Below are 72,089 nucleotides of genomic sequence, written 5' to 3'. Positions count from 1 at the left end.
AGAATACAACTAGAGACCCTTCTTAATTATCTAGATAACCCTGATACATAGCAGACATGTGTTTATAAGAAAGCCACAAGTACTGTTGTCTGTAATCTGGCTAACGGGAAGTACAAGTTATGTCACAAGTATAAACTGAAAGCTGTTGAGCAGAGGAAACTGGTGATCTAGTCAGCATCTACCTGCAGTGAAATTACTGTACACTTGGCTAGAAAGTTGGAGAAAGGACAGGTCAAGGGTTAAATGCCACAAGCTCTCATTGTTTTTACCAAATGTTTGAATCTCTCTCTCTCTCTCTCTTAATGATTTATGCTCTATGTCCAAATTTGAGAGCTATTAGTTGATTGTGCTTTTAAATACTTTTCACTAGTTGTTCCTGATTCCCTGAAAGCTCATCTATGGAGATTTTCACACTGCTATATGAAATTTTTCTTTTTCTTCTTACTATTTGTTGATTCTTTACATAGTGGGTAGTTAACCTTTGATTATAAAAATTTAAAGCATGTCAGCCTGGCTCTGTGGGTAGTGAGTTAAGCTGCCACCTGCAGTGCTGGCACTCCAAATGGCTGCCGGTTAGATACCTGGGTGCTCCACTTCTGATCCAGCTCTGCTATAGCCTTGGAAGCCTGTACAAGATGGCCCAAGTGCTTGGGCCCCTATATCCGTGTAGGAGACCAGGAAGAAGCTCTTGGCTCCTGGCTTCAGATCATTGTAGCTCTGGTCATTACAGCCAACTGGGGAGTGAACCAGTGGATGGAAGACCTCTCTCCCTCTCTCTCTGCCTCTCATTCTCTCTCTGTGTAACTCTGAATTTCAAACAAAATAAATAAATTAAAAAAATTAAAAGCATGTCATTGTAAAAATTAAAAGAAAGAAAGGAAAAGGGAAGGTGGGAGCCTGGATGGGAAGGAGGGTAAGGTGGGAAATATCACTATGCTTTTTAAATCTGTATATATGAAATACATGAAATTTTTTCACTTATATAAGTAAAAATTATTTAAAAAGTGGCTATTTCAAGTTTTTCTTGCCAAATTTTGTGTTTTTAAAATTTGCATGTATTTAGGTTTTTACAAGTATTGGAGTGTTTAATGTTTTTGCAATAAGTTCATTCACAGATATGTAAGAAATTATATAGATTGTATAAGAATGGGTACCAAGTGGATCTATGTTCAATTCCTGATCAGTTGAGGCATTCTGAAGGATATTCAATGATTAAGAGTATAATATAGTATCTTAACCCTGCTCTGTGAGATTAGTATGGCCATTTTACCAATTGTTATTCTGAGTCTCTAAGTAGAGTTTTAAATTATCCTCGTTGATTAATTTTATACATTATAGGATACTGTTTTTACCAAGTGGTGAATAATATTCTCTCTCTTTTCTTTCTCAGATATATGCAGAAAAAGAAGAAAGATAAACATATTTTATCTTTTATCTATTTTTTTGAGTGGTAGAGTTACAGAGACAGGCAGTGACAGAGAGAAAGGTCTTCCGTCCAATGGTTCACTCCCCAGATGCCTTGCTGGAGCTGAGCTGATTGGAAGCCAGGAGCCTTGAGCTTCTTCTGGGTCTCCCATGTGGGTGCAGGGACACAAGCAGTTGGACCATCCACTGCTGCTTTCACAGGCCATAGCAGAGAGTTGGATCAGAGGAGGAGCAGCTGGAGCCCATTTGGGATTCCGGTGTTACAGGCAGAGGTTTAGCCCACTACACTACAGTGCCGGTCCTACCTTTGATTCTTTTCTCCATGAAAATACTGCCATCAGGGAACCATTCAACATCTAGATTTTCCAGAGGTTCATCTTGTAGATCAGCCTTGCTAGAATAGACCTTCTATGTGGTCTCTGCACTAGAATGAGCTTTGTTATCATTGCCTTCAGATGGCAGGGGAGCAACTGGATTGAGGACATGGTGTACTTTGAGAGTTAATTCAGATGATTTTTATTATGACCTCCTCTTGGTGATCACCAATGTCATTCCTTCTTGAACTCCTTGTATCTGGTGTTGAGTTTAAACTTTAAGTGACTGGCTTAAAATCAGCTGGTGGTTTGTTTCCTGAAATATGCTGTAGCAGTTACTGCTCTTATAATGCAGGCCAATGTGTGATCCTTTTTTTTTCTTTAACAGGTAGAGTTACAGACAGTGAGAGAGAGACAGAGAGAAAGATCTTCCTTCTATTGGTTCACTCCCCAAGTGGCCCCTGCTCCTGGTGCTGTGCCAATCCAAAGCTAGGAGCCAGGTGCTTCCTCCAGGTCTCCCATGCAGGTGCAGGTCCCAAGTACTTGGGTCATCCTCCACTGCCCTCCCAGGCGACAGCAGAGAGCTGGACTAAAAGAGGAGCAACCAGGACTAGAACCTAGTGCCTACATGGGATGCCAGCACTAAGGTTGAGGACTAACCAAGTGAGCCACGGCGCCAGCTCCATCCTGTGATCCTTGAAACTAGTTTCTTAGAACAGCAGGCAACTGGTCATGAAGGTGGATGCAATTTCTGAGTGACCACACCCAGAGCCCTTCTCTGCTATAAACAGAGTAAAAACAAATTCACCAACTCCCATAATAATACAACTCTTTGAAAATAGGAATCCAGTGGGGAAACTTATTATGTAATACATGGCTCCTTATCAGTTATAAAATCAGTACTCTTACCCTTGACATCAGCAATCACCAAGGGCTCTTGGCCAAGGTGTTTTTTTTTTTTTCCCTTGGGAAGCTTCCTTAGTCTTCTGGCCCCATCAGACTTCAGACAAGGACAAGTGGGAATTGTGAATCCATTCCTCCCTTTACAACTGATGATGGTCCCTCATCCAATAACTGTCTCTCTTACACTGGAGGTACAGAGCAGGTGAATTCTTCAGGTAGAGGCACTCTTGACACCAGTATCTCACATTCCCACACCTAAAACATTCTCCCTTGAGTTTTTTAGCCATAAGAGAATATCCCCTGTGCTGACTTTCAGTTCACAGATGCTTGTTACAATGACCGCCATCCTTTAATCTTCTGTCTGCAATGCTTCTTACACTGAAGTAACTCTCTTCTTCAACCCTGTCTCTATCAATATATACATTATATGTTTTTTTCTATATCTGACTCCTGGGAGTCTTGGGCCTAAGTGCTTGGGCCCCTGCCACCCACTTGGGAGATTCAGATCAAGCTCCTGGCTCCTGGCTTTGCACTGGCCCAGCTCTGGTCACTGTAGTCATTTTAAGACTGATCCAGGGGGTAGAAGAATCTCTCTCTCCCTCTTTCTTTCTATCTTTGTCTTTCAAATAAATAAAATAAATCTAAGCACTAAAAGAAAAGACTTAAGTCAACCATATGGCATTTTGGCAGTAGTGTCAATTGTAGAAGGCAGAAACTCCTGCAATGTATGCTAGCATTGGAAACACAACAAAGCAATCAGATCATGAGCACCCCATGTGCTCTAGAAAGTTGAGTAATTGTAAACAGTCATTGTCAGAGATTGGACTACAATGTGTGCTTCCCCTCTTATGGGCACTCTGAAGAAATTATTAGGTCAAAGTACAGAAATAGCAAGATTTGCATTTTTAAAGGCCTATCCCAAAGCATTGAGAGTGGAGAAAAATTATTTCATATATTCAGGTTTAGTACCAAGTTTCACTTCCCATCCTACGCTCCTCCCTGACAAGCTCCTTTCTTCATCCACCTTCCTTTCTTATACTTTAATTTTTTTGGGGGGGAGGTAAAATAGCAAGGTTTATTAGGAAGGGACATCTGTAAGGACAGATGGGCACCTCTCCCGACAGAGCCTGAGAGACTAGGGAGGAGGAAGGAGGGAGGTTACATGTTGAGTGGAGTGATTACACCTGATCAGGCCAGGTGGGCGGCTCAGCAAAGATGCAGAGAGGTGAGCACTCAGTCCAGTTGAGGCTGGGGGGTTTTAAGGAGATGGGTATGGCTTCCCCACCTCTGCTCCTTTTGCAACAAAGGGCTTTAATTTTTATAATGACATGCTTCTGGTTTATTTTATAATCTTAAGGTAAACCGCCCACTAAGTAAATAATTCAACAAATAGTAAGAAGAAAAATAAGCACTGCTCCTAAACAGTAAGAATTAGGGCTATTAACAGTAACCCAATTTCAAAATGTCAATTTTGCTCATATGCATTGCATTTTTCCTACTCTATTAGATACCACATCTCAAAAAATAAGACCCATTTATTTGCTTCCTACAAGAAACACATCCTACCAACAAAGATACATACAAACTGAAAGTGAAAGGATGGAAAAAGATATTCCACACTAGCAGAAAGCAAAAAATGGCAGGTGTAGCCTTCCTAATATCAGACAAAATAGACTTTAACACAATAGCACAATGGAATAATTAAGGGACCCTTTTACAGGAAGATGTGACTGTAATAAATATATGTGTATCCAATTACAGGGCACTTGGCTATTTTTTTTTTTCAATTTGACTATAGTTGCCGTTTATTATCTGACCAGATTACAAAAATACCATAGGAGACACCTTAGTTCATCCTTCCAATAAGTCTGTTGATTTGGTCTTCCCTGTTGCCAGCATCCCCACCCTCTACAAAATGGGTGGTCTTTTTCTTCATCCCACCTCGGGGAGAAGATAACTTGAAGAGCCACAAGAAGTTATTTGCTTCCTTGAAGTGTTTCCCAACAGTATAGATCTTGTGAATGAGATCCTCCATGCAGATGATATTGTATTTACCAAGAGAGTGGGCAATCAGAGTGTTATCTGTCAAAGCAATTTGCTTCTTATTGATTTTGCCATAGCCACGTTTGTAAATTAGTTCATTTACTGACTTCAAATTTGGGTACCCCCATGCAATATACGGCTCCACAATCCTCAGCATGTTAATTGAGGCCTTGTTGAGCTTAACAAAGGTGCCATGGAAGATCTGGCGAAGGCGAAGAAGCTGCAGCACTTTTCAGACTTTGGGGCTCACACCATTGATACCTCTGATCCAGAGGACAAATGCCAACTTGGGTTCTGCCATCTGAATTTCAGTTCTGTACATCTGCCTGTATTTCTTGTGATAGTGCTTTGCTTTCTCATAGATAAGCTTCCTCCTTGCCTTTCAAAGCATCTTTTGGGCAAACTTCTTCCTCAGGCGCTTGATCTTCAGCCTTGTGAAATTCCTCAGCTTTTTCTTCAGGGTTTCTGGCACAGCAGGAACCTTTTTCTTCTCTTCGGCACCCTCCATGGTTCAAGCTGGAAAAGAGATGGCACTTGGCTATTTAAAAGAAATGTTAATGGATTTAGAAGGAAGCATAGATTCCAATATGATAGTAATGGGGGACTACAATACTCTGCTTTCATCAATGCACAAATCAACTAGAAAAAATATCCATAAGAAACAAAGAGCTAATGGACATTATGGAACAAATGAATGTAACTGATCTCTAAAGAACTTCATGCCTAACAGTTGCAGAACCCACATTCCTCTCCTCAGTGTATGGAACTTTCTTTAGTATAGACCATAAAGCAAGTCTCAGCAAATTCAAATAATCTACATCATAAAATGCTTCTTTTCTGAACACAATGGAATAAAGTTGGAAGTTAACAGCTCAAGAATCTCTAGATCATTTACAAACACATGGAGACTGTAACAGCTTTATGAAAACAAAAACAAACATCAGTGTAAGAAAATTTGGATAAATATATTGGAGGAAGTAAGTTTTATTCATACTTGTAATGCAAGACACCTCTTTTAAAATTTGTATGTGGTGCAAGTGCTGTGGTCTAGAGGGTAAAGTCATTGCATACAGTGCCAGCATCCTGTGTGGGCCCTGGGTCAAGTCCCAGCTACTCCACTTCTGATTCAGCTTCCTGATATGGCCTGGGAAAGCAGTAGAAGATGGCCCAAGTCCACCTTCTGGGTGGAAGACCAGCTGGAATACCTAAAATAAGCTTCTCTCTCCTGGCTTCGTATTGGCAAAACTCTGGCCATGCCGTCATCTGGGGAGTGAACCAGCAGATGGAAGAACTCTCTCTCTCTCTCTGCCTTTGCCTCTCTATTAACCTGACTTCCAAATAAATGAATCTTTTAAACAAATTTGTATGTGTTTTCTGGTTGTTATTCTATTAATGTAAATACATGCAAATATATTTTAAAGATATTTATTTATTTTAAAGTCAGAGTTACACAGAGAGAGAAGGAGAGGCAGAGAGAGAGAGAGAGAGAGAGAGAGAGAGAGGTCTTCCATTCGCTGGTTCACTCCCCAATTGGTCGCAATAGCCAGAGCTGTGCCAACCCGAAGTCAGGAGCCACGAGTTTCTTCCGGGTCTCCCACATGAGTGCAGGGGCCTAAGGACCTGAGCCATCTTCTACTGCTTTCCCAGGGCACAGCAGAGAGCTGGATTGGAAGTAGAGCAGCCGAGACACTAACCAGTGCCCATATGGGATGCTGGCACTCAGGTGGCAGCTTCACCTGCTACGCCACAGCACCAGTCCCTGCATGCACATATATTTATAAAATCATGATATTATCACATGTCACTTTATCTGATTAGAAATTGGTGCTTATTTGTTTATCATTTAGACCCTGAGTTTCTAATTTTGCTATATAAAAGTGCACACAAAAATACAAAGTATGAGAGATCTAATGGCTGAATAGGGTATATCTGCTGCTCTGGGATATGAAAAGAACAAAGGGAGGGCCACATTTTCAGGGATCTGACTGTTGAAAATATTCAGCGGAGAATTAAAAAAATAGCGAATACTCTGCGGGACAGGAGGAGAGGGGCCAGGGCTACTGCTGCAGCCAGCCACCTGATGCAGCCAGCTGGCAGCTGATGAGCCACCATCATAGGACGACAAGTGGGAAAGAACTTGCTGTGTGCTCCAATGCTCACACTGTTAGCTGAGAGGGGAGTCCAGAGTCACCCACTGGCTGTTAGTTCAGCCTGGGGAGCTGACTGGAGTCTAAGCTAATGCCAGGCTAGGAACAGGGAAGCTGACTTGCTTCTTCCCCTCCCCCACACCCCATGGAGCATCATACCTGGCAGCAAAAAGCTAGGCAGTGCTCCTCTATTCCACTCCTACCAGTATCAGAATCACCAGCAGAAGGAGATGGCATTTTCTTAAAGCAAAGTAAGAGACTGCAGCAGCCAGTGTCACTGATGATATTGCCTGAGGGAGAACCATGCAGACCACACAGACTGAATTTTTTTTTAAATCATATTTTTTCCAGACTGTTATTGTGACAGGCCATATGCTTTTTTTTAAAGATTTTATTTTATTTGAGAATTAGAGTTACAGACAGAGTGAGGGAGAGACAGAGAGTAAGGTCTTCCATCTGCTGGTTCACTCCCCAGATGGCCACAACAGCTGGAGTTGAGCCAATGCGAAGCCAGGGGACAGCAGCTTCTTCTGGTTCTCCAATGCATGTGCAAGGGCCCAAGCACTTGGGCCATCTTCTACTGCTTTCCCAGGCCATGGAAGAGAACTGGATCAGAAGTAGAGCAACTTGGACTGGAACGGGTGCCCATATGGGATTCCAGCACCGCAGGCAGAGGCTCAGCCCACTACATCACAGCACCGGCCCCACACAGACTTTGAGTGTCACCTGGAACAATAGCAGGGGGCCTGGTACCCACTTAAATCTGTGAAGTGAGTGCACATTGCCAGCTTCCCTTTCCCCACCAGGGCTCCAGTGAATAGTAAGGAAGAATCTTACTCATTTTAAAAAGTGAGTATAAGTTTGCCTGTGACTGGGGAGATTATCTGAGGGAAAATTCTGCAGTCTCTATAGATTAGAATGTGGCCTGAAAGGTTGACATGTGAAGGGGTGAACATATAAGTCTATGAGGAGCTCCCCTCCACTCTATATCACTGGCATCTCTACTCAAACTGTTAGGTGAATCACCTACAGGCAGCTGACTCTGGGAATGCCTTGGCTCTCTGCATCTGTGGCTCAGTGTTGCAGGTCTAAGTGGATCCCCTGCTCCCTGAATTTTGTAGGAGCCCTGTGTGCTGTGTCTGTGGGAAGTCTGTGACTGCATGATAAGGCATGTGGTGTAGCTGGATCTTTGGGCAAGTCCTGTGTCTGGCTTCAGAAGCTCAGTTTCTGTAAGTTCCTGCAGAAGGTTTGGTGCTTGTGATGAGGACCTCACAGATACTTTGTGTGGTTCTTGTGAATGCATGGGTGGAGTGTGTGGTCACTGTGGATATGCTCTGGGCATTGATCACCTTGACAGAGAGCAGGTAAGGCAATGACCAATCACAACGTCTCCCTGCTGACCATTGAGGAGATTACCACACTCAGCTTGGTTGTCACCTGGTACTCTTGTACCATATCCAGCATTGACTGGAACTCCTGGTCCCCACCCAGCACATAATTCTGAATATTCACTGAAGCAGCAGACATTCTACTAAGCCACAAATAAATTCTTCATACTTAAAAGCCATCAGAGGAGAAAACCAACAAATAGTTCCACAAATGCCTAAAACTAAATGGGGAAACATGGACAAGGAGGACAATATGACTCCTCCAAAGCAACACAAAACACTTCAGTACTAGAATGTGAAGACAAAGAGATTGATGAGATGCCTGAAAAAGTGAAAAAGGATTCAAAAGAATGATCACAGAATACTGAAAAGCAATGAGAAGCAAATTAATGAGTTAAAGACATTCATACATCACATGGAGGAAAAATTTTCCATTGAAATTGAGATTTTGAGCAACAATCAGCCAGAAATATTAGAAATCAGAATTCAATATGTCAAAGAAAAAATACAGTAGGAAGCCTTAACAACAGGTTTTATGAGACAGAACAAAGAATATCTGAGCTAGCAAACGAATCTTTGAAATATCCCAGTCAGACAAAAAAGAAAAAAAAAAACCCAAGAAGAAAAAGAAATTAGAAAAATTAAATGCAGTGTTTGCAATTTATGGGGTACAATTAAATGACCCATCATATAGATCTTAGGAGTTCCTAAAGGTGTTGAAAGAGAGAATGGATTAGAAGACATATTCAGTGAAATTGAGACAATTTTTCTTGCACAGTCCAGCCTTAGAAATATTCTTTAAAGATATACTGCACAGAGAAATACAGAAAGATAGTCATCATTATGGAAGAATGTGAAGGCAGAAAATCTCCCAGTGAAAGTACAAAGGAGGGGCCAGCGCTGTGGCACAGCAGGTTAAAGCCCTGCCTGAAGTGCCGACATCCCACATGGGCTCCAGTTCTAGTACTGCCTGCTTTTCTTCTGATCCAACTCCCTGCTATATCCTGGTATAGCAGTGGATAGTCCCTGAGCTCCTGTACCCATGTGGGAAACCCAGAAGAATCTCCTAGCTCCAGGCTTTGGATCAGCACAGCTCTGGCAGTTGTGGTCATCAAGAGAAGGAACCAGCAGATGGAAGACCTCTTTTTCTGTCTGTACCTCTTTCTGTAACTCTTTCAAATAACTAAAATAAATCTTTATAAGAAAAGTACAACCCAAAAGAAACAATAGGAATATTTATAGAAAAATTACTGGCCCAAGTAGCTATTTATCAATATTAATCTTGAATGTAAATGGCATAATTTCTCTGATTAAAAGATACACACTGGCTAAATGGTTAAAAAACAAGACCCATCTATTTGTTGTCTGCAAGAAACAACTCACCAACAAAGATACAGACAAAGTGAAAATGAGAGGAGAGAAAAAGATATTCCATTCAAAGAAAAAAAGAATTGAGAAGGTGTAGCTATTCTGATATCAGACTAAACAGACTTTAAGTCAAAAACTATTAAAACAGACAAAGAAGGGCATTATGCAATGATTAGGAGATCATTTCAACAGGAAGATGTGACTATCATAAATGTATGTGCACACAATATTAGGGCACTTGGATACTTAAAAGCAACGTTGTAGGGAGACACAGACTCCAATACAATAATAATAGGGGACTTCAACATCCCACTACCCTCAATAGACAGATCAACTAGACAAAATATCAACAAAGAAAGAGCACAATTAATCTAAATTACAGATTAAATGGACCCTATGTATATTTATAGAACATTTCATCTCCCAGCTGCAGAATATACATTCTTTTCACTAGTGCGAGGGACTTTCCCTAAGATAGACTGTCTGCTCTGTCATAAAACGAATTTCAACAAATTCAAAACAATTGAAATTATTCCATGTACCTTTTCAAACCACAGTGGCATGAAGCTGGAAGTTAACACTTATAAAACGCCAGAAAATAAGCAAACACATGGAGAATGAACAATATGCTCCTGAATGAACAGTGGTCACAGAAGAAATCAAAAGAAACCAAAAAATTCCTAGAAATGAATGATTATGACCATATCAAAACCTATGGAATACACAAAGCTGTTTATAGCAATAAGTCCCTTTATCAGCAAATTGGAGAGGCATTCAATAAGTGATTTAATAATGCATCTGGGGAACCTAGAAAAAAACAAGAACAAAAACCAACATTAAAAAGAGGAAATAATGAATTAAATATAGAACTTATTTAATATATAGAAATATAGAATATATTTAATATACCATTAAAATAAAAGATACAAAATATCAGTGAAATTAAGAACTGGTTTCCTGAAGCAAAAATGAATAATGTTGGTACACCATTGGCCCAGCTAACCAAAAAAGGAGAGAAGACCCAAATTAATAAAATCAGAGATAAAAATGGAGATGTTAAAATGGATATCACAGAAATATAAGGGTTCATCACAAATTACCAATAATAGCTATTTGACAACTATTTGGAATACTCAGAAAAAATGCAGAGATTTCTGGGCACATACAATGTAATAAATAGAGTCATGAAAATATAGAAAGCGAAATAGAACGATAACTAAGAATAAGATTAAACCACTAATAACGACCCTCCCAGCAAAGAAAAGCCCAGGACCAGATGACTTCACTGCTGAATTCTAAAAAATCTTTCAATGAGGAAATAACTCCAATTCTTTTCAAGCTAGTCAAAATGTTTGACAGAGAGAATCTTCCCAAACTTGTTTTATGAATCCAGTATCACCAAATTCCCAAAATAGGAAAAATGCAACTAATAAAAACAATTGTAAACCAATGACCTTGATGAACATACACAAAAATCCCCAGCATTATCCTAGCTAAATCCTGTACCAAGTGGGATTTATGTCTGCTAGGCTTGGATGGTTCAACATGCACCAACTAATAAGTGGATACATCACATTAACAAACTGAAGAATTCAAACTGTATGGTTAAATCAATAGATTCAGAGGAAGCATCTGAAAAAATACAACATCTTATCATGATAAAAGCCTTAAGCAAATTGGATATAGCAGGAACAATCCTTAACACAACCAAGGCAATACATGACAAACTCACAGCCAGCATCATATTGAACTATGAAAAGCTAGAAGCATTTCCACTATCATCTGGAAATAGACAAAGATGCCAACTTTCACCATTGATATTCAATATTGTTCTGGAAGTTTTAGGCAGAGAAGTTAGGCAAGAAAAGAAATAAATGAGGTAGAAATTGGAAAGGAGGAAGCCAAAATATCCTTGTTTGAAGAGGACGTGATCCTAAATATAGGGGATCTAAAAGAATCTGCTAAGAGGCTGTTGGAACTCATAAGAGAATTTGGTAAAGTTGCAGGCAATAAAATAAACATTCAAAATCAATAGTTTTTATTACATAGATAATGCCTTGGCTGAGACAGAACTTGTAAGATCAGTTCCATTCACAATAGTTATAAAAAAAGTTTTAAATAATTTGGAATAAATTGGATAAAGGAAGTAAAAGATCTCTGCAGTGACAATGTCAAAATATTAAAGAAAGAAATTAAAGGCAAAAAAATGGAGAAATCTCCCAGGTTCATGAATTGGAAGAATTAATATAATCAAAATGTCCATTCTACTGAAAGCAATTTACAAATTCAATGTGATCTCAAAGCGCTGACATTCTCCTTAGATCCAGAAAAAAATGAAGCTAAACTTAATATGGAAACACAGGAGACCCTGAATTTCTAAAGCACTTTTAAATAACGAAAACAAGGCCAAGTCAATCATAATACCAGAGTTTTAGAAACACTACAAAATAATAAAATCCTGTCATTTGCAACAAGATGGCAGCAATTGGAAACCATTACATGTAGTGAAATAAGGCTGTCCCAAAAATAGATACCAAATATTTTCCCTGATCTGAGTTAATTTATAGAGTAACTGAAATGTAATGTATTGGATTGAAATAGATATTTTCATATTCAATGATTTTTTTATAGCCCTTGTCTTTTACATTAAAGAAGAGTGGTTTTATTTCCCTCACGTCATACTATTTGTTGAACTATTTTACTTAAGGTAGGGATAACTAGATGATCATGTATGCTGAAAATAGATCTTTGTAAAATAAAGAATTGGAATGTGAGAGGGAGGGGAGGAAGGGTGGGTGGGAAGTGCCAGTATGTTCCCAAATCTGATATATCAAATATATGAACTCATAAAATTAAATAAAATTTTTACAAAAGTCTTACTATGGAGTAACTATAATGAAAACATCCTAGTCAAGACACAAAAATAGATATGTAGGCCAATGGAACACAATAGAAACCCCAGATCAATGCATCCATCTACGACCAACTGATCTCTGAAAAAGGAGCTAAAATCTCCCTCGAGAAAGCACAGCCTCTTCCACAATGGTGCTGGGAAAATCAGATCTTAGCATGCAGGAGTACAAAGCAAATCCCCTATCTTACAGCTTACACAAAAGTCCACTGAAAATGGTTCAAAGACCTAAATCTATAACCTGATTCCATCTCTCTCCTACTTTCTTTTTTTTTTTTTTTAATTTATTTTTTTTTGACAGGCAGAGTGGACAGTGAGAGAGAGAGACAGAGAGGAAGGTCTTCCTTTTTGTTATTGGTTAACCCTCCAATGGCCGCTGCGGTAGGCGCGCTGCAGCCGGCGCACCGTGCTGATCCGTTGGCAGGAGCCAGGGGCTTATCCTGGTCTCCCATGGGGTGCAGGGCCCAAGGACTTGGGCCATCCTCCACTGCACTCCCGGGCAACAGCAGAGAGCTGGCCTGGAAGAGGGGCAACCGGGACAGGATTGGTGCCCCGACCGGGATCAGAACCCGGTGTGCCGGCGCAGCAAGGCGGAGGATTAGCCTATTGAGCCGCGGCGCCGGCTGTTTTTTTCTTTTTTTTTTTTAACATCTATTTAATGAGTATAAATTTCCAAAGTACACCTTATGGATTACAATGGTTCCCCCCTGCCATAACTTCCCTCCCACCACAACCCTCCCCTCTCCCACTCCCTCTTCCTTTCTATTCACATCAAGATTTATTTTCAATTATCCTTATATACAGAAGATCATTTTAGCATATATTAAGTAAAGCTTTCAACAGTTTGCATCTACACAGAAACACAAAATGAAAAATACTGTTGGAGTACTAGTGATAGCATTAAATCACGATGTATAGCACATTAAGGACAGAGATTATACATGGGGAGTAAGTACACAGTGACTCCTGTTGTTGACTTAACAAATTGACACACTTGATTATGGCACCAGTAATCACCCTAGGCTCTTGTCATGAGTTTCCAAGGCTATGGAGGCCTTTTGAGTTCTAATACTCTAATCTTATTTAGACAAGGTCATAGTCAAAGTGGAAGTTCTCTGCTCCCTTCAGAGAAAGGTACCTCCTTCTTTGATGGCCCCGTTCTTTCCACTGGGATCTCACTCACAGAGATCTGTTATGTAGCTCATTTGGTTTTTTTGTTTTTTGCCAGAGTGTCTTGGCCTTCCATGTCTGAAATACTCTCAGGGGCATTTCTTCCGGATCAGAAACCTTAACGGCTGATTCTGAGGTCAGAGTGCTGTTTAGGACATCTGCCTTCTATGAGTCCGCTGTGTGTCTGCTTCCCATGTTGGATCATTCTCCCTATTTTTTATTATAGCATTTAGTATTCTCTCTCCTTATTTCTAACACTGGCTTTCAAGAAAAAAATCAGTCTTTCTTTTTTTTATTTATTTTTTTTATTTTTTAACTTTTATTTAATGAATATAAATTTCCAGTGTACAGCTTATGGATTACAATGGCTTCCCCCCCCCCATAACTTCCCTGCCACCCGCAACCCTCACCTCTCCCACTCCCTCTCCCCTTCCATTTGCATCAAGATTCATTTTTGATTCTCTTTATATACAGAGGATCAATTTAGTATAAAGATTTCAACAGTTTGCACCCACATAGAAACACAAAGTGGAACATACTGTTTGAGTACTAGTTATAGCATTAAATCACAATGTACAGCACATTAAGGACAGAGATCCCACATGAGGAGCAAGTGCACAGTGGCTCCTGTTGTTGACCCAACAAATTGACACTCTAGTTTATGGTGCCAGTAACCACCCTAGGCTGTCGTCATGAGTTGCCAAGGCTATGGAAGCCTTCCAAGTTTGCCGACTCTGATCATATTTAGACAAGGTCATAAAGACAGAGTGAGGATAGTAACCAATGATCCTAAGAGTGGCATTTACCAGGTTTGAACAATTATACAGCATTAAGTGGGGAAGAGGACCATCAGTACACACAGGTTGGGAGTAGAGCCATTGGTGGTAGAGTAGAGGTTATGATTACAAAGGAATGAGGCCCAAGTACGTTAGACAGGGTCTAGAACAAAGGACAGAGTCATTATTAAAGGAGCTAAGAAAGGTGCTGTCTAAGCTACAATTAAGTTTTCTGATTGAGAGGCAAATAGAACCTGATAGAAGGGGCTTGATAATAATCTGGTGGGCTTTAGGCCTTGTAAGTTAAGAGGCCCAGACCTATCTATCACTTCACATGGGTATATCCTAAGGGAGGTGTGAACCTCCTAGGGGAAGGCACTCTGTTGACTTTCATTACTTGGCTGGGCTGGGAGGAGAGCTGGCCAGGTAAAGGCAGGGGGCATCTCTAACAAGAAATTTACAGTTCTGCCTGCAATGTTGCTGACCCTACTTGACCATACCCTCAGCTGCAGTGGTCACTTTGGAAGTTGGGCTGAGTGAAGGGCTTTTCAGCTTAGAGCCAATAAGATCTGTGGCTCTGACCTGGGCATCCTTCGACTCCAGGGCAGGTCCATTTCCAGGGATCCAACTCTTGGCAGAGCTGCCAGGGCTCTTCACAAGCTGACTTCTGCTGAAGCCCAGGCTTACCACATTGAAAGCCACTGCAGTGGACTGGCCTGTTGGGTCTCTTTGAGGCAGATCACTGTACAGATCAGCCATTACTAGGCCTGCCACCCATTGCTTCTGATGCCTAGCTTTCTTTTCCTCCTGGTTTGTGTTAAAGCAGACCAGAGGATGCAAGTCAAGGGAGTGCCCAAGTCCCATCTCTAATGTTCGGTGGCCTGAACTACAAGTCTACATTCATAGGCATGTTCTGTAGTAGTTTTTCTAAGGTAGACAATGCCCATGAGGAAAATTATATTCTCACTTTAAAACTTTCTTTCCCTTTGGTCTGAAAGGGAGGTTTTTTCTACTTACTGTATACTTCGCTGATGGCGAAGTGAATCTAGCTATGAGATTATTATTTAAGTTCTTATTTTGGCTATGCTATTACAGAAAAATGTTAGCCATCTCTTATAAGGTCTAAAGATTAAATTGTGCATCCTACAGATTCCTTCAGAATAGAATTAGTTTCCTACCTTGAAGAGAATAGAGAAATGAAAGAACAAGTTGGGCTTAGAATAGAGAAATGAGGGAGCAAGTCCTAGATTGCTTGCTGACAATAGCAATATTACATGAATACTTAGCAAACCATTTCAAACATTAGATAACAACTTAAGAAAACATTTCCCAGAAGGTCCAATGCCTTCTATACATTTTAAGAATCATGTATTTGAAAACACCCCTTAAATATCTAACATGGTGTAGTTTGTTTAGCCAGTAAACTTAAGCACAACCATATAAAATGTTTTTAGTTTCTTTCTACCAACACGTTTAAAACATATGATACACAGATTCAGGTCACACAAATTAAAATGTATCTTTGATTGATTTTAGCAGCTTAAATTTATGGACAATCTTATCTATAAGCCATTTAAAATAAAACTCTTAATAAAATTTCCCCATGTGGACATACAATATGTACACACATATAACATAGCATAGTAGACCAATATAGCAATTTTAATAATAGCTTTTAAAATCTTTAACTCTTTTTGTAGATTGCCAATTGATTTGAATTGCTTTTTCTTTTTAGTAACCTCAGTTAACCATACTTTCAGTTGGTACTGTTAATACATTATTGGCTTCATCTGTTTACAGAGCCATCCCAAAGTACTGAATACAGTAGAAGTGGCTGGAAAAAGTCCATAGGAACCTATAGGAGGACAGCTAAACACAGAACCAACAACGCTTTAGTTTTATGAGCAGCAAATCATATATAACTGTGGATGAGAAAAGACTTTCAAAATATGATCCACCCAAGCCAGCCCCAGCACCAGGGAGATCCCAGTGTACATCTCCTGCCTCTTCCTGGAAATGCGGACTTCCAAGGGCTGTCGGCTGAAGACCTGCTTCCCAGAGCCCGCACTCACCTCCCCATTTGCTCCTGTTCTTTGGTGCTTCTGCCTGGTGGTTTCCATCTTGGCCTGGCTCTTGTGTCCATTTAAAGTTCTTGATGCTTGTTGGTGTAGTCAGCTTCAACACATGGGAGGAATAGGCTTTCTTTTAGTCTTTAGAACTTGAACAGGCTTTTCTGTTCCTGAGCTTGTGTTCACTGTTGCTAGTTCAGTGTGAGATGGTGCTGTAAATCCAGGTTGGCTTCATAGTGGGTGGGTGCGCTCTCACTGTTCCACTGTAGAGGTCAAGTTTGGAACAAATGAGGATGAATGGGAGGTTGGGATGAAGGTAGGGAGGCTGCTTAAAGAAAGTAGTCCATCCCTGCTTGGTCTGAGCCTGTGCTTGAGCCAGGCAGTTCTGAATGCCCCACCCACAGTCATTGGCCTGCAGGCAGGAACCATGGGATTCTCGTTGCACTAGGCCTCACTGTGGAGGACTCAGCGCTTGGATGCTAAGCAGTGACTTGTACCCACCTTCCTTAATTTTCTCTAAGTTGACAGTGACTATTTCTTGTGCTGTCTGATGTTGAAGAGAGGATACAATGATTAATCTCATGATCACTGTGGTTGGCACAATACAGAATCATATCCAAAACCTACAGTGCCCTGAGATAATGAGTGGCCCATGTGATATAATCTCTCTGTTGCTTTAGTCTATCTACAGCTTAAGGCACCTCCAGCCAGCCACAGGTGATATGGCTATATCGAGAATATAAGTCCATCCCGCTAGGGGTGAGGGTTACAGCCCAGTTCTAATTTGGGTCTCTTGAGGGTCACTGAGCTGGAGACGATGGTTGCTCTTTTTTTCTCAGTGTTTTATTTTACTCTGGCATGGCTATACTAAGTTCCAGTACCAAGCCATGTGTTTACTTTCCTGTTCTACTCTCACTGCCACCTGAGTAGATGGAAGTTTCCCTAGTTCCAAGCTGCCCAAGCATTGGGGAGGGATGGTGGAGGCAGACCTCTTGACTAATAGGACTGATGCTAAACAGGACCACCACTGAAGCTAACAGGATCAGGCCCCAGTTAAACGACAAAGACTTTATCTGTTTCTTATATTTCCCCTAATAAATGCTTCTCTATTTGCTGTGTGTTTATAGAACAAAGGTTACAGAATTTTAATGATTGTCCTTAAAAACAGTTTTCTCTAGTTAATCCTTATTTTACTTTGGAACTTTTTCATGGAATTTTTCAGTTTTCATATTGGAAGTGGCCAAGGTTTTCTTCTAAAATTTCTCTCTCCCTTCTGCATATATTATAGAAAAGGCGAGATCTAAGGGTTAAACAACAGAATAAAATTCTGTTTAAAACAGAATAGACATTCTCTAACCAAGATTGGGATATTTACTACTGACTCCAAAAATGTGTCATATCATTATGTCAATTCTGGTTATGTATGTAAACATTAGGGAAGTGACTACCATTGTGACTTCACACTCAAAGAACTAACTCTATGTTCATGTTTTTAAGAACCTCTGTATGCTGTCCCTTTGAAGAATTTCATTTCCATGGGAAAACTATGTCTCTTACTCCTGTGTATCCCAGCATGATATAGTGCCCAAAGGTGCCTACCATATCTGGGCTGCTAGTAAATGAGAAATTTGAGATTTTGTTGTTCGCTGTACCAACTTTTTAGTTTGTTTTGTCTTTGCCTCAAATACAACTTTGTGATATTGAATCTAGACCCTGTAAGTATTTCGTGTCTGTCAGCTGGATGAATGTTGAGCTTCATCAACCAAGGACCCTAGAGTGTCACTGAAAAGTGTTAGATGCAGGAAGACACATCTCTTCCAAGGCTCCACTCTTTAAATCTGTTGTTCTTGTTGGCTTCTAAGAACTTATGTTAAATGATCTCCTCAATAAGATTAAGTAAAATACTTTATAATATGCAAAGAAGACTTCTAGTTAGTGTACATGTATTACATATACTTTAGTAAGCATTGTATTCTGTATGAAATTAAATGACGTCTCATAGTTATACAATTCGTCTCTGACAGAGATAGTCTAAGAACAGATCATTTGCAAGATGAAGTTCACTATTAATTGAAATTCCTCCAGATTCTATGGAGTTTGCCTGTTCATACCTTTAAGTAGTGTATTTGATATAAGCAAGAAACACACAGATAATAATAAAAATGAAGAATTTTGTATAAGTTCTGTTTTTCCAATTCTATCAATTTAACTTGACTATCTGTATTTAAAATGTTTGAATACTAAAACATTTGAATTTTATAGTAATCAATAGATATTGAAACAGGAATCTTAGGAATGATTTTATTATATTGAAGATTTAATGTACAATTTGCTTTTTATGATCCAGTGCCAAGTGTATCATGTCTGCATATTTCCTAATTATTGATATGTAGTTTGCTTCATGTGTTAAGATTTCTCAAAAAATAAAAGAAATCACAAAACTGCTTGGATCATCACTCTATATTTATATATATATTCAAATATATTTATTTATGTGACTGGATTTTGAAACAAAGCTTGATTTTCTTTCTTTTTTTTTTTTTTGACAGGCAGAGTGGATAGTGAGAGAGAGAGAGACAGAGAGAAAGGTCTTCCTTTCTGCCATTGGTTCACCCTCCAATGGCCGCTGCGGCCAGCGCATCTCGCTGATCCGAAGCCAGGAGCAAGGTGCTTCTTCTGGTCTCCCATGCGGGTGCAGGGCCCAAGGACTTGGGCCATCCTCCACTGCCTTCCCGGGCTATAGCAGAGAGCTGGCCTGGAAGAGGGGCAACTGGGATAGAATCCGGCACCCCAACCAGGACTAGAACCCGGTGTGCCATCACCGCTTGGCGGAGGATTAGCCTGTTAAGCCACGGCACCAGCCGAAACAAAGCTTGATTTTAACAACATCATTATTGAATCCGTGTTGGTTACTTCATGAGTATATAGAAAGAGACTTGAATTTTGCTTTTGCAATGTATGTAGAACTTCATTATTCATAATAATGGACATGTATAAGTTTCCTCTCCTGTAACAATACATTAATGAAAAGTTTAATAAAAGAAAGCACTTGTCCTTTTATTATTATGCACATAATTATCACAAGTATTTACATTAACGATTATTGCTAAAAATTAGTTTGTAGTGCAGAAGAGTGCTTGCAAATCTTATTTAGGCTTCTGTCCCACATGACTGTTAAAAATATCTCTTATTAGGCTAAAATTTATCATCTACTTGTTTTCTTTGTTCTCTATGTTAACTTTGCCATCTCCCTTCTGTGTCCAAAGGCTTTGGTAAACAATGTTTAAAGGCAAGACATGGAGATATTTTTCCATTTAAACAACTTTCTCCAAAATACGTTTTAAAAATTGGTGTGCACGATAAATAGCTTTTCATGCCATCCACAATGTTATATTCTATGTATTGCGAGGGGAGACTACAATTTAAAAAAAAAACAACAAAAAAACTTCTGTTTTCCATATCCTCAGTATCCTGGTTATTAAATTAGTTGGAAGTATCTGATTTGAAAAGGCAGGGCTAAGTAATGGAAGATCATCCTATAGGAGAAGGGAAATCTGGATTTGTATATATTGAATAAAGCAAAAATTGTAACTCAAGCATTTTCAAGGCATAGTGTAGAAAATATATCTCACCTTTCTAACCAAATAATTTACAAGATTACACAGATTTAATTAGTAAGTGTTAGGGTCCTCCAAGTCAAAAAGAATTTTTCTTGATGACATGTTTTGTATTTCATGAGAAATGTGAACTCTGAACCCCATGTAGTACAAAAGCGTTTCCTAAGCACCGTGCTGAAAGACTTGAGGAAGGTTGCTCAGTCTTGCATCTGCCCTGGGTCACGTGCTATATCCCTAAAGGTGAACCTGTCATCCATGGCTTAGTTTTGCTGAAGAAAACACAATTTTGTCAAATTGCAAAATGGACTTTTTCTAGCACACCTTGATAATCACTTTTAGTGATTTTCTACTTCATTCTTCTCTAATGTTCCTTTTACATAAAATACTTTTCTTACTTGTGGTTCACACTCTTTCTACTCAACCCTCACTTTTCATCTTTTTTAATATCACAGACACTTTGAGTTAGTTACGGTTCAGGTCAGTTTATCCTGGAATCTCTCTTATTTTCATGGAAATCTTGGTAAAATCTGTGTACCCCTCCTTACAAGGATTTGGCTCTGGTTTTCTTTGGTTTGGATACAAATGTTCTACTTGATTGTATTGAATTCAATAGATGATGTTTCTGGAAATGCACATGAAAACTTCAGGCTACACTCCTCAACCACCAGCAGGTTAAAGTTCCAGTGAGTCTCATTTTTCAGTGCTGTGATTAAAGTAGTATTACTTGAGGATCTCTGCAATTTGAGTTGTGTGTTTCTAAATGTTTAATCAAGAATGAAACATTTGGAAAAATCAGGAAGGCACAGGTCTGACCAAATGAGAAGGACCATCTTCCACACAATGACACATAGTCTTTGATATAAAAGGAATGATTTCAACTCTGGTAAATTAACAGCCTTAGAAATTAATAAGCTCTAATCTCTCTTTTTCTTCTTTCCTGACCCAACAACATTTCGATAAACAAGAAGGCAACATTTCATGACAAGGTAAGTAGTGATTGCCACACAGGCCAGAAGGAACCCAATCACATCCAGAGAGTGGTATTGGTACCAGGTGAGGTCGTGGGCTGCAACCCGAAGGTGTTTGGCTCCTTTGTGGCGCATGACATACTCGATCCAGAAGACTGCTCGGTCCAGCGGCTTCATGGGCTGATCGTGGTGAATTCTTGATAACCTCATGGCATTCTCCTTATAGCTGAAGGAAAATCAATGGACATCATCTTATAGAGTCAACTAGGAATTGTGGGTCTATACTTTTCATGCAGATGGGAAAGATGAGTTTCAAGAAAATGTAGAAGAAAAATTATCTCTTCAGAAGGCATTATAGAGACGTTACTTTTATAGGCTGGAATTTGTTGAATACATAAAATGTCAAGATACAGAGAGGTTTGGAAAAATCAAGGATTTCTAACATCCCAGTCTAGAATTTGAAATTAGTTACGTCCTCTGGATAAAGGGAAGCTAGTGAAAGCAAAACAAGCAAAACCAACAACAAAACTATTTGAGATGTGGAGCTGGAATTATTCAGTAGGCAGTTGTGAATGGACCTGAGATACAATGTTCAACATAGTTCAAAGTTTAAATATAGGCTGCCAGTCTGTCATATGGTTAGGGAAATGTCTGTACAATGTTGATAGGTAGTTGGTATCAACCAGGAGGTGGTATAGTGTTGATATGTTAATCATTGGCCAGTGCCATGGCTCACTAGGCTAATCCTCCGCCTGCAACACCAGGACCCCATGTTCTAGTCCTGGTTGGGTGCTGGGTAGTAGTCCCGGTTGCTCCTCTTCCAGTCCAACTCTCTGTTGTGGCCCAGGAGGGCAGCGGATGATGGCACACGTACTTGGGTCCCAGCACCCACATGGGAGACCAGGAGGAAGCACCAGGCTCCTGGATTCGGATCAGTGCAGTACCGGCAGTAGCGGCCATTTAAGGGAGTGAACCAGTGAAGGGAGACCTTTCTCTCTGTCTCTCTCTCACTGTCTAACTCTGCCTGGTAAAAAAAAAGTTAATTATTAATGAATGAAGTGATGATTAAAGCTATGAAAGTATGAAATCGAATTGCCTTGCTTTGAATCCTGACATTTTCTTGCCCTTTACATATTTCTGTGATCCCAGTCTTTATTTTTAGATGAAATAATGTTGGAAGAAAATATCTCTACTTTCAAAAATTATTATGAAACAAGGATATTCTATCTTATGTATTGCAAATCAATTAAATCTTTATTTTATAGTCTTCCAAGTAAGACAGTAATAACCACAGCCATAAGACCTAAGAATATCCACATATGGAAAAAAAGTATCTTCTTTTTGTTCAGTAAGTTTTAATTGAGTAAACTTGAAAATCCTAGTTGCTACTATTTATCAGTGACACCACTGCAACATTAGAATAGAAAATTTGAGAACCTTGGAATGTCACTGAAAATATTATTTTTCTTTTCTTTTTTTTTTTTTTTGACAGGCAGAGTGGACAGTGAGAGAGAGAGACAGAGAGAAAGGTCTTCCTTTTGCCGTTGGTTCACCCTCCAATGGCCGCCGTGGTAGCGCGCTGCGGCCGGCGCACCGCGCTGTTCCGATGGCAGGAGCCAGGTGCTTCTCCTGGTCTCCCATGGGGTGCAGGACCCAAGGACTTGGGCCATCCTCCACTGCACTCCCTAGCCACAGCAGAGAGCTGGCCTGGAAGAGGGGCAACCGGGACAGGATCGGTGCCCCAACCGGGACTAGAACCCGGTGTGCCGGCGCCGCAAGGCGGAGGATTAGCCTGTTGAGCCACGGCGCTGGCCTGAAAATATTATTTGATAGTTCCATGCAGATTTACTGAAAACAAATCAGAATAATTTTTAAAACACAACTATATGAATATATATGAGAAATAATGGCACATATACTGGTACACTAAAGTATCGTTATTTACTATTAATAGGTATTCCACATATCAGGTTTTATATCTTGTACCAACAACAAAATTGATTTTGAAATAAAATTTTAAGAGTTCTTATGCTGAAAGAAAATTATAACTGTGCAGAACATAAGTTTGTACAATTATAACATTCCAGCTTCCTGGCTGCAATTCTGTTCCTAATACTTCCTTGTCATCCTCTGTTAACCTTCTTCATTGATGCTCCACATTTTAATCACTGACTAATTCAAAATCTGTGCACAATTGTTAAGCCTCTGAAAATCATTCTATATATCCATCACAAAATGTTACAGTAATACACCTAATGAATTATTGGTGATTATCCTCTAGCATTAAGTAAATCTGTACTCAATCTTATATTCATGTTCTAAAATAGCATTGAGTCCTTGGTCTTCCAATGAAAATTGATCTAAAAATACTGTGTAAATTTAAAGAAACAGTAATACTCACGAAGGGTCATTAATGACTGTCTTCAAGGCATTGAGCAAATCTGCACTTGACATTGTTTTCAAGTCCAACTTAACAGCTGCTCCCTTGGCCTTCATGTAGACAATGTTATCAAGTTGATCTCCAAACAAAGGAAGGCCCACCATAGGAATGCCATGGTAGATTGCCTCAAAGACACCATTGGCTCCACCATGAGTTATAAAAGCCTTGGTTTTTGGATGACCTGGGATGGAGTGATTTTATAAAATTATTAATTATAAATCTTACAAATGAAATGAGAAACATATAATATGAGGCACTGAAAGCACAGTGTACTCTGGAAACACAGTATTAATGTCCATGAAACTGCATTTAAATAGCTTTTAGATCAAGAGAAAGAGGCACTCAATTGCATGGGGGGGGGTAAAGGGTAGGTCACATGGAAGAGGTAGTGTGTGTGACATGAGGCTTGTACTGTATGCAAGATTGCCAAATGTGTATGAAAGAGTACATTCTGGAAAAAAGGAACTGTATATGTGTCAAATTAAAATGTCAAGTGCCTCTTAGAACATGCTCTCTCCAAGAAACCGTGCCACCACTGAGTCTGTGATTTATAGGTTGTGGAAGGTTGCCCACACACTATCTTGAAATTCCTTATTACTTTATTTTAAAGGTTGTTGATTTTTTTTCCCACAGAAAACATAGAATTCTGCATAATAACAGAAGGGTATTATTTTTTGGTGGTATTTGTAAATTTCTATATTAGGGGAAAAGGCAAATGACAAATGTAATGATTGAATTAGGATTCAATCTGACAGCCCAGGAGATTATTATTTAATTAATATATTTGAAAGAAACAGATCAAGCACTAGACACACACATACACACATACACTTACACACACAGTGCAAGGGACGTCCTTAGAGCAACAAAGAGAGAAGGAGATCTTCTTACTATGGCTCAGTCATCAAATGCACCGAACAGCTGGGAATGGGCCAGGCCGAGGCCAGGAGCTGGGGACTCAATCCAGCACTACTGTGTGGCTGCCAGTGACTCAGATATTTTAGCCATTAGCTGCTGCCTTGTTCATCTAGGATGAGTCAGCAGGAAGTAGGCATCAGAATTGGAGTTGGAACTTGAATCCAGGAACTCCAGTATAAGAGGCATGTGTCCCCAAAGCATCTTAACCCTTCTGCCAAATGCCTCCCCCGTTAAAAATTACTGAGAAATTCTCTCTGAGAGGTAAATACACTGAAAATAAGGATACTTTGATTCTGGGCCTACAAATTTTGTAATCATAAAATGCCAACTGTTATAATTCATTTTATTTACCCTAGGACTGGGCAAGGGTTGCAAAGACATTTGGCTTGATTCTTTAGGTTTTCAACAATAAAGTCTTACTACTCTCATCTTGATCGATTGTTACTCGTGTTTTCAGTGTCTGTTCTCCAGAGTCTTACCAAGAAGGTCATTCTGGGGTATCCACTTATAGAGCCGAGTGTTGGATCCTATCGTGTCTGGTTTCTTGCCTTCAAATCGCCAAAGAACCTGTTTGGTAAAGTAATAGCAATTTCATGAATTGGATTTCAATTATAGCATGTCAAAATTCTAAGGAGGTTGGGAGATCACTCTTAAATACCTTGGATTGGAATGACAAATTTAGAGGGCAAGGGAATTTAAGTAATGAGAATTGAAAGATGAAAGCCTTCATGTCTACTGTACTCTTGCTGCATTCAATCAGGTTTGGAATGTATTAATGGTGTGTCACATATAGGATCTAACCCAAGTAAGAAGATGTGTGATAAATTCAAACATTTAGGAAGTTATTAGGTGGTCTTAATTCAAATGAAAGAAGAACTCATTACCGGTTTACTTGTGATCTGCATTAACTATATCTATATATCTGTAAGTCTATATAGATACACAGATATAAAGATATGTGTGTATGTTTGTTTGTACATGTGTTTGAGTTTACCATGTGAGACTCTTATTCCAAATCTATTAACAGTTTTATATTTAAAAAAACGGAAACAAGGGTTTATTTGAATCCACTGTTCCATAAGTTATTTTATGAGAATTTGTCATTTTTTAAAGATTTATTCATGTATTTGTGAAACAGAATTACAGAGGGGAAGAGGCAGAGAGAGATACAGAGAGAGAGAGAGAGAGAGAGAGAGAGAGAGAGAGAGAGAGGTCTTCAAGCCACTGGTACACTCCCCAGATAAATGCAATGGCCAGAGCTGAGTCGATCCTAAGCCAGGAGCCAGGAGCCTCCTCCATGTCTCCCACATGGGTGGAGGAGTCCAAGGACCTTTGCCATTCTTCATCACCCTCCCAGGCCACAGCAGAGAGCCAGAGTAGAAGTGGAGCAGCCAAGACCCAAAGCAATGCCCACATGGGATTCTGGCACTGCAGGTGGTGGCCCCACCAGCTACGCAATGGCGCCTGCCCAGAAAATTTATCATCTTTTAATTTGAGTGAGAAATAAAATAGGTTAGCACTGAGGAACTACATTTAATTTGTTACATAAAAATTTCAAGATGCATTTTTGAATTGAAACCATAATAGTATCACTACTGCTAGTATTGGAATTGCTTTAAATATAGGAAGAGTCAGTTCATAAGCATACAGTGTCTGAAAAATTCCATTATTGAGATAATGCTAAATTTTATTCAACTGACTGTTAGATTTTTCCACTACATATTGAAAGCATTGGCAGCTGTTAATTCTGATTACTGCTATACCCAGATCATTTCCATGTCAGCTACCAAAATAAGGTACTGATATTAAAAATCTGAATTTATCCTCATACACTATAGTATTTTTCCTCATAAACTGGAGTATACCATTTCTATTTGCTTTAGGAGAGGTAAAGTATTTTCAGATTCTCTGTGTGATATTAACATAGGGAGTTACTAGAGGGTTTTATCAGCTAGAAAGCTAAAAAGTAGTTGCAGAATACCAAGAGTTCAAAGTCGTCCTGTATATATCAGAAATTTAATTCCTACTATTGCTTATAGAAGGGGACATCTGAACTCCATCACGTGTCAGTCTTGCTTAAAATGTCTCCTTCTTGTACTGCCATCTCCATCCTCAATCCAGAGGAAGTGCACTCATGAGTTAGGATCACAGACCTGTGGAGTGATGTTTTTATAAAGTATAGCAGGTACCTTCAGAACAAGACACATCTCCAATTTTTCGCTTATATCTTTCTGTGAAGCCACTGCTAGGGTCCAGTAGTGAGGGGCAGATTAATTTTTCTGTTTCTCTAAATCTACTTAGATGAGTGCATAGCTGGGTTCATGTTTGGTTAGCTCTGGACTTCTGTTCTCTGAATAGGCTCCTCATTAGTATCTTAAATACCCCTACATACCAATTAGGGAAAATAAGGAGGCATGGATTATATGAGAGCCTAAACTTCATAATGCTCTTAAGATGTGTTTCAGTATTCCCTTAATGTTATTGAGGTAGTGCAGTCAGTAACGAAAATTCAGCTTCTGTCTGAATATAGCTTTAGTGTACACAGTGGCCTCACAATCCCACAAGGGAAAGAGACAAACAGCAGGGTAGAATTCAGTGATTTCTCGTTATCTGCCTGCAAAATGATTGCATATTCCAAGGTTTCACAAGTCACCTGTTAGGTACATTTCTGATCAAAATGTCAACGTCAAAGTTATCTACAATGAAATATACTCTGTGCTATTTTTGGACCTGTGAAGGAAGAGTTTAACTGATATCTGTAGTAAATTATAGATATCATAAGTATCTACACTTCACATAGGAATATGTGTAATGAGACACTTTGCAGTTTAGCAGGCTCATTCAGCAGTTGCCCGCCATTAGGGCACATTTCTGACCTTTTGTGGCAGCTGGGCAAAGGCTGATGCAATCACATTGGCCCTTTCTTCTGTCAGGTTGCTGATCATTGACCCCAGGGAAAACACCACCACTCCCTCTTCTCCAGAGCTCTGCACAAAGTCTTCCATCTCCTGTGAAGAGAAAATTGGGTCTGTCATAAAGAGCAGCATTGTTGGTTACCAGTGTCTCAAAACACTTTCTCTTCCCAAACTAAAACTTCGTGCCCTATGGACATTATGTGATACGTATTTAGAGCATTGAAATCCTAATTTATATTCATCTTGCATTTTACAGAAAATATGTGACTTTTTTTTATCTTCCTTGTTCTTCTGTCTTCATTAAACCTTCTATTTTAGCTGATTTAGTGTTATTAAAGTTCTTTGGTAGAACAATTATAATGGTCTGATAAGTATGTGTTGCATATATTTGTATATATATAAATTGTAATCATTCCTTAATATTCAGTTTAGGTTATTAAAAATGTACTCTTATAAATAAATGCTCCAGAAACTGATTTGGCACTTACTAGTTCCTTTTCTCTGTACATTTTCATTTCTTCTAAAACAAAGAGTATATTTTTAAGTCACTCTGTTATTTGTTAAATTTCTCTCTTCTGTCTTACAAAAGTACAGAGATTATATGAGCATATGATAATTAATAAAATAACAAGTTGGTATGGTAAACAGATGTTTTAACAAAATATGTAATTAAGCTCCACAATTCTGTACTTGGTTTCAAATATTTTTTATGCAACTAAATCCATGAAGTCTGAGAAATTAAATTCTGCAAATATGTGAACAGAATTGACACTGGTACATTTTTATTTATTTGTTTATTTATTTGACAGGCAGAGTGGACAGTGAGAGAGAGACAGAGAGAAAGGTCTTCCTTTTGCCGTTGGTTCACCCTCCAATGGCCGCCTTGGTAGCGTGCTGTGGCCAGCGCACCGCGCTGATCCATTGGCAGGAGCCAGGTTCTTATCCTGGTCTCCCATGGGGTGCAAGGCCCAAGCACTTGGGCCATCCTCCACTGCACTCCCTGGCCATAGCAGAGAGCTGGCCTGGAAGAGGGGCAACCGGGAGAGGATCGGTGCTCCCACCCGGACTAGAACCCGGTGTGCCGGCGCCGCAAGGCGGAGGATTAGCCTAGTGAGCCGCAGCGCCGGCCGACGCTGGTACATTAAAAATGTTGGAAACCATAATTGAGAGTTATATCTTTTATTATTATTAAGAATAAAAATGTAATTGTGAAAGTACAATACAACAATGTCTCATATGTAGGTCACCTTATACATAGGACATTGGACAATATGAAATTTTCATATATTATACAATTACAAATAAATGACTTTCATTACAAGAACAATTATTTTCCGTGCAAAGATGCAAAATATTTTCATAAAGCATTCCATCAGATTTCTGGCAATATGTTGTTGGATTCATGTGATACAGCTTGTTTTGATAGAGTCATTAGTCTTACTAATTTTGAATAATATGAGTTCTCATGTGTAATCATCTTAGATAGTAATAGGTCCAAACATTGTATACTTTCTTCCTCTTGAAATGTCCTGATTTCAATAATTTTTCGTTAGCCGGCGCCGCGACTCACTAGTCTAATCCTCCGCCTTGCGGCACCGGCACACCGGGTTCTAGTCCTGGTTGGGGCACCGATCCTGTCCCGGTTGCCCCTCTTCCAGGCCAGCTCTCTGCTGTGGCCCGGGAGTGCATTGGAGGATGGCCCAAGTGCTTGGGCCCTGCACCCCATGGGAAACCAGGAGAAGCACCTGGCTCCTCCCATCGGATCAGTGCGGTGCGCCGGCCACAGTCACCTACCGCGGTGGCCATTGGAGGGTGAACCAACGGCAAAAGGAAGACCTTTCTCTCTGTCTCTCTCTCACTGTCCACTCTGCCTGTCCAAAAAAAAAAAATCTTAAAAAAAATAAAAATAAAAAAAAAATTTAGTTAAGCAGTTTTCTCTTTTGAAATCCAACACATTTAAGAAATCTTTCTTTTCTTTTTCACAACTTTGTGACTAATTCGTGCATTTACTAGACTCATACCAATTATTTGTTTGAAGAAAGTCTTATACAATTTTAAACCTTTAAAAATTTGTTCAAGAACTGCATAGAGATGGGAAACACATCACTACTTGTCAACAACAACAACAAATAGCAATATGCTAGAGTGTGTCAGGCAGCATTGCTATATACTATTTGTTACTAAACAGTATACATTGTCCCAATGTTCCATTTATATGACATTTATTTTTACATATTGATAATTAGAAATACAATGCATCTTTGAAATAAAATGGCATTCTAGTCATAGAAAATAGTTTCCTAAATGCATTTTTATGTTGTTTATCAGTTTTATATAGAATTATTAGTTCAGCTGAACACTTAGTGAAAGTTTGCTTGCAGTATGACTATGGCATTTTCTCAGTGAATATAAAAATATTTTCAATGTCTAGTCACTCTCATTCAAATTTTTCAAAGAATGGTATTCTAAAAATAATTATTTCATAATTGCCACCAGTGGAATATTTGTTACTTGATATATGCTTTATAGATTTCCTATGTAATGGATGATGGGACATAATTGTTAATAACAGCAGGTATTTTTAAAAATTAACACCATTTAAATTCTATCCATTTTCTTTTTCTCTAGTACTCCACTTTTTTCTCCTCTTAGTAACATTGTCACTTTCCCTTTATGAAAATCAGGAGGAGGGAGTGGCAAGATGGTGGAATAGGAAGGGAGCACACTGATAGTCCAGGAAGAGACAGTTTAATAAAAGTGGAGATACTGCAGATTCAGGGAAGAGTAGGGGAAGAAACAGCAGAGGAAACTCTTCCAGAACTAGTGATTCACAGTGGACCTGCGTGGAGAGCATGGGAGCCCACAGTTCAGGACACCAGAGGCAGAATCAACAGACCAGCGCTGGAATGCAAGGTGAGCTGAACTTCAATAGCCCGAGGCACCAGTGGGCAAGTGGAAAGAGACTAGAGGGAACGAGGCTTGAAACCCCATGGGGAAAAGTTCACCAGACTAACTAGAAGAGAGAGGAAAAAAATGTGACTGATACGGACTAGGCCCTCAGCCTAGTAGAAAAAGATGACTCGGGGGTGGGGGTGAAATAACATGAGATTAGGTTCTAGTGAATGTGTGGTGCTAATGAACTGAGACTGTGAAAAAAGAGATGGTGGGGGAGAGAACTCACGAAATTCACATGAGTACTCTCTAGAGATGCTCCAATTCGGTAACCTTGGCAACCCAGTGAGAGACTGCAGGAGAATTTGAGCCCACACTGAGGGCAGTACAGATTACCTGTGTGGTCCTTGGGAAAGAGCTTCTGATCTCTGGCTCCTGTGGGTATATCATTCGCCTGCTAACTACCTCCAATTCCGTTCAGCTGTGCGGAATTATTTCCCTTTTGAATCAAAAAAAAAAAGAAAGAGAGAGAGAGAGAGAGATTTACCACGCCTAACCTGGGATGTCACCTTTGGCATACCCTTAACCCTGAGGAACCAAACAGAACTCTCAGGCCACACCCATCTCGAGCCTCCAAGGCTCCATCAAAAGCAGACAGACCACTTAGTACAGTCATAATAATACAAGAAAAAACACCACAGCGAGAGAAGGAGAATCCAAAGAATGTCTCTACAATGCCAAGCAACAAACGCAAAAACTGAGAAAACAAGAACAAGGATGATATTATGACACCCCCAAATGAACAAGACACCCCAAGCCAAGATTATGAAGATGATGAGATGGAAGAAATGCAAGATACGGATTTCAAAAAATTTATAGAACAATTAGAAGTGTTCAAAAACAAATGCTTGAGCTACGGAATTCCTTACTGGACAGGATAGAAAATCTCCTTTGAAAAATGAAATCTTAAGGAGGAATCCAAATGAAATGCAGAAACTAGTAGAACAGGAAAGTGTGATACTGAAGAGAAATCAAAATCAAATGAAGAACTCAATAGATCAAATGACAAACACATTAGAGAGCCTTAAAAACAGAGTCAGTGAAACAGAAGAGAGAATATTGGACTTAGAAGACAGAGCACAGGAGAGTATACAGTCAAACCAAAGAAAAGAAGAGGAAATTAGAGATCTAAAAAATATTATTGGGAATCTACAGGATACTATTAAAAAACCTAACATTCGGGTTCTAGGAGTTTCTGAAGGCATGGAGAGAGAGAAAGGATTAGAAGGCCTTTTTAGTGAGATACTAGCAGAAAATTTCCCAGGTTTGGAGAAGGACAGAGACATTCTAGTACAGGAAGCTCATAGAACCCCTAGTAAACATGACCAAAAGAGATCCTCACCACGACATGTTGTAATTAAACTCATCACAGTGAAACATAAAGAAAAGATTCTAAAAAAATGTGCAAGAGAGAAATGTCAGATTACTCTCAGAGGATCTCCAATTAGACTCACAGGAGACTTCTCATTAGAAACCCTACAAGCTAGAAGGGAATGGTGAGACATAGCCCAGGTACTAAGAGAGAAAAACTGCCACCCCAGAATATTATATCCTGCAAAGCTCTCATTTGTGAATGAAGGTGAAATAAAGACCATTCATAGCAAACAGAAATTGAAAGAATTTGTTGCCACTTGTCCAGCCCTGCAAAAGATGCTTCAAGATGTGTTACACATAGAAACACAGAAACATGGTCATCAATATGAAAGAAGGGAAAGAAAGGAAACCTCACAGCAAAAGATCACAGGAAACTCAAAGCATATACAAGAAAATATCTTTGGCAAATGGCAGGGCAATGTTACAACATATCAATAGTCACATTGAATATTAATGTCCTGAACTGTCCAGATAAAAGACACCAATTGGCTGACTGAGTTAAGGAAGAAAACCCATCTATTTGCTGCGTACAAGAAATACATCTTTCCAACAAAGATGCGTATAGACTGAAAGTGAAAGATTGGAAAAAGATATACGAAGCCAACAGAAATGAAAAAAGAGAAGGCGTAGACATCTTAATATTGGACAACATAAACTTTACCACAAAAACTGTTAGGAGAGACAAAGAGGGGCACTATATAATGATTAAGGGATCTATTCAACAGGAAGATATAATGATTATCAATGTATATACACCTTATTACAGGGCACTGGTTTATTTAAAAGATTTGTTAAGGGAATTAAAGGGAGACTTAGACTCCAATACTCTAGTAGTGGGGACTTCAATACTCCACTCCCAGAAATAGACAGATCAACAGGACAGAAGATCAACAAGGACACAGTAGATTTAAACGGCACTATAGCCCAAATGGACCTAACAGATATCTACAGAACTTTTCATCCTACATCTAAATTCTTTACATTCTACTCAGCAGTACATGGAACCTTCTCTAGGATTGACCACAAAGTAGGCCATAAAGCAAGTCTCAGCAAATTCAAAAGAATTAGAATCATACCAGGCAGCTTCTCAGACCACAGCAGAATAAATTGGAAATTAGCAACTCGGGAATACCTAGAGCACGTGCAAACACATGGAGACTGAACAACATGCTCATGAATGAACATGGGTCATAGAAGAAATCAAAAGAGAAATCAAAAAATTTCTGGAAGTAAATGAGGATAACAGCAAATCATACCAAAAGCAGTGTTAAGAGGGAAGTTTATATCAATAGGTGCCTACATCAAGAAATTGGAAAGGCACCAAATAGATGAGTTTTCAATGCATCTCAAGGATCTAGAAATCTTCAGCAAACCATACCCAAAGCTAGTAGGAGAAAAAAAAATAATTAAAATCAGAGAAGAAATCAACAGTATTGAATCCAAAAAAACATTACAAAAAATCAGCCAAACGAGGAGCTGGTTTTTAGAAAAAATAAACAAAATAAACACCCTGTTGGCCCAATTAACTCAAAAAAGAAAAGACCCAAATCAATAAAATCAGAGATGAAAAAGGAAACGTAACAACAGACACCACAGAAATAAAAAGAATCATCAGAAATTACTACAAGGACTTGTATGCCAGCAAACAGGGAAATCTATCAGAAATGGATAGATTCCTGGACACATGCAACCTACCTAAATTGAACCAGGAACACACAGAAAGCCTAAACAGACCCATAACTGAGACAGAAATTGAAACAGTAATAAAGGCCCTCCTAACAAAGAAATGCCCAGGACCAGATGGATTCACTGCTGAATACTACCAGGCATTTAAAGAAAAACTAACTCCAATTCTTCTCAAACAATTGAAAAGGAGGGAATCCTCCCAAACTCTTTCTATGAAGCTAGTATCACCTTAATCCCTAAGCTGGAATGTGATGCAGCATTGAAAAATTACAGACCAATATCCCTGATGGACAAAGACGCAAAAATCCTCAATAAAATTCTCGCCAATAGAATGCAACAACACATCAGAAAGATCATTTGCCCAGACCAAGTGGGATTTATCCCTGGTATGCAGGGATGGTTCAATGTTCACAAAACAATCAATGTGATACACCACATTAACAGACTGCAGAAGAAAAACCATGATTATCTCAATAGATGCAGAGAAAACATTCAATAAAACTCAACACCCTTTCATGATGAAAACTCTATGCAAATTGGGTATAGAAGGACCATTCCTCAATGCAATCAAAGCAATTTAAGAAAAACCCATGACTAGCATGCTATTGAATGGGGAAAAGTTGGAAGCATTTCCACTGAGATCTGGTACCAGACAGGGATCCCACTCTCACCACTACCATTCAATATAGTTCTAGAAGTTTTAGGCAGAGCCATCAGACAAGAAAAAGAAATTAAAGGGATACAAATTGGGAAGGAAGAACTCAAACTATCCCTCTTTGCAGATGACAGGATTCTTTATTTAGGGAATCCAAAGAACTCTACTAAGAGACTATTGGAACTCATAGAAGAGTTTGGCAAAGTAGCAGGATTTAAAATCAATGCACAAAAATCAACAGCCTTTGTATACACAGGCAATGCCATGGCTGAGAAAGAACCTAAGATTAATCCAATTCACAATAGGCACAAAAGCAGTAAGATACCTTGGAATTAACTTTACCAAGGATGTTAAAGATCTCTACGATGAGAATAACAAAATCTTAAAGAAAGAAATAGAAGAGGATACCAAAGAATGGAAAAATCTTCCATGCTCATGGATTGGAAGAATCAATATCATCAAAATGTCCATTCTCCCAAAAGCAATTTATAGATTCAGTGTGATACCAATCAAAATACCAAAAACATTCTCCTCAGATCTCGAAAAAATGATGCTGAAATTCATATGGAGACACAGGAGACCAGAATAGCTAAAGCAATCTTGTACAACAAAAACAAAGCTGGAGGCATCACAATACCAGATTTCATGACATACTACACGGCAGTTGTAATCAAAACAGCATGGTACTGGTACAGAAACAGATGGATAGACCAATGGAACAGAAGAGAAACACCAGAAATCAACCCAAACATCTACAGCCAACTTATATTTGATCAAGGATCCAAAAACTGGAGTAAGCACAGTCTATTCAATAAAGTGCTGGGAAAACTGGATTTCCTAGTGCAGAAGCATGAAGCAAGACCTCTACCTTTCACCTTACAAAAAAATCCACTCAACATGGATTAAAGACTTAAATCTACAACCTGACACCATCAAATTATTAGAGAGAACTGGAGAAACCCTGCAAGATATAGGCACAGGCAAAGACTTTCTAGAAACACCCTGGAGGCACAGGCAGTCAAAGCCAAAATTAACTATTGGGATTACATCAAATTGAGAAGTCTCTGTACTTCAAAAGAAACTGGAGAGTGAAGAGGCAACTGACAGAACGGGAAAAGATATTTGCAAACTATGCAACAGATAAAGGGCTGTTAACCAGAATCTACAAAGAAATCAAGAAAATCCACAACAACAAAACAAACAACCCACTTAAGAGATGGGCCAAGGACCTCAATAGACATTTTTCGAAAGAGGAAATCCAAATGGCCAACAGACACATGGAAAAATGTTCAAGAACACTAGCAATCAGAGAAATGCAAATTAAAACCACAATGAGGTTTCACCTCACCCCGGTGAGAATGGCTCACATTCAGAAATCTAGGAACAATAGATGCTGGAGAGAATGTGGGGAAAAAGGGACACTAACCCACTGTTGGTGGGAATGCAAACTGGTTAAGCCACTATGGAAGTCAGTCTGGAGATTCCTCAGAAGCCTGAATATAGCCCTACCATACAGTCCAGCCATCCAACTGTTTGGAATTTACCCAAAGGAAATTAACGTGGCAAACAAAAAAGCTTCTGCATATTAATGTTTATTGCAGCTCAATTCACAATAGCTAAGACCTGGAACCAACCCAAATGCCCATCAACAGTAGACTGGATAAAGAAATTATTAGACATGTACTCTATAGAATACTATGCAGCAGTCCAAAACAATGAAATCATTTGCAACAAGATGGAGGAATCTGGAAAACATAATGCTGAGTGAATTAAGCCAGTCCCAAAGAGACAAATATCATTTGTTTTCCCTGATTGGTGACAACTAACTGAGCACCAAAGGGGAAAACTGTGGAAGTGAAATGGACACTATGAGAAACAATGACTGGATCAGCTCTTGTCCTGACTTTAGATGTACAATGTAAATCTATCTCTTTTAGTATTTTTTTTGTTTTGTTCTAGTACTAGTGTTTGAACATGTAATTAACACACAATTATTCTTAGTTGTTTAAATTTTAACTGAAAAGTGATCCCTGTTAAATATAAGAGAGGGAATAAGAGAGGGAGGAGATGTACAATTTGGGACATGCTCAATGGGACTTGCCCCAAATGGTGCAGTTAGAAACGTGCCAGGGGATTCCAACACAATCCCATCAAGATGGCATGTACCTATGCCATCTCACTAGTCCAAGTGATCAATTTCAGTTCACAATTGATGACTCTGATAGGTCTAAGAGTCAAAGGGATCACACAAACAAGACTAGTGTCTGCTAATAGTAACTGATAGAATCAAAAAGGCAGAGAACGATCCAACATGGGAAGTAGGATACACAGGAGACTCATAGAATCGCAGATGTCCTAAACAACACTCTGGCCTCAGAATCAGCCCTCAAGGCATTTGGATCTGGCTGCAGAGCCCATGAGAGTATTTTAGGCATGGAAAGCCAAGATACTCTGGAAAAAAAATTACCTAAATGAAAGAGCTCTGCGAGTGAGATCCCAGTGGAAAAATGGGGCCATCAAAGTAGGAGGTACCTTTCTCTGAAAGGAGGAGAGAACTTCTACTTTGATTATAACTGTGTTTGCATAAGATCGAAGTCAGCGAACCCTAAAGGCTTCCATAACCTTGGCAACTCATGACTAGAGCCTAGGGAGATTACTGACGCTGTAAACAAGAGTGTCAAATTGTTAAGTCAACAACAGGAGTCACTGTGTATTTACTTCTCATGTGGGATCTGTCCTTAATGTGTTGTCCAATGTAACTAGTACTGAAACAGTATTTTACACTTTGTGTTTCTGTGTGGGTGCAAACTGATGACATCTTTACTTAATATATACTAAATTGATCTTTTGTATATAAAGATAATTGAAAATGAATCTTGATGTGAATGGAATGGGAGATGGAGTGGGAGATGGGAGGGGTGCAAGTGGGAGGGAATTTATGGGTGGGGGAAAAGCCATTGAAATCCATAAACTGTACTTTGGAAATTTATATTTACTAAATAAAAATAAATAAATAAAAAAGTAAAAAAAAAAGAAAATCAGGAAATCATTTAGTGTAGAGATATGTTGTATCATTTTCTCACTAATATTGCCTCAGCCTTTAGATCTGTGAAAGTTGCCATATGAAGCCAAACTACATGCGTTCAAAATAGATATTTTATTTTAAGCATTTTATATTAGCTTTATCAAGCTATAATAAGAAGTCAATAATGAAGTATTTCCTAAGAGATCATATATAGAAAAAATATATATAGAGAAATCATATTATGAGAATACATATATATATAAATCTTTTTATACACATATATTTAGAATACTTGCACATTCTTAAAAGTGTGATATGAATTTAAAATATATTAAATTATTTGTTTCCTTTATGAAAAATGCCATCCTGTGTACTGACAGAATTCTCTTTCAATTATAAATTGAAGGCCATTTTCAGGTACAATGTGTTGGAATTCCTAAACCTTCATTCCCTACACAGTGCATATTTCCCCTGATGTCATTCTCTCTGGGAGCTTCATTGAGGTGTTCTATAGGCTTGTCAAAAGACAGAAATCATTGCCCTCAGAAGGTTCCATTTCTTTCACGTTTTGTTATAAATCTGGATCTCAACAAGGAGTGATGTAATGCAGTGATGAAAGCAGTAAATGTTGTGTGGCACTGCAAATATTTCAGAGCCACACATTTATGTTGTCGAGAAGTAGTTTTCCTGTCAGGCTGGAATACTGGTGAAGAGCCTCAATGCTTACAATGAAACCTTAGCTCTCATCTTTCTCAACTGATTGCCAAAACTTAACACTTGCTTTTAAATGAGTCTACTGTATTTTTCTTCTCTTTGACTCTGCTTGAGATCATAATTTCAATCTACTGAAAAGACATTCCTATTGGATGAGCAACAACAAGAGCAATAACAATGCCAATAGTCAGCAATAGTTCTGGTTTACTGTTGCAGTGCCAGAGACATTTTATATTGTGTTTCATTTTTATATTTTTTATATTTTAACTCACAGATAAAAAGTATATATTTACAGAGTACAATGTAAACTTTTAATACATACATACATTATGTAATGTTCAAATAAAGGTAAACATATATTACATATTTTCAAACATATGATTTCTCTATGGTGAAACATTACAAAATCTTCTTTCCTCCAAATTTATTTTTGTCAGAACTTACAACAATTTCCTAACTATAACTAAGTACTTGTTTATCATCATTTTCCCATCACTCTCATCCCTCTACTCTCCCTAGCTTCTGTTAACTGCCAATCAATTTCCAACTACTACGAGATCAACTTTGTTAGATTCTACATATGAAAGAGGTGATGCAGTTCTTATCTTTCTATGCCTGGATTATTTTGCTTAATGTAGTAACCTCAAGTTCCACCACTGTTGTCACAAATGACTGGATTTATCTTATTTTTTGTTTAATAGTATTCCATATTTTATATGTACCACATCATTCGCCAGTAGATAGACTTAAACTTCAATTTCTACTTCTTGGTTATTCTCAAAAGTGCTATAATAAGATGTAATAGTAATAGTGATGAAATGTAATAGTGATGTAATAAGTGATATAATAAGATGTAGGCAGATGTTTCCTTAATATGTGGGTTTCATTCCCTTTGAATACAGAGGCATTTTAAATGCATTATCTATATTAATTATTCTTCCTACACAACAGAGCATACTGGTGGTGTTACTGTTATGAAATCAAATGTAGTCATTCCTACAACTATTAAAGTCTATTTCTCCACTGTCTGTTGCCTGAACTAATTTTTTAAAAAAGATTTATTTATTTATCTGAAGGTCAGAGTTACATAGAGAGAGGAGAGGCAGGGAGAGAGAGAGAGAGGGAAAGAGAGAAAGAGAGAGAGAAAGAGAGAGAGAAAGAGACAGAGAGGTCTTCCATCTGCTGGTTCACTCCCCAATTGGCTGCAGTGGCTGGAGCTGTGCTCACCTGAATCCAGGAGCCAGGAGGTTCTCCCAGGTCTCCCATGCAGGGTTCAGGGGACCAAGGACTTGGGCCATCTTCCACTGCTTTCCCAGGCCATAGCAGAGAGCTGGATTGGAAATGGAGCAGCCGGAACTAGAACCAATGCCCATATGGGATGCTGGCACTGCAGGAGTAGGTTTTAGCTGCTACGCCACAGCAGCAGTCCCTGCCTGAACTCTCACATTTGTCTTTTTTTTTAATACAGCATAATTTATTATAATCCAAATATTGCATGCAGGTTGTGAGCCCTCCATCTGTGACAAATAACCTAGAGAAGGAGTCAAGCTCTGTGAGCCATTGATGTCCACGGTGTTTGCATTTATAAATTACCTGGGATTTAATTACTCGTTGGGAACCACCATCTTTTTTTTTAACTTTATTTAATGAATATAATTTTCTAAAGTACAGCTATAACTTCCTCCCACCCGAAACCCTCCCCCCTCATGCCTCCTCTCCCCTTCCATTCACATCAAGATTCATTTTCAATTCTCTTTATATACAGAAGATCAATTTAGTATATATTAAGCAAAGCTTTCAACAGTTTGGACACACACAGAAACACCAAGTGAAAAATACTGTTTGAGTATTAGTAATATAATTAAATCACAATGTATAGCACATTAAGGATAGAGATTCTACCTGAGGAGTAAGTGCACAGTGACTCCTGTTGTTGACTTAACATATTGACACCCTTGTTTACGGCGTCAGTAATCACCCTAGGCTCTTATCATGAGTCACCAAGGTTATGGCGGCCTTTTGAGTTCACCTACTCTGATCTTATTTACACAAGGTCATAGTCAAAGTGGAAGTTCTCTCCTCCCTTCAGAGAAAGGTACTCCTTCTTGAAGACCTGTTCTTTCCACTGGGATCTCACTCACAGAGATCTTTCATTTAGGTCTTCTTTCTTTCTTTTTTTTTTTTCCAGAGTGTCTTGGCTTTCCATGCCTGAAATACTCTCATGGGCTTCTCTGATGGATCCTAATGCCTTTAGGGCTGATTCTGAGGCCAGAGTGCTGTTTAGGACATCTGCCATTCTGTGAGTCTGCTGTGTATCCTACATCCCACGTTGGATCGTTCTCTCCCTTTTTTATTCTATCGGTTAGTATTTTCCGACACCAGTATTGTTTATGTGATCCCTTTGACTCTTAGTCCTATCATTATGATCAATTGTGGACAGAAATTGATCACTTGGACTAGTGAGTTGGCATTGGTACATGCCACCTTGATGGGATTGAATTGGAATCCTCTAGCACGTTTCTAACTCTACCATTTGGGGCAATTCCAATTGAGCATGTGCCATACTGTACATCTCTTCCTTCTCTTATTCCCACTCTTATATTTAACAGGGATCACTTTTCAGTTAAGTTTCAACACTTAAGAATAACTGTGTATTAATTACAGAGTTCAACCAATAGTGTTAATTAGAATAAAAAAATACTGAAAGGGATAAAGTATTAAGTTGTTCATCAACAGTCAGGGCAAGAGCTGATCAAGTTGCAGTTTCTCATAGGGTCCATTTCACTTCCACAGGTTTCCTTTTTCGTGCTCGGTTAGTTGTCACCAATCAGGGAGAACATTTGATATTTGTCTCTTTGGGACTGGCTTAATTCACTCAGCATGATATGTTCCCGATTCCTCCGTTTTGTTGCAAATGACCGGATTCCATTTTTTTTTCTGCTATATAGTATTCTATAGAGTACATAACCCATAATTTCTTTATCCAGTCTACTGTTGATGGGCATTTGGGTTGGTTCCAGGTCTTAGCTATTGTGAATTGAGCTGCAATAAACATTAAGGTGCAGACCGTTTTTTTGTTTGCCAATTTAATTTCCTTTGGGTAATTCCAAGAGTGGGATGGCTCGGTTGAATGGTAGAGTTATAGTCAGGTTTCTGAGGAATCTCCAGACTGACTTCCATAGTGCCTTAACCAGTTTGCATTCCCACCAACAGTGGGTTAGTGTCCCATTTTCCCCACATCCTCGCCAGCATCTGTTGTTGGTAGATTTCTGTATGTGAGCCATTCTCACGGGGTGAGGTGAAACCTCATTGTGGTTTTGATTTACATTTCCCTGATTGCTATAGAAGTTGATATTTTTCATGTGTCTGTTGGCCATTTGGATTTCTTCTTTGGAAAAATGTCTATTGAGGTCCTTGGCCCATCTCTTAAGTGGGTTGTTTGATTTGATGTTGTGGAGTTTCTTGATCTCTTTGTAGATTCTGGTTATTAACCCTTTATCTGTTGCATAGCTTGCAAATATTTTTTCCCATTCTGTTGATTGCCTCTTCATTTTCCTGAATGTTTCTTTTGCAGTACAGAAACTTCTCAATTTGATGCAACCCCTAATGTTAATTTTGGCTTTGACTGCCTGTGCCTCTGGGTCTTTTCAAAGAAGTCTTTGCATGTGCCTATATTTTGCAGGGTTTCTACAATGCTCTCTAATAATTTGATGGTATCATGTTGTAGATTTAAGTCTTTAATCCATGTTGAGTGCATTTTTCTGTAAGGTGTAACATATGGGTCTTGCTTCATGCTTCTGCACTAGGAAATCCAGTTTTCCCAGCACTTTATTGAATAGACTGTTTTTGCTCCAGGAATTGGTTTTAGATCCTTGATCAAATATAAGTTGGCTGTAGATGTTTGGATTGATTTCTGGTGTTTCTCTTCTGTTCCATTGGTCTATCCATCTGTTTCTGTACCAGTACCATGCTGTTTTGATTACAACTGCCATGTAGTATGTCATGAAATCTGGTATTGTGATGCCTCCAGCTTTGTTTTTGTTGTACAAGATTGCTTTAGCTATTCTGGTCTCCTGTGTCTCCATATGAATTTCAGCATCATTTTTTCGAGATCTGAGGAGAATGTTTTTGGTATTTTGATTGGTATCACACTGAATCTATAAATTGCTTTTGGGAGAATGGACATTTTGATGATATTGATTCTTCCAATCCATGAGCATGGAAGATTTTTCCATTCTTTGGTATCCTCTTCTATTTCTTTCTTTAAGATTTTGTTATTCTCATCGTAGAGATCTTTAACATCCTTGGTAAAGTTAATTCCAAGGTATCTTACTGCTTTTGTGCCTATTGTGAATTGGATTAATCTTAGGTTCTTTCTCAGCCATGGCATTGCCTGTGTATACAAAGGCTGTTGATTTTTGTGCATTGATTTTAAATCCTGCTACTTTGCCAAACTCTTCTATGAGTTCCAATAGTCTCTTAGTAGAGTTCTTTGGATTCCCTAAATAAAGAATCCTGTCATCTGCAAAGAGGGATAGTTTGAGTTCTTCCTTCCCAATTTGTATCCCTTTAATTTCTTTTTCTTGTCTGATGGCTCTGCCTAAAACTTCTAGAACTATATTGAATGGTAGTGGTGAGAGTGGGATCCCTGTCTGGTACCAGATCTCAGTGGAAATGCTTCCAACTTTTCCCCATTCAATAGCATGCTAGTCATGGGTTTTTCTTAAATTGCTTTGATTGCATTGAGGAATGGTCCTTCTATACCCAATTTGCATAGAGTTTTCATCATGAAAGGGTGTTGAGTTTTATTGAATGTTTTCTCTGCATCTATTGAGATAATCATGGTTTTTCTTCTGCAGTCTGTTAATGTGGTGTATCACATTGATTGTTTTGTGAACATTGAACCATCCCTACATACCAGGGATAAATCCCACTTGGTCTGGGCAAATGATCTTTCTGATGTGTTGTTGCATTCTATTGGCGAGAATTTTATTGAGGATTTTTGTGTCTTTGTCCATCAGGGATATTGGTCTGTAATTTTTCAATGCTGCATCACATTCCAGCTTAGGGATTAAGGTGATACTAGCTTCATAGAAAGAATTTGGGATGATTCCCTCCTTTTCAATTGTTTGAGAACAATTGGGGTTAGTTTTTCTTTAAATGCCTGGTAGTATTCAGCAGTGAATCCATCTGGTCCTGGGCATTTCTTTGTTAGGATGGCCTTTATTACTGTTTCAATTTCTGTCTCAGTTATGGGTCTGTTTAGGCTTTCTGTGTGTTCCTGGTTCAATTTAGGTAGGTTGCATGTGTCCAGGAATCCATTTCTGATAGATTTCCCTGTTTGCTGGCATACAAGTCCTTGTAGTAATTTCTGATGATTCTTTTTATTTCTGTGGTGTCTGTTGTTACATTTCATTTTTCATCTCTGATTTTATTGATTTTGTTCTTTTCTCTTCCTTTTTTATTTAGGTGAGATAATTGGGTTTCTGTTTTATTCATTTTTTCAAAAAACGACCTCCTCGTTTGGCTGAATTTTGTAATGTTTTTTTGGATTCAATCCTGTTGATTTCTTCTCTGATTTTAATTATTTTTTTTCTCCTACTAGCTTTGGGTCTGGTTTGCTGCTGATTTTCTAGGTCCTTGAGATGACTTGAAAGCTCATCTATTTGGTGCCTTTCTAATTTCTTGATGTAGGCACCTATTGCTATAACTTTCCTCTCAACACTGCTTTTGCTGTATCCCATAAGTTTTGATATGTTGTGTTGTTATCCTCATTTACTTCCAGGAATTTTTTGATTTTTCTTTTTATTTCTTCTATGACCCAGTGTTCATTCAGGAGCAAGTTGTTGAGTCTGCATGTGTTTGCATATGCTGTAGGGATTCCTGAGTTGCTAATTTCCACCTCCATTCCACTGTGGTCTTAGAAGCTGCATGGTATGATTCTAATTCTTTTGAATTTGCTGAGACTTGCTTTATGGTCTAATATGTGGTCAATCCTAGAGAAGGTTCCATGCACTGCTGAGAAGAATGTAAAGTCTTTAAATGTAGATAGGATTGAAAGTTCTGTAGATACCTGTTAGATCCATTTGGCCAAAAATGTCGATTAAATTTGCTGTTTCCTTGTTAATCTTCTTTCAAGTTGATCTGTCTATTACTGAGGGTAGAGTACTGAGGTCCCCAGTACTATTGTATTGGAATCTAAGTCTCCCTTTAAGTCCTTAACATATCTTTTAAATAAACCGGTGCCCTGCAATTAGGTGCATATATGTTTATAATAGTTACATCTTCCTGTTGAATTGAACCCTTAATCATTATATAGTGCCCCTTTTTGTCTCTCTTAACAGTTTTTGTGTTAAAGTTTATTTTGTCTGATATTAATATGGCTACACCTGCTTTTTTTAGTTTCTGTTGGCATGGAATATCTTTTTCCAACCTTTCACCTTCAGTCTGCATGCATCTTTGTTGGAAAGATGTATTTCTTGTAGGCAGCAAATAGATGGGTTATGTTCCTTAATCCATTCAGCCAGTTTGTGTCTTTTAACTTGAGAGTTAAGTCCATTAACATTCAATGTGACTATTGATAAGTAGTAACTTTATCCTGCCATTTTCCCAAATAAATTTTCTTGTATATGCTTTGAGCTTCCTGTGATCTTATACTGGGAGGTTTTCTTGTTTTACCTTCTTTCATGTTGATGGCATGTTTCTGTGTGTAGCACATCTTTAACATTTTTTGCAGGGCTGGACGGGGAACCACCATCATAATTCTCATTTTTTCCACAGTCATACCTCTCTGAAATCTAATCCAATGTTTGAATCTTCAAAACTGTTTTCTTTTCAAAGTAAATCTGGTCATATCTTACCAACTCTTTGATTTATTCAATATTCTTATGAACTATTTTAAGCTCTTCCCTGTTACACATATAAAATTTCCTCTCTAGTGAAATAAGTCTCTTTATTCAACTTCTAATTCTTTCTTTTCTTTTTAAAAAAAGATTTATTTTAGAGAGAGAATAGCAAGAAACATAGAGAGAGATCTTCCACCTACTCATTCACCTTCCAAATGGCCACAATGACTTGGGGGTGGGCCAAGCCGAAGTCAGAAGCCAGGAGCCAGGAGCCAGAACTCTCTTCCAGGTCTCCCAAATATGTGCAGAGGCTCAAGCACAGGGCTGCCTCCCACTGCTTTACCAGGTATACTAGCAGTTAGCTGGACCAGAATTGAACTGGTCTTGAACCAGTACCCATACGGGATTCAGGCCCTACAGGCTGTGGTTTAACCCACTGTGCCACAGCACAGGCCCTTCAACTAATTCTAAACTAGGAAGAGTCCTAAGGTTGGCATTGTGTGCAGCAGGTTAAGTCATGGCTTGCCATGCCAGAATCCTATAGGGGTACTTGTTCATGTCCTGGTTGCTCCACTTCCAATTCAGGTCCTTGATAATGTCCTGGGAAAAGCAATGAGAATGGCCCAAGTTCTTGTGCTCCTGCTACCCAAGTGGGAGCCCTGGATAAAGCTCTTAGATCCTGGCTTTGATGTGGACATGGTCACTGTGGCCATTTGGGAAATGAATCAATGGATGAAAGATCTCCCTTTCTCTCTCTCTCTCTCTCTCTCTCTCTCTCTCTCTCTCTTTGTGTGTGTGTGTTTCTCTATGTGTTTGTCTGCCACTCTCTTTGTAATTCTGTCTTTGAAATAAATAAATCTTTTTAAAAAGCCCTTTTTTATATGTTTATTCTTCCCTCTTCTCTACACCTGTTCCTGCACATCCTTCATATTTGAATTTTATTATCAGTGGCTCCTGGACATCTCTTATGATCTTTACTAGACATTCTCCCAGCATTGTCCTTCTTTCCAATCTAAACATTTCCACTCAAGTTTAACCATTTGCCCATAGTGTATCCTAAAGGGAACCAAAGGAGATGGAGGAGAGCAGACACTGTGTCTACCTTGCCTCTGTATATGTACAACACATACTTCTGTTATATTCTAGTGACTTCATAAACATACATCAAAAAAGTGACTTGTATTTTCTTATGTGTTGAATAATAAAGACCTTATTTTATCAGAGTCTTATCTCAAAGTCTCCCAGATATTCCATTTTTCTCTGTAATGAAGGTGAACGCTGGATAATTGTGATGGAGTTGAAATACAAGCATACTCTAAACAGTCCTTGGAAAGCATACACTGGCTTCTTATTCTAATTTTCATGAACTTTTAAAAGTCCCCTCATGTGAATTTCTCACTGGAAGGATTTTTTCCCCTCACTTCCTAAAACTCTTCCTTTGAATCAAATGTTGTAAATGAAGAATGCCGAGTCATTTCCATGGAAAATACGAAGCAAACCAAATACAGCACACAGGAACTTACTTACCTGAGGCAGAGGTTTGGCAGGTTTGCAGTGGAGCCCTCCGATGAAATCAAAGTTTGGTAAAAGTGGACGAGGAAACTCCAAGTCCCAGTAGCTTCGAATGAGCCACATGTCAGCTTTCCCCAATAGCTCCAAGAATGTAGCAGGTCTTCCTGAATGTGAGAAAAAGCAGTAAGAGGAAGAGTAGTGAGGGAAATGTGATGTGAAGTATGTTATGTCAATTCTGCAAGGTGTTGGAATTATGCAGTGAATGATGTATAAAGTACACAGTGTGAAACCAGATGTGTTATATAGGCATTGTATAATTTACATTTACAATTTTTGCATTTTTCACATTATATATATATATATATATATATATATATATATATATGTATGTGTGTGTGTGTGTGTAGGTGTGTGTGACAATGCCAGGGAATAATAAACATAGAATCTCAACACAGCAAGCTTATAATCATAAGTAACCAATAAAATAGAGCACTATAGAATCAAATATGGAAAATGTAGAGTAAAATAGTCATGGAAAAACTTAGTGAAATCCCTCTCCATATATCTATTTGTGGTTGTATGCTGCCCTGGAACATCCTAATCCAGTGTTGGTCCATGGGCTTAAACTTACCCTGCATGTAAACACCATTGCTTTACATTTGTGAGAATGACAGATCTTTTTATATTTTTATTTCATTATTTTACCTATAAAAGATGAATTCCTTTGATTTTGCATTCATACAAGCTCACATTCAAAGTCACAAAAGTTAGGATCAATTAAAAAAGATGACTTACCCAGTACTTCACTGTAAAATCGATCCCATCGCTTCTCATTGAATTTTGGGAACCAAAAGTCAAAGTAAAGCATGCATAGCAGATTTTGCACCCTCTCCATGAATGTCATTTGACTGCTTAGACCAGACATCATAACAGGTACATAGGAAGGAGGCAATAAGAGTCCTCCACCATGCTTTTGCAATATGTAGCCAGCAAAGCCACGAAGACTGTACACGAGGGGTATTTTAAGTAGCTCAGCCAGCAGCTCACCACCAGGACTAACAGGATCTGCAAGAACAACATCAAATCTTGATTCCTGCAGCTTTGTCATGAGTTTCTTGTTCAAAACGACTTCTTTGCAGATAGCTTCATAAATGTCAGAATATTTTAAAACAAACATTTTCATTAATGAAAAGGTTTCCCAGTAATTCTCTAATGACACATTATATATCGATATATAGAACCAATCCATGAAAAGGTCCTCGATTTCATCTTTACTGTAGGATGTATGGAAAGTTTCAAATTTAATTCCCGATTCATTGTTGGAACCAATTACAATAGAAGCTGAAGATCTCAGGACGGTGACTTCATGGCCTCGCTGGACAAGTTCATCCAGGATTGTCTTCATATTCATCCAGTGACTGAATTCCATAGGCCACACCAGCACCTTCCCACAGCTCCCAGAGCTGAAGCAGCAGCTCAGCTGTAGCAGCAGCAGCAGAACTGAAACGCATTTCAGAGACATCCTGGTGAAGTGCAGTGCTTCCTCTCCAATTGCTGTTCCTTTTTTAGCTAGTCAAGCTTGTATCCATGAAGAAATTCATCACGTAGTTAAAATATAACCTGAATTGGTCATAGTAAACATATCTCAATCTGATCTCTGCACTGAGATGGCATTTGGAAAAAGTTAAGGTAGATGATCTGTTTATATCAGTGTATTTAGAGTCTCCCCCACATTTTTAAGGATTTACAGAGAGAGGGAAAAATAGAGAAAGACACCTTCCATCCACTAGTTTACTCCTTTAATATTCACAACTGTAGGGCCTAAGTCCAAGCTGAAACCATGAGACTGTGGCCCTCTTTGGGTTTCCTATTCGAGTGGCAAGCCCCCAAAATACTCATGCAATCTTTCTATGACTTCCCAGGGACATTTTTGGGAGTTTGATTAGAAATGCATCAGATGGGAGTTGAACGTGTGTCGCTTGAACTGATGCCAGTGTTGCGGACAGCGGCTTGATCAGCTGTGCTTCACTGGTGGCCCCTGGAGTCTCTTTTATGGTTAAGTGCTGCCACCTCCCTGGGATTCTCTGACCTGCTTGTGTGAGGCAGTTAGGTTATGTAAGAGATTTTAGAGCAGTGTCCATAGCAGCAGCAAGTGAGAGGTGACTTGCATTTTTATTCTCTGTGACATAGAACATGATAATGTTTCTTAGCCTTGTTCAGGGCATTTTTTTTTTTGGTAGAATCTCTGATATACACATTCATCCATTTTGCTAAAGTAATGTGTATAATTCAGTGTTTCATTTTATTCTCATATAAATGTGTAACCACAATCACTATCAACTTTTGGGCTCTCCATAACTCCAAAATAGAAACCCAATACCCTTTATGCTTTGTGCTTCCCCTTCCAACTTCTGATTCCTACAGTCGTAGCAAGTACTCATCTACTTCAGTTTCTAGAGATTTGCTGTTGCCAGAATTTCATGTTAATGAAATACTACAGCATTTGAGGTAGAAACATTGACGCATATCTCTGTGAGTAAACTCTCTGCCTGATGAGTAAGTCTGCAACCTCTTTTCTTTCTTTTTCTTTAAAGATTTTTGTTTATTTATTTGAGAGCTAGAGTTACAGACAGTGAAAGGGAGAGACAGAGATTTCTTCCTTCCATTGGTTCACTCCCCTAGGGCCGCAATGGCCAGAATTGAGCTAATCCGAAGCCAGGGGCCAAGTGTTTCTCCCAGTCTCCCATGAGGGTGCAGGGGCCCAAGCCCTTGGGCCATCCTCTTCTACTGCTTTCCCAGACCACAGGAGAGAGCTGGATCGGAAGAGGAGCAGCTGGGACTAGAACCAGCGCCCATATGGGATGCTGGCGAGGCAGGCGGGTATTAGCCTACTGTGCCACGGTATTGGCCCCCTTAAACCTCTTTTCTCTTATCATAGAACCTCCAACGTTGGAGTGAGCTGGGCAATGATTATGTGGGAGTTGGATTCTCAGAATGCAGTGCTTGAATAAAACATCTATGTTAAGAATACAACTAGTCAATGTGATCAGTTTCAGTTCATAAATGATCATAATGATAGGATTAAGAATCAAAGGGATCACATAAACAAGACTAGTGCCTGCTAGTACTAACTGATAGAATTAAAAAGGAGAGAAAAATGCAACATGCGAAGGGGGATACACAGCAGATTCATAGAATGGCAGATGTCCTAAACAGCACTCTGGCCTCAGAATCAGCCCTTAAGTATTTGGATCTGGCTAAAAAGCCCTTGAGAGTATTTTAGGCATGGAAAGCCAAGATACTCAGTAAAAAAAAAGAAAAAAAAAAACGTCCTAAATGAAAGATCTCTGTGAATGAGATCCCAGTGGAAAGAACAGGCCATCAAACAAGGAGGTACCTTTCTCTGAAGGGAGGAGAGAACTTCCACTTTGACTATGGCCTTGTCTAAATTAGATTGGAGTTGGCAAACTCAAGAGACTTCCATAGTCTTGGCAACTCATGACAAGAGCCTCGTGTGATTACTGACGCTAAAACAAGAGTGTCAATTGTTAAATGAACAACAGGAGTCACTGTCCTTAATAATCTTAAGGATCTCTGTCCTTAATGTGTTGTACAATGTGAATTAATAATATAACTAGTACTCAAACAGTACTTTACACTTTGTGTTTCTGTGTGGGTGCAAACTGTTGAAATCTTTACTTTGTATGTACTGAATTGATCTTCTGTATGTAAAGATAATTGAAAATAAAAAAAAGGAATACAACTAGTGACCCTTCTTAGTTACTGGAATTAACCCTGACACATAGCAGACCTGTGTTTATAAGAAAGCCACGAGTATTGTTGTCCTCAATCTGGCTAATGGGTAGTACAACTTATGTCATAATTTTAAACTTTAAGCTGTTTGGCAGAGGAAACTTGTGATCTCTTCAGCATCTACCTGCAGTGAAATTACTGTACACTTGGCTAGAAAGTTGGGTGAAGGAACAGATCAAGGGTTAAATGCCACATCTCTCACTGTTTCTACCAAGTCTTTGAATCTTTCTCTCTCTCTCTCTCTTAATGTTATATGCTCTATGTCCAAATTTGAGAGCTATTAGTTTATTATTCTTTTAAATACTTTCCACTAGTTATTCTTGCCTCCCCTTAAAGCTCATCTATGGAGATTTTCACACTGCTATATGAAATTTTTCTTTTTCTTCCTACTATTTGTTGTTCCTACTATTATTGTCTTTTCATAGTGGGGAGTTAAACTTTGATTATAAAAATTAAAAGCATGTCGGGGCTGGCTCTGTGGTGTAGTGAGTTAAGCGGCTGCCTGCAGTGCTGGCACTCCAAATGGGTGCCAGTTAGATACCTGGCTGGTCCATTTCTGATCCAGCTCTGCTATGGCCTTGGAAGGCTGTACAAGGTGGCCCAAGTGCTTGGGCCCCTGCACCAGTGTGGGAGACCAGGAAGAAGCTCCTGGTCCTGGCTTCAGATCAGTGTAGCTCTGGTCATTACAGCCAACTGGGGAGTGAAGAGTGGATGGAAGACCTCTCACCCTCTCTCTCTGCCTCTCATTCTCTCTCTATGTAACTCTGACTTTCAAACAAAATAAATACATTTTTGACAGGCAGAGTTAGAGAGAGTTAGAGAGAGAGCCAATAAGGTCTTCCTTCCATTGGGTCACCCCTGAAATCGCCGCTATGGTTGGCGTGCTGTGCCGATCAGAAGCCAGGAGCCAGGTGCTTCCTCCTGGTCTCTCAAGTGTGTGCAGGACCCAAAAACTTGGGTTATCCTCCCTTGCTTTCCCAGGCCACAGCAGAGAGCTGGTCTGGAAGAGGAGCAACCGGGAGAGAATCCGGTGCCCCGACTGGGACTAGAAACCGGGGTGCCAGCGCTGCAGGCAGAGGATTAGCATAATGAGCCATGGCACCAGCCAAAATAATTTTTTAAAAAAAACTAAAAGCATTCCACTATAAAAATTAAAAGAAAGAAAGGAAGAGGGAAGGTGGGAGCATAGATGGGAAGGAGGGTAAGATGGGAAATATCACTATGCTTTTTAAATCTGAATATAAGGTACATAAAATTTTTTCACTTATATAAGTAAAAATTATTTAAAATGTGCCTACTTCAAGGTTTTCTTTTTTTTATTAAACTTTTATTTAATGAATATAAATTTCCAAAGTATAGCTTATGGGTTACAATGGCTTCCCCCCTCCCATAACTTCCCTCCCGCCCGCAACCCTCCCCTTTCCCACTCCCTTTCCCCTTCCATTCATGTAAAGATTCATTTTCAATTCTCTTTATATACAGAAGATCAGTTTAGTATATATTAGGTAAAGATTTCAACATTTTGCCCATATAGCAACATAAAGTGAAAAAACTACCATTGGAGTACTAATTATAGCATTAAATAGCAATGTACAGCACATTAAAGACAGAGATCCTACATAATATTTTTTTAAAATTAATCAATTTTCTATGCCATTTCCATTTTAACACCAGGTTTTTTTTTTTTTTCATTTCCAATTCTCTTTATATACAGAAGATCAATTCAGTATATAATTAGTAAAGACCTCATCAGTTTGTGCCCACACAGAAACGCAAAGTATAGAAATACTGTTTCAGTACTAGTTATAGCATCACTTCGCTTTAGACGACACATTAGGGACAGATCCCACATGGGGTGTAAGTACACAGTGACTCCTGTTGCTGATTTAACAATTTGACACTCCTGTTCATGGCGTCAGTAATCTCCCTAGGCTCTAGTCATGAGTTGCCAGGGCTATGGAAGCCTTTAGAGTTCGCTGACTTTGATCTTATTCCGATAGGGTCATAGTCAAAGTGGAAGTTCTCTCCTCCCTTCGGAGAAGGGTACCTCCTTTTTGATGGCCCCGTTCTTTCCACTGGGATCTCACTCACAGAGATCATTCATTTAGGTCTTTTTTTTTTCCATGATATCTTGGCTTTTCATGCCTGCTATACTCTCATGGGCTCTTCAGCCAGATCCGAATGCCTTGAGGGCTGATTCTGAGGCCAGAGTGTTGTTTAGGACATCTGCGATTCTATGAGTCTACTGTGTATCCCGCTTCCCATGTTGGATCTTTCTCTCCCTTTTTGATTCTATCAGTTAGTATTAGCAGATACTTGTCTTGTTTGTGTGATCTCTTTGACTCTTAGACCTATCAGAGCTATCAATTGTGAGCTGAAATTGATCACTTGGACTAGTGTGATGGCATTGGTACATGCCATCTTGATGGGATTGTATTGGAATCCCCTGGCACATTTCTAACTCCACCATTTGCAGCCAGTCCGATTGAGCATGTTCCAAATTGTTCATCTCCTCCCTCTCTTTTTCCACTCTTAGATTTAACAGGGATCACTTTTCAGTTAAAATTTAAACACCTAAAAATAATTGTGTGTTAATTACTGAGTTCAACCAATAGTACTAGAACAACAAGAACAACAACAAATACTAAAAAGGATAAAGTATTACATTGTACATCTAAAGTCAGGACAGGAGCTGATCAGTTCATTGTTGCTTATAGTGTCCATTTCACTTCAACAGGTTTCCCCTTTGGCGCTCAGTTGTCACCGATCAGGGAAAACAAATGATATTTGTCTCTTTGGGACTGGCTTAATTCACTCAGCATGATGTTTTCCAGATTGCTCCATCTTGTTGCAAATGACTGGGTTTCGTTGTTTCTTACTGCTGTATAGTATTCTATGGAGTACATGTCCCACAATTTCTTTATCCAGTCTACTGTTGATGGGCATTTGGGTTGGTTCCAGGTCTTAGCTATTGTGAATTGAGCTGCAATAAACATTAAGCTGCAGACCGATTTTTTTGTTTGCCAAATTAATTTCCTTTGGGTAAATTCCAAGGAGTGGGATGGCTGGGTTGTATGGTAGGGTTATGTTCAGGTTTCTTAGGAATCTCCAGACTGACTTCCATAGTGGCTTAACCAGTTTGCATTCCCACCAACAGTGGGTTAGTGTCCCATTTTCCCCACATCCTCGCCAGCATCTGTTGTTGGTAGATTTCTGAATGTGAGCCATTCTCACCGGGGTGAGATGGAACCTCATTGTGGTTTTGATTTGCATTTCTCTGATTGCTAGTGATCTTGAACATTTTTGCATGTGTCTGTTGGCCATTTGGATTTCCTCTTTCGAAAAATGTCTATTGAGGTCCTTGGCCCATCTCTTAAGTGGGTTGTTTGTTTTGTTGTTGTGGATTTTCTTGATTTCTTTGTAAATTCTGGTTATCAATCCTTTATCTGTAGTATAGTTTGCGAATATTTTTTCCCATTCTGTTGGTTGCCTCTTCACTTTCCTGACTGTTTCTTTTGAAGTACAGAAACTTCTCAATTTGATGCAATCCCAAATGTTAATTTTGGTTTTGACTGCCTGTGCTGTTGGAGTATTTTCCAGGAAGTCTTTGCCTGTGCCTATATCTTGCAGGGTTTCTCCAATGCTCTCTAATAATTTGATGGTTTCGGGTCGTAGTTTTAAGTCTTTAATCCATGTTGAGTTTATTTTTGTGTAAGGTGATAGGTATGGGTCTTGCTTCAAGCTTCTGCACGTGGAAATCCAATTTTCCCAGCACCATTTATTGAATAGACTGTCCTTACTCCAGGGATTAGATTTGGATCTTTGGTCAAATATAAGTTGGCTGTAGATGGCTGGATTGATTTCTGGGGTTTCTATTCTGTTCCATTGGTCTATCCATCTGTTTCTGTACCAGTACCATGCTGTTTTGATAACAACTGCCCTGTAGTATGTCCTGAAATCAGGTATTGTGATGCCTCCGGCTTTGTTTTTGTTGTACAGGATTGCTTTGGCTATTCGAGGTCTTCTGTGTCTCCATATGAATTTCAGCATCGTTTTTTCCAGATCTGAGAAGAAGGTCTTTGGTATCTTGATTGGTATTGCATTGAATGTATAAATTGCTTTTGGGAGAATAGACATTTTGATGATATTGATTCTTCCAATCCATAAGCATGGAAGATTTCTCCATTTTTTTGGTATCCTCTTCTATTTCTTTCTGTAAGGTTTTGTAGTTTTCATCGTAGAGATCTTTAACGTCCTTGGTTAAGTTTATTCCAAGGTATTTGATTGTTTTTGTAGCTATTGTGAATGGGATTGATTTTAGAAGTTCTTCCTCAGCTGTGGCATTGTCTGTGTATACAAAGCCTGTTGATTTCTGTGCATTGATTTTATATCCTGCTACTTTGCCAAACTCTTCGATGAGTTCCAGCAGTCTCTTAGTAGAGTTCTTTTGGTCCCCTAAATAAAGAATCATATCATCTGCAAAGAGGGATATTTTGAGTTCTTCCTTTCCAATTTGTATCCCTTTAATTTCTTTTTCTTGCCTAATAGCTCTGGCTAAAACTTCCAGAACTATATTGAATAGCAGTGGTGAGAGTGGGCATCCCTGTCTGGTACCAGATTTCAGTGGAAATGCTTCCAACTTTTCCCCGTTCAATAGGAAGTTGGCCGTGGGCTTTTCATATATTGCTTTGATTGTATTGAGGAATGTTCCTTCCATACCCAGTTTGCTTAGAGTTTCCATCATGAAAGGGTGTTGTATTTTATCAAATGTTTTCTGTGCGTCTATTGAGAGAATCATATGGTTTTTCTTCTGCAGTCTGTTAATGTAGTGTATTACGTTGATTGTTTTGCGGACGTTGAACCATCCCTGCATACCAGGGATAAATCCCACTTGGTCTGGGTGGATGATCTTTCTGATGTATTGTTGCATTCTGTTGGCCAGAATTTTATTGAGCATTTTTGCAGGGATATTGGTCTGTAATTCTTTTTCAATGTTGCATCTCTTTCTGGCTTAGGAATTAAGGTGGTGGTGGCTTCATAGAAAGAATTTGGGAGGATTCCCTCTTTTTTGATTGTTCTGAATAGTTTGAGAAGAATTGGAGTTAGTTCTTCTCTAAATGTCTGGTAGAACTCAGCAGTGAATCCATCTGGCCCTGGGCTTTTCTTTTTTGGGAGGGCCTATATTACTTTTTCAATTTCTGTGTCAGTTATGGGTCTGTTTAGGTTTTCTATGTCTTCCTGGCTCAATTTAGGGAGGTTGTATGTGTCCAAGAATCTGTCCATTTCTGATAGATTTCCCTGTTTGCTGGCATACAAGTCCTTGTAGTAATTTCTGATGATTCTTTTTATTTCTGCGGCGTCTGTTGTTACGTTTCCCATTTCATCTCTGATCCTATTGATTTGGGTCCTTTCTCTTCTTTTTTTTAGTGAGTTGGGCCAATGGGGTGTCAATTTTGTTTATTTTTTCAAAAAACCAGCTCCTCGTTTGGCTGATTTTTTGTAATGTTTTTTTGGATTCAATCCTGTTGATTTCTTCTCTGATTTTAATTATTTCTCTTCTCCTACTGGGTTTGGGTTTGGTTTGCTGCAGATTTTCTAGATCCTTGAGATGACTTGAAAGCTCATCTATTTGGTGCCTCTCCAATTTCTTGATGTATGCACCTATTGATATAAACTTTCCTCTTAACACTGCTTTTGTTGTATCCCATAGGTTTGGGTATGATGTGCTGTTATCCTCATTTACTTCCAGAAAATTTTTGATTTCTCTTTTAATTTCTTCTATGACCCATTGTTCATTCAGGAGCATGTTGTTCAATCTCCATGTGTTTGCACATGCTCTAGGGATTCGTGAGTTGCTAATTTCCAATTTCATTCCTTTGTGGTCTGAGAAGCTGCATGGTATGATTATAATTCTTTTGAATTTGCTGAGACTTGCTTTATGGCCTAGTATGTGGTCAATCCTAGAGAAGGTTCCATGTACTGCTGAGAAGAATGTAAAGTCCTTAGATGTAGGATGAAATGTTCTGTAGATATCTGTTAGATCCATTTGGGCTATAGTGTCATTTAAATCTGCTGTCTCCTTGTTGATCTTCTGTTCTGTTGATCTGTCTATCTCTGAGAGTGGAGTATTGAAGTCCCCCAGTACTATTGTGTTGGGGTCTAAGTCTCCCTTTAAGTCCCTTAACACGTCTTTTAAATAAGCTGGTGCCCTGTGATTAGGTGCATATACATTGATAATCATTATATCTTTCTGTTGAATGGATCCCTTAATCATTATATAGTGCCCCTCTTTGTCTCTCCTAACAGTTTTTGTGGTAAAGTTTATGTTGTCCGATATTAAGATGGCTACGCCCGCTCTTTTTTCATTTCTGTTGGCATGGTATATATTTTTCGAGCCTTTCACTTTCAGCCTGTATGGATCATTGTTGGATAGATGGGTTTCTTGTAAGCAGCAAAAGGATGGGTTTTGTTCCTTAACCCAATCAGCCAATCAGTGTCTTTTAACTGGACAGTTCAAGCCATTAACATTCAATGTGACTATTGAGAAGGAGTAACTCTGCCCTGCCATTAGCCAAAGATACTTTCTAATATATGGTTTGAGATTCCTGTGATCTTTTGGTGTGAGGTTTCCTTCATTTACCTTCTTTCATATTGGTGACCGTGTTTCTGTGTTTCTGTATGTAACACCTCTTTAAGCATCTTTTGCAGGGCTGGATGAGTGGCGACAAATTCTTTCAATTTCTGTTTGCTGTGAAAGGTCTTTATTTCACCTTCATTCACAAATGAGAGCTTTGCAGGATATAATATTCTGGGCAGGCAGTTTTTCTCTCTTAGCACCTGGGCTATGTCTCGCCATTCTCTCCTAGTTTGTAGGGTTTCTGAAGAGAAGCCAGCTGTGAGTCTAATTGGAGATCCTCTGAGAGTAATCTGGCGTTTCTCTCTTGCACATTTTAGGATCTTTTCTTTGTGTTTCACTGTGGTGAGTTTCATTACGACGTGTCGTGGTGAGGATCTCTTTTGGTCATGTTTATTAGGGGTTCTATGAGCTTCCTGTATTAGGATGTCTCTGTCTTTCTCCAAACCTGGGAAATTTTCTGCTAGTATCCCACTAAAAAGGCCTTCTAATCCTTTCTCTCTCTCCATGCCTTCAGGTACTCCTAGAATCCGAATGTTGGGTTTTTTAAGAGTATCCTGTAGATTCCTGACAGTATTTTTTAGATTTCTGATTTCTTCTTCTTTTCTTTGATTTGATTGTTTCCTTTCCTGTTGTCTGTCTTCTAATTCCGATATTCTCTCTTCTGCTTCACCCATTCTGTTTTTGAGGCTTTCTAATGTGTTTGTCATTTGATCTATTGAGTTCTTCATTTCATTATGGTTTCTTGTCACTATCACAGTTTCATGTTCTACTAGTTGTTTCATTTCATTTTGATTCCTCCTTAATATTTCATTTTCACGAGAGAGATTTTCTTTCTTGTCCATTAAGGATTTCTGTAGTTCAAGAATTTGTTTTTGAGAACTTCTTAATGTTCTTATCAGTTTTTTGAGATCTGCTTCTTGCATTTCCTCTATCTCTTCATCTTCATAATCTTGGACTGGGGGGTCTTGTTCACTTGGGGGCATCATAGTGTCTTCCTTGCTCTTGTTACCTCAGTTTCTACGTTGTTGTTTGGCATGTTGGAGATAATTTTTTTTTTTTTTTTTTTTTGCTGTGGTGTTTTTTTCTCGTTATACTATGCCTCCAGGTGGGCTGTCTGCTTTGATGGATCCTTAGAGGCCTTGGTGGGTGTGGCCAGTGAGCTCTGCTTCATTCTTCAGGTTTGAGGCTTTGCAAAAAGTGACTCTCCTTGCTCCTTGCTGGATCTCTCTCTCCCTCTCTTTCTCTCTCTATTTTTTTTTTTTTGACTCAGTTGGGAAGTAATTCCGAATGGCTCCCATTGGTTCCTGCGCTGGGGAGATTTTGCGGCTCGTCTCCCGCAGTTGGTTTTCCACGCGGTGGGCTCCTTGTAGGTCCTCTGTGTCACATCCACTAGATCTGGAAGCGTTTCTTCTGCAGTTTTTTTCTTGAATCTTTTCCTGAGGCCTTGTCTCAGCTGGCGATCCAAGGCTCCACCTGGCGCTTCTCCCGTGATCTTCCTCTCTAGGCGCTGTCGCCTAGGGCCAGCCGGGCCACAGGATCGCCGCCGCCGCCGCTGTAGTGCCTGCGCGCGCTCCCCAGGACTGGGACCGCGGAGAGAGGCACTCGGGACGCCGCCGCCGCTGCCGCCGCCGCTGCCGCGGCAGAGCTGCAGGTGGAGGCGGGAGGAGGAGAGTTTCTTTGGCTTTTGTCTTACCTCTGGTTCCCGCGCTGGCAAGACTCTGCGGCTCAGTTCCCGCGGTTGGGTTGCCACGCAGTGGGCTCTCTGTAGATCCTCTGTGTCACATCCACTAGATCCGGAAGCGTTTCCTCTGCAGTTTTTTTCTTGAGTCTTTTCCTAAGGCTACAGTAATTCCACTTTTATGAAACTTTATTTTCGCAGACTAATGGCGCACGTCCTCACTATCCGCCATCTTGGCTCCGCCCCCTCTATTTCAAGGTTTTCTTGCCAACTTTTTGTGTTTATAAACTTTGCATGTATTTAGGTTTCTACAAGTATTGGAATATTTAATGTTTTTTGAAATAAGTTCATTCACAGATATGTAAGAAATTATATTGATTGTTTAAAAATGGGTACCAAGTGGATCTATGTTGGATTCCTGATCAGTTGAAGCATTCTGAAGGATATTCAATGATTAAGAGTATAATATAGTATGTTAACCCTGCTCTGTTGGATTAGTATGGCTATTTTACCAATTGTTATTCTGAGTCACTAAGTAGAGTTTTAAATTATCCTCATTGATTAATTTTATACATTATAGGATGCTGTTTTTACCAAGTGGTGAATAATATTCTCTCTCTCTTTTTTCCTTCTCAGCTATAAAAGAAAAAAGAAGAAAGATAAACAGATTTTATCTATTTTTTGAGTGGTAGAGTTACAGAGACAGGCAGTGACAGAGAGAAAGGTCTTCTGTCTAATGGTTCACTCCCCAGATGGCTGGCTGGAGCTGAGCTGATTGGAAGTCAGGAGCCTTGAGCTGCTTCTGTGTCTCCCTTGTGGGTGCAGGGACACAAGCAGTTGGACCATCCACTGCTGCTTTCACAGGCCATAGCAGAGAGTTGGATGAGAGGAGGAGCAGCTGGAGCCCATTTGGAATTCTGGTGTTACAGGCAGAGGTTTAGCCCACTATGCTACAGTGCCGGTCCTACCTTTTGATTCTTTTCTCCATGAACATACTGCCATCAGTGAACCATTCAACATCTAGATTTTCCAGAGGTTCATCTTGTAGATCACCCTTGCTAGAATAGAACTTCTATGGGGTCTCTGCATTAGAAAGAGCATTGTTTTCATTGCCTTCAGATGGCAGAAGAGCAGCTGGATTGAGGACATGGTGTACTTTGAGAGTTAATTCAGATGATTTTTATTATGACTTCCTCCTGGTGATCACTAATGTTATTCAATCTCTAACTCCTTGTATCTGGTGTTGAGTTTAAACTTTAAGAGACTGACTTAAAATCAGCTGGTGGTTTGTTTCCTGAAATATGCTGTAGCATTTCCTGCTCTTTTGTATGCAGGCCAATGTGTGATCCTTTTTTTCTCTTTGATAGGTAGAGTTACAGACAGTGAGAGAGAGACAGAGAGAAAGGTCTTCCTTCCGTTGGTTCATGCCCCAAATGGCTGCTGCTGCCGGTGCTGCGCTGATCTGACGACAGGAGCCAGGTGCTTCCTCCTCATTTCCCATGTAGGTGCAGAGGCCCAAGCACTTGGGTCATCCTCCACTGCCCTCCTGGGCCACAGCAGAGAGCTGGACTGGAAGAGGAGCAACCGGGACTAGAACCTAGCGCCTATATGGGATGCTGCCACTGCAGTTGGAGGACTAACCAAGTGCACCACGGCGCCGGCCTCATCCTGTGATCCTTGAAACTAGTTTCTTAGAATAGCAGGCAACTGGTCATGAAAGTGGATGCAATTTCTGAGTGACCACACCCAGAGCCCTTCTCTGCTATAAACAGAGTGAAAACAAATTTCACCAACTCCCATAATAATAAAACTCTGAAAATTGGAGTCCAATGGGGAAACTTATTACATAATATGTGGCTCCTGTATCGATTAGTAAATCAACACTGTTACCCTTGACATCAGTGATCACCAAGAGCTCTTGGCCAAGGTTTTTTTTTTTTCTTTGTTTGCTTTTTTCTTTCTTTATTTTTTTGTTTGGTAGCTTCCTTAGTCCTCAGGCCCCATCAGTCTTCAGACAAGGACAAGAGGGTATTGTGAATCCATTACTCCCTTTGCAACTGAGGATGGTCCCTCATCCAATAACTGTCTCTCTTACACTGGTGGTACAGATCAGGTGAGTTCTTGAGGTAGAGGCACCCTTGACCCCAGTATCCCACATTCCCACACCTAAAAACTTTCTCCCTTGAATTTTTTAGCCATACGAGAATATCCCCTGTGCTGACTTTCAGTTCACAGATGCTTGTTACAATGACCGCCATCCTTTAATCTGTCTGCAATGCTTCTTACACTGAAGTAACTCTCTTCTTCCACCCTGTCTCTATCAATATATACCTTATATGTTATTTTCTATATCTGACTCCTGGGAGTCTTGGGCCTAAGTGCTTGGGCCCCTGCCACCCACTTGGGAGATTCAGATCAAGCTCCTGGCTCCTGGCTTTGGACTGGCCCAGCCCTGGTCACTGTAGTCATTTGAAGACTGACCCAGGGGGTGGAAGAATCTCTCTCCCTCTTTCTTCATATCTTTGTCTTTCAAATAAATAAAATAAATCTAAGCACTAAAAGAAAAGACTTAAGTCAACCATATGGCATTTTGGCAGTAGTGTGAATTGTAGAAGGCAGAAATTCCTGCAATGTATGCTAGCATTGGAAACACAACAAAGCAGTCAGATCATGAGCACCCCATGTGCTCTAGAAAGTTGAGTAATTGTAAACAGTCATTGTCAGAGATTGGACTACAATGTGTGCTTCCCCTCTTATGGTCACTCTGAAGAAATTATTAGGTCAAAGTACAGAAATACCAAGATTTGCATTTTTAAAGGCTTGTCCCAAAGCCTTGAGAGTGGAGAAAAATTTTTTCATATATACAGGTTTAGTACAAAGTTTCACTTCCTATCCTATGCTCCTCCTGTATAAGCTCTTACACGTCATACACCTTTATTTCTTATTCTTTAATTTTTATAATGACATGCTTTTGGTTTATTTTATAATCATAAGTAAATCGTCCACTAAGTGAAGAATTCAACAACTAGTAAGAAGAAAAATAAACACTGTTCCTAAACAGTAGGAAATAGGGCTATTAACAATAAAGACATTTCAACATCTCAATTTTGTTCATATGTATTGCATTTTTCCTACTCTAGATACCACATATCAAAAAATAAGACCCATTTATTTTCTGCCTACAAGAAACACATCTTCCCAACAAAGATACATGCAGACTGAAAGTGAAAGGATGGAAAAAGATATTCCATGCTAACAGACAGCAAAAATGGCAGGTGTAGACTTCCTAATATCAGACAAAATAGACTTTAACACAATAGCACAATGTAATAATTAAGGGTCATTTTACAGGAAGATGTGACTATAATAAATATATGTGCATCCAATTACAGGGCACTTGGCTATTTAGAAGAAATGTTAATAGTTATAAAAGGGAACATAGATTCCAATACAGTAGTAATGGGTGACTACATTACCCTGCTTTCATCAATGTACAAATCAACTAGAAAGAATATCCTTAAAAAACAAAGAGCTAATGGACACTATGGAAAGAATGAATGTAACTGATCTCCAAAGAACTTTTTGCCTAACGGTTGCAGAACCCACATTCTTATCCTCAGTGTATGGAACTTTCTCTAGTATAGACCATATGCTAGGCCATAAAGGAAGTCTCAGCAAATTCAAAGAATCTACCTCAAAATGCTTCTTTTCTGAACACAATGGAATAAAGTTGGAAGTTACCAGCCCAAGAATCTCTAGATCACTTGCAAACACATGGAGACTGAATGACATGCTCCTGAATGAACAGTGGCTCACAGAAGAAACCAAAGAGAAATCAAAAAATTTCTGGAAGTGAATGAAAGTACAATAAAACATATCAAAAGTTGTGGGATAGGGCAAAAGCAATGTTAAGAGAGAAGTTTACAGCAATCAGTGCCTACATTAAATAATTGGAAAGGTATCAAATGGTTTTGCCAGCCATGCATCTTAAGGATCTAGAAAAACAACTAATCAAAATCCAAAATAGAAAGAAGAAAGAAATAATTAAAATTAGAGAACAAATAAACAAAATTTAAACAAACAAACAAACAAAATACAATTTGAAAGACCAGTGGATTGAAGAGCTGGTTTTTTTTTTGAAAAAAAAAAAAAAAAGGAAAATTGATACACCATTGACCCAGCTAATCAAAGGAAGGAGGGAGAAGACTCAAATCAATAAAATCAGAGTGAAAAAGGAAATGTAAGAACAGATAACACAAAAATAAAAAAGAATTGTCAGAAAATGCTACAAATAATTGAATGCCCACAAATTGGAAAATCAAGAAGTAATGAATAGATTCCTGCACACAAACAATCTATCAAAATTGAGCCTTGAAGACCTAGAAAGCATAAACAGACCAATAATCAAGACAGAGACTGAATCAGCAATAAAGACTCCCCTAACAAATGAAAGCCCAGGACTGGATGGCTTCACTGTTGAATTAAATGAAAGATCTCTGTGAGTGAGATCCCAGTGGAAAGAACGGGGCCGTCAAAGAAGGAGGTACCTTTCTCTGAAGGGAGGAGAGAACTTCCACTTTGACTATGACCCTGTCGAATAAGATCGAAGTCGGCGAACGCTAATGGCTCCATAGCTCTGTGGCCTAGAGGATAAAGCCATTGCATGCAGTGCTAGCATCCTGTATGGGCCCTGGTTCAAGTCCTAGCTAATCTACTTCTTATTCAGCTTTCTGATATGGCCTGGGAAAGCAGTAGAAGATGGCCCAAGTCCATCTTCCGGGTTGAAGACCAGGTGGAAGACCTGAAATAAGCCTTGTATTGGCAAAGCTCTGGCCATTGCCATCATCTGGGGAGTGATCCAGCAGATGGAAGAACTCTCTCTCTCTCTGCCTTTGCCTCTCTTTTAACATGACTTCCAAATAAATGAATCTTTAAACAAATTTGTATGTGTTTTCTGGTTGTTATTCTATTAAAGGAAATACTTGCATATATATATATATATATATATATTTTAAAGATATTTATTTATTTGAAAGTCTGAGTTACACAGTGACAGAAGGAGAGGCAGAGAGAAAGAGAGAGAGGGAGAGTGTTATGCCCAGTTCAGTCGTCCCCAAAGACCACCAAGTAGCCAATACCACTGTAAAGCACACAAGAGTTTTATTACAGGTCCGGGCCTGGTCTCTCAATCAACACTGACACAGCGGGTCTGAATTGAGAGCCTCGACCCTTTAGTTAACAGGGTTTTCAGAGACATTCTATACATTATGGTACCATTTAGCAAATCATCTCATCCCACGGGAAATTCAAAGGGCATCTCTTAGAATTGATTAGTGCATCCAGCGGCAGGAACGGACCTACTAAAGGTGGTTGGATGGCTTTGGGGTTGATGTCTTTTGAATTGATTGGCCGAAGCATTGGGTCCAAGAAGATGGGGTGTATGTGCCGAACTGCAGGGTATCAGGTAGCTATCAATCACCTTATCTGCCCTGAGAAGACACCAGGAACTCTAGGCATTTCTCTGTTATCTGTTAATCGGCTGTTGCTAGGAGAGTTTATTGCAAGGGGAGTTCATTTATTTACTTTTAGGAGCTTTTGGCTCAGCGTTCAGGGCCTGGTCAGGCCCAAGTTACAAGAGGGAGGCCTAATTAAAAATAGTTACACCTTGATCCAGGCTCAGGTCTCACGAAGAGAAGGAGAGAGAGAGAGAGAGAGAGAGAGAGAGAGAGAGAGAGAGAGGCCTGCATCTGATGGTTCACTCCCCAATTGGCTGCAATGGCCAGAGCTGTGCCAATCCGAAGCCAGGAGCCAGGAGTTTCTTCCGGGTCTCTCACCTGAGTGCAGGGCCCTAAGGACCTGAGCCATCTTCTACTGTTTTCCCAGGGCACAGTAAAGAGCTGGATTGGAAGTAGAGCAGCCGAGACACTAACCAGCGCCCATAGGGAATGCTGGCACTGCAGGTGGCAGCTTTACCTGCTATACCACAGCACTAGTCCCTGCATGCTTATATATTTATAAAATCATGATATTATTGCATGTCACTTTATCTGATTAGAAACTGGTGCTTATTTGTTTATCATTTAGACCCTGAGTTTCTAATTTTGCTATATAAAAGGGCACACAAAAATACAAAGTATGAGAGATCTACTATGGCTGAATAGGGTATATGTGCTGCTCTGGGATATGAAAAGAACAAAGGGAGGGCCACATTTTCAGGAATCTGACTGATGAAAATTTTCAGCAAAAAATTAAAAAAATATGGAATACTCTGCGGGACAGGAGGAGAGGGGCCAGGGCTACTGCTGCAGCCAGCCACCTGATGCAGCCAGCTGGCAGCTGATGAGCCACCATCATAGGATGACAAGTGGGGAAGAACTTGCTGTGTGCTCCAATGCTCACACTGTTAGCTAAGAGGGGAGTCTAGAGTCACCCACTGGCTATTAGTTCAGCCTGGGGAGCTGACTGGAGTCTAAGCTAATGCCAGGCTAGGAACAGGGAAGCTGACTTGCTTCTTCCCCTCCCCCACACCCCATGGAGCGTCATACCTGGCAGTAAAAAGCCAGGCAGTGCTCCTCTATTCCACTCCTACCAGTATCAGAATCACCAGCAGAAGGAGATGGCATTCTCTTAAAGCAAAGTAAGAGACTGCAGCAGCCAGTGCCACTGATGATATTGCCTGAGGAAGAACCATGCAGACCACACAGACTGAACTTTTTTTAAATCATATTTTTTCCAGACTGTGATTGTGACAGGCCATATGCTTTTTTTAAAAGATTTTATTTTATTTGAGAGTTAGAGTTACATACAGAGAGAGGGAGAGACAGAGAGTAAGGTCTTCCATCTGCTGGTTCACTCCCCAGATGGCTGCAACAGCTGGAGTTGAGCCAATGCGAAGCCAGGGGACAGCAGCTTCTTCTGGGTCCCAAATGCATGTGCAAGGGGCCAAGCACTTGGGCCATCTTCTACTGCTTTCCCAGGCCATGGAAGAGAACTGGATCAGAAGTAGAGCAACTTGGACTTGAACCTTCGCCCATATGGGAATTCCAGCACTGCTAGCAGAGGCTCAGCCCACTACATCACAGCACCAGCCCCACACAGACTTTGATTGTCACCTGGAGCACTAGCAGGGTTCTGCTACCCACCTAAACCTGTGAAGTGAGTGCACATTGCCAGCTTACCATTCCCCCACCAGGGCTCCAGTGAATAGTAACGAATAATCTTATTCATTTTAAAAAGTGAGTATAAGTTTGCCTGTGACTTGGGGAGATTATCTGAGGGAAAATTCTGCAGTCTCTATAGATTAGAATATGGCCTGAAAGGTTGACATGGGAAGGGGTGACCAAATAAGCCTGTGAGGAGCTCCCCTCCACTCTATATCACTGGCATCTCTACTCAAACTGTTAAGTGAATCACCTACAGGCAGCTGACTCTGGGAATGCCTTGGCTCTCTGCATTTGTGGCTCAGTGTTGCAGGTCTAAGTGGATCCCCTGCTCCCTGAATTTTGTAGGAGCCCTGTGTGCTGTGTCTGTGGGAAGTCTGTGACTGCATGATAGGGCATGGGGTGTAGCTGGATCTTTGGGCAAGTCCTGTGTCTGGCTTCAGAAGCTCAGTTTCTGTAAGTTCCTGCAGAAGGTTTGGTGCTTGTGATGAAGACCTCACAGATACTTTGTGTGGTTCTTGTGAATGCATGGGTGGAGTGTGTGGTCACTGTGGATATGCTCTGGGCATTGATCACCTTGACAGAGAGCAGGTAAGGCAATGACCAATCACAACTTCTCCCTGCTGACCATTGCGGAGATTACCACACTCAGCTTGGTTGTCACCTGGTACTCTTGTACCATATCCAGCATTGACTGGAACTCCTGGTCCCCACCCAGCACATAATTCTGAATATTCACTGAAGGAGCAGACATTCTACTAAGCCACAAATAAATTCTTCATACTTAAAAGCCATCAGAGGAGAAAACCAACAAATAGTTCCACAAATGCCTAAAACTAAATGGGGAAACATGGACAAGGAGGACAATGTGACTCCCCCAAAGAAACACAAAACTCTTCAATACTAGAATGTGAAGACAAAGAGATTGATGAGATGCCTGAAAAAGGATTCAAAAGAATGATCACAGAATACTGAAAAGCAATGAGAAGCAAATTAATGAGTTAAAGACATTCTTACATCACATGGACGAAAAATTTTCCATTGAAATTGAGATTTTGAGCAAAATCAGCCAGAAATATTAGAAATCAGAATTCAATATGTCAAAGAAAAAATACAGTAGAAAGCCTTAACAACAGGCTTGGTGAGACAAAACAAAGAATATCTGAGCTAGAAGACAAATATTGGAAATATGTCAGTCAGAACAAAAGAGAAAAAAACCCAAGAAGAAAAAGAAATTAGAAAAATTAAATGTAGTGTTTGCAATTTATGGGGTACTATTAAAGACTCATCATATAGGTCTTAGGACTTCCTAAATGAGTTGAAAGAGAGATTGGAATAGAAGACATATTCAGTGAAACTGAGAATTTTTCTTGCACACTCCAACCTTAGAAATATTCTTTAAAAGATGTACTGCACAGAGAAATACATAGTCATTATGGAAGAATGTGAAGGCAGAAAATCTCCCAGGAAAAGATCAAAGGAGGGGCCAGCGCTGTGGCACAGCAGGGTAAAGCCCTGCCTGAAGTGCCGACATCCCACATGGGTTCCAGTTCAAGTACTGCCTGCTCCTCTTCTGATCCATCTCTCTGCTATGGTCTGGTATATCAGTGGATAGTCCCTGAGCTCCTGCACCCATGTGGGAGACCCAGAAGAATTTCCTAGCTCCTGGCTTCGGATCGGTTCAGCTCTGGCATTTGTGGTCATCTGGAGAGTGAACCAGTGGATGGAAGACCTCTCTTTCTGTCTGTACCTCTTTCTGTAACTCTGTCTTTCAAATAAATAAAATAAATCTTTATAAAAAAAGTACAATCCAAAAGAAACAATAGGAATATTTATAGAAAAATTACTGGCCCAAGTAGCTATTTATTAATGATAATCTTGAATGCAAATGGCATAATTTCTCTGATTAAAAGATACACACTGACTAAATGGATTAAAAAACTTGACCCATCTATTTGTTGCCTGCAAGAAACAACTCACCAACAAAGATACAGACAAAGTGAAAATGAGAGGAGAGAAAAATATATTCCATTCAAACAAACAAACAAAAAAAGAATTGAGAAGGTATAGCCACTCTGATATCAGACTAAACAGACTTCAAGACAAAAACTATTAAAACAGACAAAGAAGGGCATTATGCAATGATTAAGGGAACATTTCAACAGCAAGATGTGACTATAATAAATGTATGTGCACACAATACTAGGGCACTTGGATACTTAAAAGCAACGTTGTAGGGAGACACAGACTCCAATACAATAATAATAGGGGACTTCAACATCCCACTTCCCTCAATAGACAGATCAACTAGAAAAAAAAATCAACAAAGAAAGAGCAGAATTAATCTAAATTACAGATCAAATGGACCTCATGTATATCTACAGAACATTTCATCTCAGAGCTGCAGAACATACATTCTTTTCATCAATGCGGGGGACTTTCCCTAAGATAGACTGTCTGCTCTGCCATAAAATGAATTTCAACATATTCAAAACAATTGAAATTATTCCATGTACCTTTTCTAACCACAGTGGCATGAAGCTGGAAGTTAACGCTTATAAAACTCCAGAAAATATGCAAACACATGGAGAATGAACAATATGCTCCTGAATGAACAGTGGTCACAGAAGAAATCAAAAGACAACCAAAAAATTCCTAGAAATGAATGATTATGACCATATCAAAACCTATGGAATACACAAAGCTGTTTATAGCAATCAGTCCCTTTATCAGCAAATTGGAGAGGCATTCAATAAGTGATTTAATAATGCATCTGGGGAACCTAGAAAAACAAGAACAAAAACAAACATTAAAAAGAGGAAATAATGAATTAAATATAGTATATATTTAATATATAGAAATATAGAATATATTTAATATACCATTAAAATAAAAGATACAAAATATCAGTGAAATTAAGAACTGGTTTCCTGAAGCAAAAATAAATAAAATTGGTACACCATTGGCCCAACTAACCAAAAAAGGAGAGAAGACCCAAATTAATAAAATCAGAGATAAAAACGGAGATGTTAAAATAGATATCACAGAAATAAAAAGATTCATCCCAAATTACCAATAACAGCTATTTGCCAACAATTTGGAAAATCCAGAAAAAATGCAGAGATTTCTGGGCACATACAATGTATACAATAGAGTCATGAAAATATAGAAAGCCAAATAGGACGATAACTAAGATTAAGATTAAACCATTAATAACGACCCTCCCAGCAAAGAAAAGCCCAGGACCAGATGACTTCACTGCTGAATTCTAAAAAATCTTTTAATGAGGAAATAACTCCAATTCTTTTCAAGCTAGTCAAAATGTTTGACAGAGAGGGAATCTTCCCAAACTTGTTTTATGAATCCAGTATCATCAAATTCCCAAAATAGGAAAAATGCAACAAATAAAAACAATTATAAACCAATGACCTTGATGAACATACATGCAAACATCCTCAACATTATCCGAGCTAAATCCTGTACCAAGTGGGATTTATGTCTGCTATGCAGGAATGATTCAACACACACCAACTAATAAATGGATACATCACATTAACAAACTGAAGAATTCAAACTGTATGGTTAAATCAATAGATTCAGAGGAAGCACCTAAAAAATTGCAACATCTTTTCATGATAAAAGCCTTAAGCAAATTGGATATAGCAGGAACAAGCCTTAACACAACCAAGGCAATACATGACAAACTCACAGCCAGCATCATATTGAACTATGAAAAGCTAGAAGCATTTCCACTATGATCTGGAAATAGACAAAGATGCCAACTTTCACCATTGATATTCAATATTGTTCTGGAAGTTTTAGGCAGAACAGTTAGGCAAGAAAATAAATAAATGTGATACAAGTCGGAAAGGAGGAAGTCAAAATATCCCTGTTTGTAGAGGATATGATCCTAAATATAGGGGATCTAAAAGACTCTGCTAAGAGGCTGTTGGAACTCATAAGAGAATTTGGTAAAGTTGCAGGCAATAAAATCAACATACAAAACCAATAGCTTTTGTTTACATAGATAATGCATTGGCTGAGAAGAACTTGTAAGATCAGCTCCATTCACAATAGTTATAAAAAGTTTTGAATAATTTGGAATAATTTTGACAAAGGAAGTAAAAGATCTCTGCAGTGACAATGTCAAAGTATTAAAGAAAGAAATTTAAGGCACAAAAAATGGAAAAATCTTCCAGGTTCATGAATTGAAAGAATTAATATAATCAAAATGTCCATGCTACTGAAAGCAATTTACAAATTCAATGTGATCTCAAAGCGCTGACATTATTCTTAGATCCAGAAAAAAATGAAGCTAAAGTTAATATGGAAACACAAGAGACCCTGAATTTCTAAAGCACTTTTAAATAACGAAAACAAGGTCAAGTCAATCATAATACCAGAGTTTTAGACACACTACAAAATAATAAAATCCTATATTTTGCAACAAGTTGGCAGCAATTGGATACCATTACATGTAGTAAAATAAGGCAGTCCTAAAAATATATATCATACTACTTGTTGAACTATCTTACTTACGGTAGAGTTAACAGGATGATCATGAAGTATACTGAAAGTAGATTTTTTAAATTTTTTTTTTTTTTAATTTTTGACAGGCAGAGTGGACAGTGAGAGAGAGACAGAGAGAAAGGTCTTCCTTTTGCCGTTGGTTCACCCTCCACAAGTCATGTATTTACTTTCCTGTTCTATTCTCACTGCCACCTGAGTAGATGGAAGTTTCCCCAGTTCCATGCTGCCCAAGGATTGGGGAGGGATGGTGGAGGCAGACCTCTTGACCAATAGGACTGATGCTAAACAGGACCACCATTGAAGCTAACAGGATCAGGCCCCAGTTAAATGACAAAGACTTTACCTGTTTCTTATATTTCCCCTAATAAATGCTTCTTTATTTGCTGTGTGTTTATAGAACAATAGTTACAGTATTTTAGTGATTGTCCTTAAATACAATTTTCTCTAGTTAATCTTTATTTTACTTTGGAGCTTTTTCATGGAATTTATCAGTGTTCATATTGGAAGTGGCCAAGATTTTCTAAAATTTCTCTATCCCTTCTGCATATATTATAGAAAAGTGCAAAACTAAGGGTTAAACAACAGAATAGAATTCTGCTTAAAACAGGATAGACATTCTCTAACCAAGATTGAGATATTTACTATTGACTCAAAAAATGCATCATATCATTATGCCAATTATGGTTGTATATGTAAACATCAGGGAGGTGATTACCATTGCGACTTCACACTCAAAGAACTAACTCTATGTTCATGTTTTTCAATACCTCTGTATGCTCTCCCTTGTAAGAATTTCAATTCAACGGGATTTACCACAGCACCAGCCCTGTATATACATTTTAACAAGTTAAAATTTATGTCTCTTATTCATGTGTATCCCAGCACGATATAGTGCCCAAAGGTGTCTACCACATCTGAGCTGCTAGTAAATGAGAAATTTGAGATTTTGTTGTTTGATGTACCAACTTTTTAATTTGCTTTTTCATTGTGCTCCCACTGTTCCACTGTAGAGGTCAAGTTTGTAACAAATGAGCATGAATGGGATGTTGGGATGAAGGTAGTGATGTGAAACATAGCTGTAGCTGCAACAGAACTGGAGTCCACTTAATAGACATCTTGTTTAAATGCAAAGCTTCCTGGGATACACAACAGACTCATAGAATGGCAGATGTCCTAAATAGCACTCAGAATCAGCCCTTAAGGCATTCGGATCTGGCTGAAGAGCCCATGAGAGTATTGTAGGCATGGAAAGCCAAGATACTCTGGAAAAAAAAAAGACCTAAATGAAAGATCTCTGTGAGTGAGATCCCAGTGGAAAGAACGGAGCCATCAAAGAAGGAGGTACCTTTCTCTGAAGGGAGGAGAGAACATCCACTTTGACTATGACCCTGTCGGAATAAGATCGAAGTCAGAGAACTCAAAAGACTTCCATAGCCTTGGCAACTCATGACTAGAGGCTAGGGAGATTACTGACGCCATAAACAAGAGTGTCAAATTGTTAAGTCAACAACAGGAGTCACTGTGTACTTTCGTCTCATGTGGGATCTGTCCTTAATGTGTTGTCCAATGTGAAGTAATGCTATAACTAGTACTGAAACAGTATTTTACACTTTGTGTTTCTGTGTGGGTGCAAACTGATGAAATCTTTACTTAATATATACTAAATCGATCTTCTGTATATAAAGATAATTGAAAATGAATCTTGATGTGCATGGAATGGGAGAGGGAGCGGGAGTTGGGAGGGGTGCTAATGGGAGGGAAATTATGGGGGTTAGGGAAGCCATTGTAATCCATAAACTGTACTTTGGAAATTTATATTTACTAAATAAAAAAAAAAAGAAATCTTCCTGGAAAAAAATGCGAAGCTTCCTTTCAAATAATTGCTGCCTCTGCTCTTAGATACACATGAAAAGTATCAGTTAATTAAAATATAACTTGTACAGATCAACATGAGCACACAATCACAATATCTGAATTGGCAACTGAAAAAAAGGTTTGATCTCCTATTTATATGGGTGTGTATAAATGACATCTTAATTATTATAAGTGCTTTCCTCTAATTAAGAGTTGACACTGGATGCACATGTCATCTGTCATCTTAAAGATTTTAGAATAATGTCAAGAATAGGGAAACAT

General features: G+C 39.1%; 1 protein-coding gene and 1 pseudogene across 1 annotated transcript; both read right to left on the bottom strand.

The window, feature by feature from the left end:
• Nucleotides 1-4,415: 4,415 nt before the first annotated feature.
• Nucleotides 4,416-5,193, bottom strand: LOC133765703 (large ribosomal subunit protein uL30-like; annotated as a pseudogene).
• Nucleotides 5,194-15,930: 10,737 nt separating this feature from the next.
• LOC133765149 (UDP-glucuronosyltransferase 2B13-like) lies at nucleotides 15,931-47,683 on the bottom strand. The gene is made up of 6 exons (XM_062198775.1): nucleotides 46,931-47,683; nucleotides 46,151-46,299; nucleotides 27,334-27,465; nucleotides 24,937-25,024; nucleotides 23,501-23,720; nucleotides 15,931-21,325 (listed from the first exon to the last, which is right to left on the bottom strand). The coding sequence occupies exons 1-6, from the start codon at nucleotides 47,655-47,657 to the stop codon at nucleotides 21,046-21,048; spliced, it is 1,596 nt and encodes a 531-aa protein (XP_062054759.1). The 5' UTR covers nucleotides 47,658-47,683; the 3' UTR covers nucleotides 15,931-21,045.
• Between the last annotated feature and the right edge of the window lie 24,406 nt (nucleotides 47,684-72,089).

This window comes from Lepus europaeus, chromosome 8, assembly GCF_033115175.1.
Source record: "Lepus europaeus isolate LE1 chromosome 8, mLepTim1.pri, whole genome shotgun sequence".
In the NCBI taxonomy this organism is placed as follows: Eukaryota; Metazoa; Chordata; class Mammalia; order Lagomorpha; family Leporidae; genus Lepus; species Lepus europaeus.
This window is presented reverse-complemented; position numbering and strand designations above follow the sequence as displayed.

What these genes read in the sequence shown, in the direction of transcription:
- LOC133765149 (XM_062198775.1), bottom strand. Translation starts at nt 47,657, where the DNA reads ATGTCTCTGAAATGCGTTTCAGTTCTGCTGCTGCTGCTACAGCTGAGC. An exon ending in TTGCCCAGCTGCCACAAAAG is followed by an intron (nt 25,025 to 27,333) that starts GTCAGAAATGTG and finishes TTTACCAAACAG; the next exon opens with GTTCTTTGGCGATTTGAAGG. An exon ending in ACAGTCATTAATGACCCTTC is followed by an intron (nt 21,326 to 23,500) that starts GTGAGTATTACT and finishes ATTTTCCTTCAG; the next exon opens with CTATAAGGAGAATGCCATGA.